At 33.1% G+C, this 54,845-nt stretch overlaps 6 protein-coding genes across 19 annotated transcripts; 4 read left to right on the top strand and 2 right to left on the bottom strand.

Moving 5' to 3' along the window:
• Window positions 1-3,381: 3,381 nt before the first annotated feature.
• LOC125190179 (phosphoglycolate phosphatase 2) lies at window positions 3,382-6,423 on the bottom strand. Its single transcript, XM_048087395.1, has 11 exons — window positions 6,219-6,423; window positions 6,063-6,130; window positions 5,865-5,957; window positions 5,720-5,791; window positions 5,141-5,212; window positions 4,543-4,602; window positions 4,397-4,449; window positions 4,160-4,257; window positions 3,978-4,077; window positions 3,777-3,880; window positions 3,382-3,636 (listed from the first exon to the last, which is right to left on the bottom strand). Exons 1-11 carry the CDS (start codon window positions 6,328-6,330, stop codon window positions 3,530-3,532), a joined length of 939 nt encoding a protein of 312 aa, XP_047943352.1. The 5' UTR covers window positions 6,331-6,423; the 3' UTR covers window positions 3,382-3,529.
• An 8,239-nt stretch (window positions 6,424-14,662) lies between these two features.
• LOC125186097 (farnesyl pyrophosphate synthase-like) lies at window positions 14,663-18,634 on the top strand. Of its 2 annotated transcripts, none has more exons than XM_048082414.1 (10): window positions 14,663-15,019; window positions 16,491-16,515; window positions 16,619-16,734; window positions 16,856-16,942; window positions 17,032-17,148; window positions 17,235-17,323; window positions 17,671-17,722; window positions 17,814-17,954; window positions 18,047-18,136; window positions 18,226-18,634. In XM_048082414.1, exons 1-10 carry the CDS (start codon window positions 14,888-14,890, stop codon window positions 18,424-18,426), a joined length of 1,050 nt encoding a protein of 349 aa, XP_047938371.1. In that variant the 5' UTR covers window positions 14,663-14,887; the 3' UTR covers window positions 18,427-18,634. The 2 variants fall into 2 exon arrangements, with proteins under 2 accessions (XP_047938371.1, XP_047938372.1); XM_048082415.1 differs by lacking the exon at window positions 14,663-15,019 and adding an exon at window positions 16,163-16,189.
• A 9,093-nt stretch (window positions 18,635-27,727) lies between these two features.
• On the top strand, window positions 27,728-32,874 carry LOC125188638 (C2 and GRAM domain-containing protein At1g03370-like). Of its 3 annotated transcripts, none has more exons than XM_048085609.1 (9): window positions 27,728-28,550; window positions 28,806-30,044; window positions 30,282-30,464; window positions 30,759-30,880; window positions 30,994-31,110; window positions 31,207-31,469; window positions 31,688-31,955; window positions 32,036-32,308; window positions 32,384-32,874. In XM_048085609.1, the coding sequence occupies exons 1-9, from the start codon at window positions 28,202-28,204 to the stop codon at window positions 32,576-32,578; spliced, it is 3,009 nt and encodes a 1,002-aa protein (XP_047941566.1). In that variant the 5' UTR covers window positions 27,728-28,201; the 3' UTR covers window positions 32,579-32,874. The 3 variants fall into 3 exon arrangements, with proteins under 3 accessions (XP_047941566.1, XP_047941565.1, XP_047941563.1); XM_048085608.1 differs by having other exon boundaries at window positions 30,597-30,880; window positions 32,402-32,874; XM_048085606.1 differs by having other exon boundaries at window positions 30,597-30,880.
• Window positions 32,875-33,031: 157 nt separating this feature from the next.
• On the top strand, window positions 33,032-34,489 carry LOC125189964 (putative F-box/LRR-repeat protein 23). Its single transcript, XM_048087176.1, has 3 exons — window positions 33,032-33,753; window positions 33,830-34,024; window positions 34,119-34,489. The coding sequence occupies exons 1-3, from the start codon at window positions 33,032-33,034 to the stop codon at window positions 34,450-34,452; spliced, it is 1,251 nt and encodes a 416-aa protein (XP_047943133.1). The 3' UTR covers window positions 34,453-34,489.
• An 11,860-nt stretch (window positions 34,490-46,349) lies between these two features.
• Window positions 46,350-49,600, top strand: LOC125188430 (BTB/POZ domain-containing protein At5g47800). 7 transcript variants are annotated; one of them, XM_048085268.1, is made up of 6 exons: window positions 46,350-46,531; window positions 47,330-47,408; window positions 47,551-47,658; window positions 47,739-47,808; window positions 47,903-49,024; window positions 49,110-49,600. In XM_048085268.1, exons 3-6 carry the CDS (start codon window positions 47,600-47,602, stop codon window positions 49,485-49,487), a joined length of 1,629 nt encoding a protein of 542 aa, XP_047941225.1. In that variant the 5' UTR covers window positions 46,350-46,531; window positions 47,330-47,408; window positions 47,551-47,599; the 3' UTR covers window positions 49,488-49,600. The 7 variants fall into 7 exon arrangements, with proteins under 7 accessions (XP_047941225.1, XP_047941223.1, XP_047941222.1 ...); XM_048085266.1 differs by having other exon boundaries at window positions 47,265-47,408; XM_048085265.1 differs by having other exon boundaries at window positions 47,265-47,408; window positions 47,488-47,658.
• A 349-nt stretch (window positions 49,601-49,949) lies between these two features.
• LOC125188432 (zinc finger protein CONSTANS-LIKE 10-like) lies at window positions 49,950-53,338 on the bottom strand. 5 transcript variants are annotated; one of them, XM_048085273.1, is made up of 6 exons: window positions 53,204-53,338; window positions 52,972-53,068; window positions 52,303-52,824; window positions 51,050-51,268; window positions 50,609-50,904; window positions 49,950-50,429 (listed from the first exon to the last, which is right to left on the bottom strand). In XM_048085273.1, exons 3-6 carry the CDS (start codon window positions 52,804-52,806, stop codon window positions 50,300-50,302), a joined length of 1,149 nt encoding a protein of 382 aa, XP_047941230.1. In that variant the 5' UTR covers window positions 52,807-52,824; window positions 52,972-53,068; window positions 53,204-53,338; the 3' UTR covers window positions 49,950-50,299. The 5 variants fall into 5 exon arrangements, with proteins under 5 accessions (XP_047941230.1, XP_047941232.1, XP_047941231.1 ...); XM_048085275.1 differs by having other exon boundaries at window positions 52,991-53,068; XM_048085274.1 differs by lacking the exon at window positions 52,972-53,068 and having other exon boundaries at window positions 53,204-53,336.
• Between the last annotated feature and the right edge of the window lie 1,507 nt (window positions 53,339-54,845).

Raw genomic sequence — 54,845 nt, 5'->3', positions numbered from 1 at the left:
AATTATTAATTAAAAATCAAAATAAATAAATTAAATATGATTCAAATATAATTTCAAAAATTTTAGTGAGTTCCAATTTGTCATGTGATATTGTTCATCAATTTTATTCAGTTATTTGTTATGAGCCAAATAGTATAGAGTACCCCTAAAAATAACATCATAATATATGTAGATCAACCTCCAACCAATTCATATAATCAGTCTTGTGTTATTCTAGTACATATTAAAGAAAAAGGTGCGGGTTCGAAACCTGCCAATGCCTAGGTGTTTGATTTTTTTTTTAATTTTCAACTTTATTGTGTGTTTATGCAAAGTTTATCCTTATTTTTTGTGGGAAAAAATTGATTTCAAGATTTTATAATAATTTAAGGGCATCATGTAAATTTTCTCCCTGCACAAAAGTATTCGATGAATTGCCTCAGACATTTTGATTTGAAGAGTTAGAACAAATATGACTTTCTGGATTTAACAAAAAAACTTAATATTGTTTTAAATTAAATAAACTTTTTCCTAAGATAAAATATGATAATAAGACTAATTTGTAAGTGAGACTTTGATTAGATGTAAATATTTTTAAAAAAAAATAAATAGGATTTTGTAAAACCTTTTAATAGAGTATGCAATAATAATTTTCGCTAATTAAAAAATCTTATTTTTTCAAATAAACTCTTATTTCATTTTATGCAATTAAAATCATATTTATTATTAAAACAATCATATTCAATAAAAAATATAATAGTATTATGTTTAAGGAAATCCTATTTATAACTAAAAAGTTTAGTTAATTGTAAATAGAAATTTGAGTTTATGAATGTATCTTTTAGATTACACGATAATATCATTAATAATAGCTATGGACGTTGCTCAACTTTTAGCTATCTCTAATTCTAGAGCGCAAGTTATTATGCTAAAATAAATAAAATATCAATAAAATTAATTTTATTAAAAAAATAAAAGTGCAAAGAGTTATACTCCTAGGGGAGTGATCAATTGCTAACTCATCATTTAATTGCTAACTAAAACTAATTTAAGGCCACATGATTTTAAAAAACGTGTGGTCTACAATTTGCCACGTGTAATTTTCGTTTTTATTAATTAAATCGAAATTTTTTTAAAAAAAACGCCAAATTAGGGTTTTGGATGAAAATGTCAATATAGTGTTTCGAAAATATCAACACAATGCTTTGAGAATGTCAACACAAATTTAGGATTGACATTATATATGCTTTATATTGACATATTATCTTAGCTGTATTGACATTAGCCTGTGTACGAAAAATACGAAAATTCTAGATTTTTTTTTTCAAATTTTGACGTCGGAACATATGCATGTAGTATATCGTTGGAATCCTTATAAAATTATCTTTAATTTGATATATGTTATATGAATTTAAAGTTTTGGAATTTCTTTTAAAAGTTAGTTATAACTAACTTGACATTAATACCCATATTGATTTTTATTGGAATTAATCCTATAGCCTTATTGACGTTTTTTGTTGATCGTATTGATATTTTGTGGTTAATGATCTAGGCCTTTAATTTGAATATCTAATGGCTATTATTGAGTTGTAGTTAGCAATTAAGCATTGAGTTAGCAATATAACACTCCCCTATACTCCTAAGTAAATGAGTAAATGGATGTTAAGATCTTATAAATATTTTAGATGCTTATTTTGGTACACAGAGAATAAAATGCAATATAGATTATAAAAGAACTAGGATAAATAAAACACACATAATACAAAAAATAAATAACTAGGAAATAAATATAAAAAAATATTATACTTCATCTGTTCTCCATAAGGAGTCTCGTTGACTCTTCTGCATTTGTTTTAATAAAATGATAGTAATAAATTGTAAAAGTGAAAAATACTAAAGTAAGAGATAAAATAATGTAGAGAAGAGATGGCGGGAGTACATACCAAACTAATATTCCATTTAATTTTAATTAATTATGTTAACTACAAGATATAAATTAATTGATATTTATGTCAATTATTATGCAAAAATTTATGCCGTCTAAACAAAATATATGAAAATCTTATATTTATTATTCTCAATCGTATTTATAATACTCCATTTTTTAAGTATTTAAATATTATTAAAATTAATAATTAAAAAATCAAAGTGAATAAACTAAATATGATTCAAAGTATCATTAAATGTTAGTGAATTATGGCTTATCATGTGAGGTGTGACATTTTTCATCAATTTAAATCAATTGTTTGTGAGCTAAAAAGTACAATTGTACTCCTAATAACCTTCCTCAAACCAATACTCCTAATAAACTTCCTCAAACCAATTCGTATGATTAGTCATGTGATATTTTTTACATATTTAAGAGGAGAGGTGCATGTTTGAAACAACTAGGTACATGATTTTTTTTTCATTTTTTTTGTGCTTTATGCAATATGCAGTTATGCACCCTTATTTTTTGCAAGGAAAAGATTTAATTTTGTGATTTGATAATAATTTGAGGGGACTATGTAAATCTTCTGCTTGCACACAAAGTGTTCAGTGAATCGCCTCTGTCGTTTCGATTTGAATATATAGATCAAATAAAACTTTTTCTATTCATAAAAAAAAACTTAATATTTTTAAAATTAAAGATTTGAGAACTTTGTGAGAGCCTATATTCCAAGCCGGCCACTTTAATTTTAGTTGCCTCGGTTTGCGAATATGCGCCTCTTCTTATATTAGCACATTATTTTCGTTGTTTTTATTTCTTTTTTTTTCATTGTTTATCTCTATATTTTGGAACCATTATACATGCATGTTTTTTGTCTCTTTAGCCGGAAGCTTTTTTTAATATATAAAAGTTGATATAGTCTCAAAGTGACTCAAAAATTGTATAAAAGTACTGTTAATAGCATGTGGATATTGGATATTCTCTCTTCCTCTTCATTCTCTCAATTAACAGAGAATTCAGACATTAGGAATTATAATTTAAATATTGCACAACTAATTGATAACTATTCTTCGATAAGTGATAAGAATTAGTGGTTCCAATGGAAAATTAATTCACAAAAATTAGCAAGCAAGAAGAATGAAACAAAGTATTGAATCATGAAAGATAGCTGCAAAAAAGATCGAAGAGTATGAAAAACCGGGGGAAGTGTTTGATACTTTGATAGTGAAAGAAGGAAAATAAAATACTTTGATATGATAAAAAAGAAGGAAGAAAAAGAAAATTAGAAAAAATGAACATGGGAGTGAAATTTTTTGACGTGAAGGTGAGAGCATTAGATATGATTATATGAATCATGATCATGGAGATTTAATTGGGAGTTTTGACGGGAAGATGGGAGTATTAGATATGAATCATAGTCATGGAGATTTAATTTGATATGTTTAAATATTAATACTAAAGTTATTTTAAGATTTAATTAAAATAAAGGATAATTCAGTAAATAAACATTATAAATAATAATAAAACCGGTTAATATAAAACCGGTTCGGTCTGATTAAAAAGTTAAGGGCATTACGTACGTAGAAATTCTCTACGAAAATCATTTCCCAAAAAGAAGATTTAGAATATATTACTGGCTAAATGTAGGATGTCCGACAGTATGGTTGTCATATACTCTGGATGAATCTGGTTTGATGGATCTTGGAGATCGGATTCTTTTGTCACACCTGCACGTGCCATCAACAAAAAAATCTCACGTCATAGGTGAAAGTTTGAAGCCACATATATGAAGAAAACACAACCAATTTAATTGGTAGAGAAACCATTATTGATGTTCCTTTACCAAAAAGGAAGGAAGAGTTTTTACCCGAAAATACAAGAAGTGTTCTACAGCCAGAATTTTGTCCAAACAAAATATCAGTGTCTAATCTATCCCCAACCATACACATCTTAGAAGTAGGGATGTTGAATCTGCGAACCCAAGAAACATATTAGTCCATAAATTAATGCTACATTGCATACATATATTTCATATCTCAAACTATAAGAATTAACCAAATTAACTTACTTTTCTAGTAAGAAGTCCATCAGAAAGGTAGAGGGTTTCCCAACTACAATTGGATCTTTCTGTGTTGTACCACATATTGCACCAACCATGCATCCTGCGCCTGAACTCAAGAACCAAAATATGGAGTTTTTCAATTTTTTATTATAAGAACAATCTTATATAAGGGGCAAAAGTAAACTTACCGGGCCATTCTTGTAGATCGGTGAGATTTCCTACAGCATCACGGTTTGTGGCAATAAATAGGCATCCGGGATTCTCACGTATACAAAGAGTGCCATACCTTGCAGATAACATGATTATGCTCATAGATGTTGATAGTTCAACAGAATTAAATAGATTAGGAGTCATTTGAAATCTGTTATGTAGATTGATACTGATATCAGTTATAGGTAAATTAAACTGTGAGACAAAGTCCTTACTGTAGCTTGTAGAAGTTTATGTACTGGTCTAGTCCAACCACCACAGCTCCGACCTGGAGTAGATGTAACATTGTACATAAAACAATGGATAAAAAGAATAAGGTGCTAGGTCGTAAAAGAGACTTGGAGCAGGAAAGCAAAAATACATTCTCATCATGTTCAAAGAAGCTGTTACGTTTCATATGGGCAGTTTTCTTCCCATCTTCCTGCAAGAAATATGCTGATTAATTATCGTTCAAAGTAAAAACTACCTAATTTGGTAAATGGAAGTATTAGCCTGAGTGATACATTTACAATGCAAATCCATGAACCTGATACAGGATGATTGTCAGTAGTAGCTAATTGAGCTATCAACTGATGGAATATATCTAGAAAAAAGGTTCAGAGTTTGGCCCTCAATCATTAATTTGAAGTTTTGTAATGAAAAATGAGACCAAAACTTTCAAGAAAGAAGGATGACAATTATAAAAAGATCACTTATCACCAGTTACCACATCCAATAACAAAAAAAAAATCTAATTAAATCATTTAGGATTTGTTCTTTACCTGAGAAACCCAATATGGAGACAAATTGGTATGTTTACAGAATTGTTTTCCAAGGAGTTGACAAAGAAACCCAATAGTGAGATGGCCGGGTATTATGTTTCCAGCATATTACTATGTTATACAACTAAGAAGAGTATGATATGACAAAAGATACTGGACCGTAATGTTAAAGAACTGCAGGATTTACAGGAAGCTTACAGGACCACCAAGAGGGGTAAAACCAGCAAGCTCCAGTTCCTCCAGGATGCCTTCTTCACCAATCACATACACCTACAAAACCAATGCATGGAAATGAGAGGTTTGCACCATCATAGCATCGCCATCACTTAACGAAAATGCCTATAAGCATCTGAAAGCTTAAATCAAATTGTAATTAGTAAAATTTATCTTGTAATAGGTCAAAAGAAGTACAAGTTTATCACTTGAGGCTTTGTAGCCATTGCCTCCTAATTCAGGGTGTAACTTACTAGAGAGGGATACATTATCTTCATATAGAGAAACCTACAAATAATTGGATGGACTTACACAAGTAACATGTATTATCTCAGTAAATTTAAACCATTTATTAGAACATGAAGCCACTCTACCTTCACTTTTATAAAACACTAGTCAGCTACAACACTTCATATTTACAAAAGCAAGTAAGCTCAAGTTTAATATACCAACTGATATTATGCAAGTATGACTAACCAAACAAGCTCAATGAAGTACCTAGCCACAAGAAAAACCTCACGATATAACTGTATTGAGAAAATAAGAAGTCACACAAAGACAAACCTTCTTTTCTTTAGGAAACTTGTTCACTTTCAAGTACATTGCTGCAGCAAATGAAGAACTGAATATCTCGTCCTGTAATCTTGGAGCTATTAACAACACGTACACTCCGAATCTACTTGAAAATAATTTATCAACAGAAACAAACCTCAGACACAGAAATTCCCACAGAATGGAACTTCTTAGCATATTGCCTTCTAGACTTAGTCGAATTATTCGTCACAAAAACAAGCTTTTTCCCCTGCTCAAAATTGACATACGATTTCAACCACGATTCAAATCAGTTATCTATTTCTGAAATTAAGTTGATCAACCTGATGAAAGAGTTAAGATATTATGAATTCACCATGGATCGAAGAAAATCCAGAGTATCCGAAACACCGTCAATCAGAGAATCTCCTTTCCATATCACACCTAATTATTTTCATTCCAAGAAAAAAATCTCGAGATTATAAAAACTGATAATGGTGATTGTTTACGGAGAGAGAGTGTGAAAACGAACCATCGCAGTCGAAGAGAAAAGCGTCAACGGAATCGAGGAGATTTTGAGTGTTGAGAGGAGTAAGGAGCTGAGACTTGTCCTTGAGGGTCGATTGCGAGAGTTCTGTGGCCATCGAGAAAGAGAGAGGGGGAATCGCGAGTGGTTATGGCGAAGCAAAGCTTTCGGTTAAGCACAGCCAGTGTAGATGCAGGCTTGCAGTGATTGGTCGACTCCGCCAACACTAAAAAGATCAAATATAAGTATTTGTTTTAATATACACTCCACTTCTGATAATTAAAAAATAAATATTTAATGAGAATAAATGAGACATAAAATATTAAACTAACTACAAATTTAAAACATTAAAACATTTAAATAATTTTAAAAAAATATATTAAAATAAATAATTTTAAAAAATAAAATGTATTAAATGTATTAAAAATTTTCATAAAAATAGCCTAATTTGAATATATAACTCAAAAAGGGTGACACAACTAGGAATTGAGAGAATATTTGTTGCTTCCTTTTATCGTAGAGTTTTGGTTTATTTAAACATTTGGAGAGGTAGGTTCGTGTTAAAATGACAACCCCTCTTAAATTGATACCGTGACACCACTTATACAATAATATTATAAACGCTACACAGCAATATTATAAATCGACCCCAACTCATATCCTGATACTCGACAATCTATCATTTAAGTACCCGGCCCATATCTCATTTTTTGCAGGCAGCGAGTATCAGGTCGGGTCGATTCGGGTCAAGAATAACTAGATATCTGCCACCCCCGAATTCATAGTACTCAGCAATATTATTTATTTTACTTTATCCTAATTTGTGAGTACTATGAATGGGTGATACGCAACATCATGTTTCCATTAGATTAGGGTGATCATCCGTCTAATTTTATGCGACATATATTTATTATATTTACTTTATCCTAATTTGTAGTTATGGAATTCATCGACAATGTTATAGGTTCATTTGAATGATGTCACGGTCCGATTTAAATAATGAACTCGATGCGTTGTTATAAAGATATCGATTTTTTGAATTTTAAGTTTCACATGTTACTTCCAAAGACATTAGACTGTACTTCAAAATCTCAAAAAAAAAATCCAAGCACTTAAATTTTATATAGCTCTCTAGCTTTAATTTTTTTTTTCATAAAATCATTTAACAGTACTTTAACGAGGATTCAAACCAAATCTCAATTATATACGTTTAGACAAAGAATTTTGCAAGAAAAATGTAATTTGTATATATCTACTACTTACAGCATAATATTCTTCTTGCAAACCTAAGTCAATATACATAATGACTGCAATCTATCTATACATATATAAAAGGCGAGTTTTGGCCTTCTTATGAAATACTTATAAGTTTTGTCCTCATTCTAGAATATTTATAAATTATGGAATTAATTTGAATATTTATGAAATAACTAATTCATTGTATGCGCAATGATAAAATTATATACGGCAGTTACATCTTAAATGCAGCCGTTAATTTGTTCTTTATAATTAAGAATTATTAATTGATTAATGAACCTATATAAATTTTAGAGTTATTATATTGAAAGGTCAACTAATTAAATGCTAGGTCTTGTGGACTTTAATATATAAAAATAAAACGCTTCTTATTCCATAAACTTAGATTACGTTTATCAATTATCACTATAGTTCTTCATAAGTAAAAAAAAACAAACAAAAATGAATGTAATCATGCAAATTATTAATTTGTAACAGTCACACTTATGATTCCTTTTCAATACTTTATATATATCTATACATATATAAAAGGCGAGTTTTGGCCTTCTTATGAAATACTTATAAGTTTTGTCCTCATTCTAGAATATTTATAAATTATGGAATTAATTTGAATATTTATGAAATAACTAATTCATTGTATGCGCAATGATAAAATTATATACGGCAGTTACATCTTAAATGCAGCCGTTAATTTGTTCTTTATAATTAAGAATTATTAATTGATTAATGAACCTATATAAATTTTAGAGTTATTATATTGAAAGGTCAACTAATTAAATGCTAGGTCTTGTGGACTTTAATATATAAAAATAAAACGCTTCTTATTCCATAAACTTAGATTACGTTTATCAATTATCACTATAGTTCTTCATAAGTAAAAAAAACAAACAAAAATGAATGTAATCATGCAAATTATTAATTTGTAACAGTCACACTTATGATTCCTTTTCAATACTTTATATATCTATAAATATGTATCAATTGCAAGATGCTATTTCATTTTTCAATTTCTCTCTTCACTTCATCACAACTTTCCGCTAAAATATAAATTTATTCACATAATGGAATTTCTTTAACGATCTACAGTCAGTAATTTTAGGCCGGTGCGTGCGCGTTTATAAATTCATTAAACTTGGACAAACCAATGTAATCTCCTTGGAGTGTGTTCCACGATCGGATGGTATGCATGTCGTTGCTTAGCTTATTACTATTTTTTAAGTCTTTTACTAAAACTAAAATCATACATTGTTTATTTTTTTGATGCAGGGAACAAGAATTCAAGACACGGTTCCCAGGAATGTACATAATACTTTTAACTTTTTTTCTTTGAATATGTATCATTTGTTAGGTTATAATTTATTCCTCATTGTCTTGTCCCATTGTATCATGAATTCTCTGCAAAAGGAAAAATATTTCTCGGTATGGTTATTACTCTTTACCTATAGTAGTACATTTATGTAATATTATTTTGTTTCGGTAATGTTAGTTAATATTTAAGTTTTTCTTAGTTAGATTGTTTTATTTTTTGTGGTTTTGTTTTAATTTTTCCGTCCATGCTATAATAGTTCTTTTTTTCACAAATATAGAAATTGCATAAATTTATGACTATCTATATTATTTTGAAGCTACAACTTTACATATTTGTCGCCAACTTCGTTACTCCATAGTTTTCATGCAAAGAAAACACCTAAACCAACAAAATGATGAAAGGAAGCAAAGAAGACGAAGATCATAAACTATCACATTTGTTTTCGCGCATATGCATCAATCATTAATTTGGAGTTTAAGAAGGAAAATAAGGTTGGGTAAGAGTCAGCGGGATATTGGAGTTTGGGTTTTATTTTATATTTGTTCTTTATTTTGCTATTCTTATAATTGTACAATGAAGGCTGTTCACATATAAGTTTTTTACATTCTTACGATCTATTGTTTATTATTGTCCTCATCATACGTTTTAGTTGTGTATTAAATATTTTATACCAATTTATTATTATTATAGTACTGAAGTATATTTGTTGTAACGATGATATTTTTCTTCAATGTGGAGACCTATAAGTGTCATAATTAACAAATATTTTCATGTTGGTTTAATTTAGAATTTATTTAATTTTACATGTATAATTATTTAATATATTATACAATATAAATATATATTTTTTAATCTTATGTAAAGATTTTATTTTTATTTTATTTAGTTTATTCACAATGTAATTAGAACAAAAATATTATGTGTCGCGCATTGCGCGTGGGCTAACACTAGTGTATATAAACACGGAATTTTGTATCAAATCCAAATTAAGATCAAATGTGGTTCATTAGACCATGTTCATCAGCAACCATCCAACCCAATCCAACCATCCACTTTTTCAATATTTTATTTATTTTTATCTCCTTCACATCATCTTCCACATCATTAATATTCATTCAACTCAACCACACTCATTTTCATTGTTTATCAATGACCACCCAACCACACTATTATATAATTTATTTTATATTATTTTTTAAATAATATTATTATTAAATGAATAGTATTTATTATTACATAATAAAATCTATTAAAGAGGACTAAAAAATACTACCTCCATCCCTGAAAATTTGATACAGTTTATCATTTCGGTCTGTCCCTGAAAGTTTGACACATTTCACTTTTTACCATTTTTGGTAGTGGACCTCATATTTCACTAACTCATTCCTACTCACATTTTATTATAAAACTAATACTTTAAAAGTAGGACCCACATTCCACCAATTTTTTCAACTCACTTTTCATTACATTTCTTAAAACCTGTGTCGGGTCAAAGTGTGTCAATATTTGGGGGACGGAGGTAGTAAGTAATTATACCAAAGAAAGGACTCTAGGAGGAGAAAAGATAAGATTTTTTTGTGTGCAAAACTATAAAATATGTGGTCTCTATTTATAGAGAATGAAAAATTATAGATTTTGGTATAATTTTTTAATTTTTTAATATAATATACGAAAGATATATCATTTTTTTAAAAATATATCAACCAATGAAATTGTGCCATGTGGCACAATCTCATTGGTTGATTCATGAATGAATTTGTGAGACCATTCGTTCGCTGGTTGCCAACCAGCCGACTATGGTTGAGGAGAGAGACACACCATTGTTTTAATTCTTTTTTTTTTTTAATTGTAAATGTGACATGGAGGTTGACCAAAACAACCGATAAACATGGTCTTAGAGTTGTCAACTAGGTGTATCAATGAAACAAAGCGTGCATGAATTGGGCTTGTTGGTTAAAGCGTATTCCAATTGGGTCTTTTTCTAAACACAGACCCAGAACCACGAAAAACACAGCTTAAGCCTGACCCACATAGTGATAAACACGGATAGTTAAAGTGTATTCCAATTGAGTCATTTTCTAAACACAGGCCCAGAACCACAAAAATCACAGTCTAAGCCTAACCCACATAGTGATAAACATGGATTTTGCAATATTTTTAAGGATTAAATTTGACCAATTTTAATTATCTTTTATGCAAAATATCTTGAAAAATATCTTCTTAAATTGATAGCATTAAAACAATGCATTGAGTTCATTATCTACATTGCATTACGACTCTATTCAAATGTCTCTGCAACACCTTCAATTATTAACATACTATAACAAAAAGATTGATCACCCTAAAATAAATCTTATAAATCTGCCACAGAACGTAATCTTGACAGTTAATCACCTAGACAATTAATCACCCTAATCTAATTGCTCTAATTTGACATTATTTTTTGTATAAGAATGAGTTTTGTTTTGACTTAATTCATTTCCTACACAGATATTATATTGAAATAAATTTAGTTTTTTATTCGTTTCATGTTTTTTCTCTGAGCCTAACTGAAAAATAAAAAATCTACTAAAATTGAAATTGAATCGATCCAAATAGCCGATAAAATTTGAACTGAATTTGAAATTATATTTGATTGGATTAGGATATTGGGGTTTCATAATTTTCTCCCATCTTGGTTTAATTTGATAATTGCACGTTTAAATCGGATCCCTAGCACAAAATAGTTTAATTTGACCAGTGTTATGCGTATTTAAATAGGTTTAATTTTATAAGTATTATGCACATTAAAAATCGTATCCCTAGTCTAAAATGGTTTACTATGTGCTGGTCATAATTTTTTCTCTCTTGCATTGTCCTTTCTGTAGTTCTATTTGTGTGAAACACATGGAGGCCGTTTAGTCCACCAGTCCCACCTAATAAATACTCTCTCTATTTTATAGTACTGGATATATTTTTTTCCGTGCATGAAGATTAAGAAAAACTCTATTAAATAAATTAAGTAAAAAAGAATAAAGTAGGAAATGAATAAGAAAAACTCTATTAAATAAATTAAGTAAAAAAGAATAAGGTAGGAAATGAAAAAGGTGGAGAGACAAACAAAAATAATAAAATAAGAGATAGTAAAAGTAGGTGAGAAGAAATCTATTGACTTTTACTAAAAAAGAAAAATGATTCCACAAGGGACCTGATTGGCAACAGGAGGGGCAAATGCCCTTCCTCAAAATTTCATATCTATGTATAGAATCTATTGTAGAAAAAATATAATATTAGTTTCTTCTTTAAATGCCCCTCCTCAAATACTTCAAATATCCCCACATGTATTTTTGCCCCTTCAATGAACATTTTCTGGATTCGTCCCTGGATTCCACTATTATGAAACGTATCATAATGACAAAATGACTCCACTACTATGGAATGAATGAAGTATAATATACTCCTTCTGTTAACGAAAACAATTATATTTTGCCATTTTTGAGATATCTAAAAAAATAGTTCCATCATGAAAGTATAAAGCTTCTCTAGTTCTCATATGTTACCCATTTTTTCTTCCTATATTTTACCTACTTTTTCTCTTCTGTGTCTTACTTTACCATTATTTATAAAAATTCGTACTGTCAATAAATTTGACTATTTTTCTTTTGGATAGAGCCAGTAGTTTTCTGTCATATGTTATCATGGAAGGAAAAAATAGAAAAAAAGAAAGAAAGAAAAGAATGTGTATGCTTAAATGGACTTGACTCAGTTTGAACAAACTCACGAGATTGGAATCTATCTATACATATATAAAAGACGAGTTTTGGACTTCATATTGAATATATATAAGTTTTGGGTGTCATTGCACAGTTAATTTAAATTTGAAATCCGGCAGTTTCATATGTATAAATGCAATCCACTATGGAGTAATTAAATTTTTCAATCATGCGGTTAGAAATTTAAAGGGTTATTATATCGTGGGATTATTTTCATGTGTTTAGAGTATTCAGTCAAAATATTAATTTTAATCAGTTCAATACATTAAATGCACACATGACTAAAACGCATTGGAAATTTTTAAAGTAGTAATTGAAAAGTTCCTGATTATTGGGTTTAATGTGTGATAATGTTTTGAAACCATCACTAATGTTACGTCGCAATCATGTAGATCAATTCCCCACATCAAATTACATGTAACAACATGCAAAGAAATTAAGAAAACAATTAAAAGAATAGATTGTGGGAATAATGGCGTGAGTTGTACAAGGTGATCATGGGAGTCCTTTGGCTTTTCACTTTCAAGTAACCTTCATTGTCTTAATTTTGTGGTCTATAGTATGTTAATTTCATGACCTTCCATGTCCTTATTTTGTGGTTATAAAAAACATAGAGTTGTAGATGAATTACACATCAACAAAAGCATTCTATCTTATCTCTCAATCTCTCTATGTGTTTGTGTATATTTCAGAAGCATTGTATTGCTAGATTTTCGAAGCTCAATCAATTTCGCCGGTACCTAGCGGGTTTGAGGTACTTCTATATGCTAAGAGAGTATTATCTTTGAAACAATACGTCAATTCGAGAGCACTAGCTGCGACATAATTTGTCTTGCAGAAAGAGGGATTTCCCGACTCGACTAATCATAGTTCGGTTTATTTTATTATTTTCATTGTGATTTCTGTTCCACGCACTTATTATAGTTTTTTTCTTCAATTGTAATAGTTAGAATGTCGCATGTATAATTTTATCTTAAATGTGGCTCTTAATGTGGTACGGATCAAAATGGCAAAATGTGACCCTCATTGTGGGACGGAGAAAGTATTATTTATTACAATAAATAAAATTTGATTATTTATGTGAATGTTGTTTGTACTAATATTTTTATTTTTATTATAATTTGACCTTTCAAAAATTGATATATATTCTTTAATTTAATTTAAGGTTTATTTCAAAAACAACGTTAGTGTGTCATAATATTTGTGAATTTACTTATTTTTTCATTATTTCGTATATGTCTTGAGTGAGAGTCATGGAAGTAGTATATTTGATGTTTTATTCTTTCTTCTCATTATTCGGTCATAAAAAATGATTGGGTCGTGCATCGCACGCAGGTAGATACTAGTGGTTAATAAAATTCAAGACTCGGTTCGATAATCACCAAATCATACTTGAATTTGACAATTACATTCATAATATTGATAATTACTTTTGTATTTTATATTCTGATGGTATATTCAAAGCAGGTTGGTGCGTTTCCTGCTATGAACACCAATATTGAATTTCATAGCACTTGCTACTTATAATAGGCCATCGCTATTGACTGGTATACTTAATTTCACATTTCGAGCTCTCTCTTTCTTCAATCTGGTCAGATTTGATTACACTACATTTTTATACTCCACTACTTATCAGTAATATAAATTTTTAAATTGTAAATAAATTAAGTCAACCTGATTAATTGGAGTAATTAGACACTACCGTTTCTTCTTTCTACGAAATAAAGCAAAGTGAAATTAAACTTTTAGAAAACCCCGATTGTGGCGCGAGGTTGCATTACTTCTAAATTGAATGGTTGGTTTATTGATATTTCATCTTGGATAGTTTTGGTAAAATAAAAGAACTTATTTTTATAGTAAATCAAGAGAAGTTTACATTTGATATCGTTTTAAAAATTCCTATGAATCAATTTTTTGTCCAATTAATTAAAAAAAGCCGTAATTAGTAGGAGTAGTATAGTATGATCTGCACTTGGATTAAATAATTTATTGATAAAATTAAATTGCCTCCAAAGGTGGGCGATAGTGATTATCTGTTATCACAAAGAATGTGGCGAATCTCTCCATCACTTACACATGTCTCCTCCCTTGTTGGCTCGATGATTACGAGGATTATTCACTCCCCAAAATGCCCTCCGTGAAATCCAAGAGCACCATATTTTCGGAAGCCAACAGTAGATCCATTTTGGGGAATGGCAGCACTTGAAATTTGACTGCTTCTATTGGCCGAAATAAACAAATTGAATAAGAGCAGCATCGCGTTCGCGTTGCTACAAAACTCGAGTTCCCCCACTCCTTCACTTCCACACATATCAATTGATTCTCTTGCTAATCCAATTTCAATCGATTTTCTGCTCATGGCCGATAACAACGGAGCGGCGTCGGATCTGAGGGCCACGTTTCTGGAGGTTTATGCCAAGCTCAAATCTGAGCTCTTGAGCGACCCTGCTTTCGAGTGGACTGACGCCTCTCGTCAATGGGTCGACCGTGTAAGATTTTTTTTGTTTTTTCATTTGCTTTCCTCGTCTTCTTTGTTTGCTATGATAGTAATTGCGCCTCAATGCAGTATCGAAATATGCGGTTTTATTTTACATACTGTGTTGTGAATTTTCCTATTTTTCTAAGCACAGTCTTTCTTTTGAGTAGAAATAGAATTCGATTTGTTTAGCAGACTACTGGTTGACTTTGCGAGTCCTGACTGTGTTGATTAAATTTCCCTTGGGCGTGGAATCATGCAATACGGTTCTGAAGAAAATTTAGGAGCTCATGATTCATGGACCTTTTATGATTATGATTTCACACGTAGATTGGGGGCGACGGATATGGTCACGATTAACTTTACTAATTTATGGTTAACGGAATACTGCAGCACTATTTTTGTGTTGGGGGAATGTGGAGTGGGGCTGTTTGATGATAAAATAATCACATAGTAATACTTTTTTCAAAAATGCGCTTAGTTAGTGCCTTAAGTTTGGCATAATATTTATCTCTACTGTAACATGCTTTGTATATTTAAATTTGCAGCTACCAACTACTTCTTGAGAGAATTGAATTGTAAAACTTACTATAAATTTCCCCTTCTGTAAAGTTGAATCCTTGATTCTGCCTGAGGAATGAAATTACAACATACTGTAATAGTTGAGTAAAACAACAATGAATCCATAATTTCCATCCACTTGTTTCAAAATTCCACCAAACAAGATAGACCAGCAGCATTTCTGCTTTATTCGTCACATTTTTTTGTTACTCTAACTGCATCTAACATTTGTTTGGTTCCGACTTTCTATCATCTCATTTTCCACTTTAGCATCTTATTGAGATCTTAATGGGCATCTAATGGGCATCTACTGATCATCTTGAAACTACTCCTGAGTCTAGGGGGCTTCCAGTGTTCATTTTCCCCCAGGCTTGTTTTGAACACCAGTTTCTGGTTTATTACCCTTATTCACAATACACTTTTCCATAATTCATATAGATTTCTTGGCCAACTTGTGTTATTTCCCTTGAATTAAAAATTTATTTGTTATGGTTTATTTGTGATGGATCGGGATTGACAGAACATGCACAAGCACACTTGAAAAAAAGCATGGCATTATTTCTTAGTTATTAAATAAAAAGTGTGACAAGTTCAAATTCAACGCTTTTGGATGTTTATAAAGGTTTGGAATTTTTATAACTGTTCTTAGCCCAGGTAAATATTGACACTATTGTCCATTGGATTGATTTCGCCTGCACAATAGTATCATGAATTTGTTATAGATTTTTTCTTTTAGTAAAAATTGGCTATTGGGTAATAGAAATTTAACTTTCTTGTTTTCTTGGAAAACTTATATAAATACAAATTATGTTGTTTATCGATGTACATGTGATGTTCAATGTTATTTATACTATAGGACAAATAATCATTATGTCCTGACTAAGTCTATTGTTCCTGATATTTCTTTCTTTTATGTGTAACAGATGCTAGACTACAATGTGCCCGGAGGTATGTCATTATTTCCTATACTATACAATGCATTCATTCACTGGAGAACATGATATATTAGTAAAGAAGCATTATATGCTAAAGAACTAATTATGATGTGTAGGGAAGTTGAACCGAGGTCTGTCAGTAATTGATAGCTACAAGTTACTCAAAGAAGGAAAAGATCTAACTGATGATGAAGTGTTCCTAGCTAGTGCTCTTGGCTGGTGTATTGAATGGGTAGGTCCAAGTTTATAGCTTCTAAATGATGATTAAGTGTTCCTAACTTGTTTATATCTATCCCCTGAAACACTGTTCTGAACATAAATTATAACTTATGACTATGTACATGGAAATGCAGCTCCAGGCATATTTTCTTGTCCTTGATGATATTATGGATAATTCTCACACACGACGTGGTCAACCATGCTGGTTTAGACTCCCTAAGGTTCGAGCCAAGTGTGAATTGTTGCAATCTTCTTCCATTACTTTTTAAAAGTTTCTATTTCTGATCACTTGGATGAACTTTTAATACAGATTGGTATGATTGCCATAAATGATGGAATCATTCTCCGGAACCATATCCCCAGAATTCTTAAAAAGCACTTCCGAACAAAGGCTTACTATGTCGATCTGCTGGATTTGTTCAATGAGGTAATGTGACTATTTACTATCAGTGGCCGAGAGGAGTATTTAGATTTTTTGTGTACAATGCTGATTTCTACATTTTACATTGTCAGGTGGAATTTCAAACTGCTTCGGGACAGATGATAGATTTAATTACCACTATTGAAGGAGAAAAAGATTTGTCAAAATACTCATTGCCTCTGTGAGTACAAAATACCTCAAAAAATATTGGCATGATACAAAAAGAAAATTTTGATTAATTGACAAAGCTACCCAGTGCTGATTATCATCATATGTTGGGCAAGTTATAGCATCACATGCAATACTCTCAAAACCTACCAGTTCTCATCTTAGCATTTTTATTGCATTTTGATAAGATCGCTCTAGTTTTGAAGTTTTGGGCTTTTCCTGACGAACTCTACTATTTCATCAATTATCACTCCTATTTTATTAGTAACTATTATATGCCGTATCAAACATATAGGTCTGCCTCGTCTTTTCTCATCCTCTTTTGTGTTTCTTAATATTTTCTGGTTTAAATTTTCACAGTCATCGCCGTATTGTTCAGTACAAGACTGCCTACTACTCGTTTTACCTTCCAGTAAGTTGAAAATCCTTAATTCAACTCGCCTTGATTTTTAAGGTCATTCAGTGTTTCATCGAAATGTATCTGATCTGAAACTCTTTAACAGGTTGCTTGTGCATTGCTCATGGCGGGTGAGGATCTGGAGAAACATCCAACAGTAAAAGATGTGCTTATTAATATGGGAATATACTTTCAAGTACAAGATGATTATTTAGATTGCTTTGGTGAGCCTGAAAAGATCGGGAAGGTAACTCCTGCGCTCCCTTTCCTCTGTGTCTGTATTAACTAAGAACAACTTAGTTAATCGTAGTTATATTAATTCAATGCGTGCCTCATCAGATTGGTACAGATATTGAAGATTTCAAATGTTCTTGGCTGGTTGTAAAGGCCCTGGAGCTTTGTAACGAAGAACAGAAGCAAACTCTTTTCGTAAGGATGACAAGCTAGCGTTCTTTTCTGGTTCTCAATATATTTATAAGCTTTTGTATATGAACATGTGGCCTTGTAATTGTTACCAGGATCACTATGGAAAGGAAGGTCCAGCTGATGTTGCAAAAATCAAAGTCCTCTACAACGAGATTAATCTCCAAGGTGCGTTTGCTGAGTTCGAGAGCAAGAGCTACGAAAAACTAAACAGCTCGATTGAAGCGCATCCCAGCAAATCTGTACAAGCAGTGCTCAAGTCTTTCTTGGGGAAGATATACAAGAGACAGAAATAAGAAGACTGCTCTCAGCACAAGAATGAAGCAGAATCAAAGAATCCAACTTCGTATCCTGATGCATGTTTGTATTCTTCGAGCTGGGAAGCTATTCTCTTTGTATAACTGTTTGTGGTTTTTATTATTTTTCAGCCTATTTTTTAGACCAATAAAAAGGGGGCTAACATGTTTCTGCATTGTAGAATAATAAATTTAATGGTTTCCTAGATGTTCGCCAAATGTGTTAAACATAGATAATAAACACAAAAAGGATATAAACTTGCAACCATTTTGCAAGACCAGAAACCTAATTAACGTCGGTTACCAAAAGCAATATACGATTGGAGGTCACCAAAATAATCTTGTTTTCACACACAAAATTAGATGGCGATGATCACCTACATCAAATGCAGAATTTATGAGGGGGTCCAAGCCTTATTAATTGTTGTGTGACAGATCCACACATTGACATGACAAAGATATGTATTCTAGCTATGGCATGACTCGTGAGCCGTAATACAAATTTCCGAATAATTACAAGATTTACGAGCATAAAAAATGGAATATTAATATTCTTGTATAAATGTATCCGTGATAGCGCAGTTAGGACCTCCTCAATTTAATATTGTATTATTTTGAATAATTGGTAATGGTTATGAATATGTGGAAAAAATAAAGATATTATATATTCCATATGCTTAGACGTCAATGAAAAATGTTATTAATACCAGTTATGATACTGACAAAACGCTTTTGCCCACATTTTCAATTTTTTCGACGTTGATGTTGCTTTTAACGACAACCATAAGTATATTTAGTTTCCATCGTTTACCTTCTAATTATTTCGCTCTCATTACCCATCTATGTAGCATATTATATTATACTAGTGTTAGCCCACGCGCTATGCGCGACACATAATATTTTTGTTCTATTAATTAGTATTTTGAATAAATTAAATAAATTAAAAATAACATCATTACATACGATTAAAAAATAAAAAATATAGTACTATATACAATAATATGTTAAATAATTATAGATATAAAATTAAATAATTTTTTAATTAAATAACATGATAATATTTGTTAATTACGACACTTATAGTTACAACATACATACTTCAGTACTAAAATACTCAATATTAAATTGATATAAAATATTAAATATGCAACTAAAAAGTATAAGGAGGACAATAACATCGTCATACAAAGATAAAATGATGTACAGAACAAATAAAACATAAACATTAGAACAATAAAACAATAGTTTGTAAGACATTAAAAAATTTATATGTGAACAATCTTAATTGTACAATAATAAGAATAGCAGCATAAAGAAAATAAAATAAATAATAAAACACAAACTCCAATACCCCGATGACTCTTCCTCAACCTTATTTTCCTCCTTAATCTCCAAATTAATGATTTATGCATATGCGCAAAAACAAATGTGATATTTATGATCTTCGTCTTCTTTGCTTCCTTTCGTCATTTCATTGCTTTAGGTGTTTTCTTTGCATGAAAACTATGAAGTGACGAAGTTGGTGACAAATGTGTAATGTTGTAGCTTCAAAATATTATAGATAATCAGAGCTTATGTGATTTCTATATTTGTAAAAATAGAACTATTATAGTATGGACAAAAAAATAAAAATAAAACTAATAAAAATAAAACAAACTAACATCAAGAAAAAACTGAAATATGAACTAACATCATTGATACAAATTAATCTCAAATAAATGTACTACCATAGGTAAAGAGTAATAACCATATCGAGAAAAATTCTTCCTTTTGCAAAGAATCCGTGATGCAATTGGACATGACAATGAGGAATGAATTATAAGCTAGCAAATGATACGCATTTATAAACAATGAATGATTTTAGCTTTAGATAAATAACTAAAAATTAGTAATAAGCTAAGCACTGACACATACCATCCGATCGTGGAACACATATTCCAAGAAGATTACATTGTTTTGTCCACATTTAATGAACATAAATATGCATGCACAACACTTGAATCACTGACGAAGTATTGTTAGGCTGTAGACATTAAGGAATGCGAATTTCATGATGTGAACAAATCTTTACTTTTGCCGCAAATTTGTGATGGAGTGAGGGGAGACGATGAAGAAGTGAAATACAATCTTGCAAATGATACATATTTATAGATATAAAGTATTGAAAATGAATCATTAATGTGGCGGTTACAAAATAATAAGGAACAATTATATTTTGTCCAATCATTATTTGAATATTATGAGTCAACAAAGTAACTCCTAAATTGAGTGAGACTAATAATCATCAAAATAATTGCCAAAGTAACTTACAATGTAAAATAAATATACATAAATATAATATGGTGATTAGTTATTCCATAAATATTTAAATTGATGCCATAACTTATAAATATTCTGGAATAAGGACAAAACTTATAAACATTTTAAAAGAAGGCCAAAACTCGCCTTTTATATATCTTATATAGATATGTGGAAAAAAAAATACTGATATAGTATAATTTTCTACCATGGGACAGAGGATATAGTAATAACGTCTTATATAAGTGATCCAAAAAGATGGTAATATATATTAGTGAAGGCTATCGCTTAGCCAAATATATAACGGACCAATAATATAGGCAAGCTTAAACTTAAAAGCCTAATAGCTCATCTTTATAACAAAAGGAATAAACTACAGTTCATCAGACTAATACAATTGTTGAAGAAGATTAGACCAAAAATATAAAGACCAATAATATGGGGAAGTCTAAACTTGATGAATAGCCTAATATCCAATCCACAATTAGTAGGACTATTAATAATATTATTATTGAAAAAGACTAAATATGAATATGCAAATTGGACAGGAGTATGCCAGCTGTGATGCTACATAGAAATTTCACCATATCATCGGCCTTCGTCCACACTGTGCCCCTCTACCTCATTCTCTCATACAATTTGTCGTTGTGAAGAGTAAAAAAAAAACAAATAAACAAAACAAAACACACAACCACAATGAAAATACAACAAATGATAAACATGAAATTGTACGAAAAAACGTCACTTCCTTAAGTATTGCACCAAACTTTTCGTGTAAACTTCATGGAAAAGTTGCTTGAATGCTAACGCCCTAAGCAAAAAAAATATAATTAATGATTTTATATAATTTGCATACAAACATAAAATAACTCATTAAACAACACACCGCACGGTAATGAAAAACACTATAACCCGATGGCATTGGTTATGGCTCCATGAGCAGTAGCTTCATAAACGTGGATGCAACGAACTTCGATAACAAAATAAATTGTGGAAAGCTCCAGATCATTGAGAAAGGTGAAGAATGATTCCATGATGTCGACCTTTTTTCATAAGATATGAACAAAAATATCAAACTTAAGTGTGAGGTAAGTAGGAATGTGTAGATAGTAAGTCTTCAAATGTCATATTTATAGATAAAAAATTAACCATGAGATGCTTTATAACTTCTCCAAATTAAAGTCATAAATTTGCACCTTTAAATGTGAATAATAAGTTTCAAAAACTGAATAATTAATTAAAAAATTGATTGATGGATGGAAACTATATACGGACACACATTAATTTTATAAGAGAATTTAATATTTTGATTTTTTATTCTATTCTCATAGAGAATTCATGATAGCAAATATGTAACGGTAAAATAATGATGAGCATTAATTTTTGGATATTAAATTGAGTGTTACAAAGAAATGAAATGACATTTAATTAAAATAATTTTATATTACTCGATACTTATGAAATTAAAAGAGACTTGATCTTTTAATCTAAAATGGCAGATAGATGAGTTTTTGATTAAAATTTTTAACCTATGTAATACGCATATATACTTGTTTGGTTCTTAAATGAGAGTTAGTGATTTCCTATGTGCATAACAATAATTTTGTACATACATAAATTTTTTAATATATTGAAATAAATTAAGATACACACGCGGTGTGAAAATTATGTTAATTCATCAATATATACAACGTGGATTTCTATTTATTACTAACGCTTAACCCAACAAAAATTATTTCCCCACACAACAATGTGATTAGATTGTAACTGCCAGTTTAAATTATCATAATTATTACTAATACAATTCTTAATTTTGAAAGAAGTTACAAATCCTATAATTGTTATTAATACACTATATTGTTTAATACAAATATATTTTAAAAATATTCTAAATTAGTACTCAAAACACAACTTTTATATGATGAAGATGTATAGATAGATTTTCATTTGTAATACCCAAAATGATATATGGACAAATAAGACGCTTATTAATTATGATTCCCACCTTTATCGGTTATTAAATAATTAATTATTGAATTATAAATGCTATATGCATTGATTATCATGCCCAATTATCAAATATTCAAATTAGTCCATAACTTATAAGTATTTCAGAATGAGGACAAAACTTATAAATATTTCAAAGGAAGGCCAAAACTCGCCTTTTATATATGTATGGACTAGTGTTAACCCACGCGCTATGCGCGACTTGGAAAAAAATACTATGAATAAATAAAATAAAATAAGTGACAATATAATTGCATATATAAGATTAAAGATATTTAGGAGAAAATACCATTACATAAGTGACAATATTATTTTATTAGACTTATATATCTAGAGTATAAAAAGCTAATAAAATATTATGGAACAACAATATTGTCTCGAAAAAAAATAAAATGATGAACTACAAACAAATAAAAAGCGCACATATAACTACAATTTTAAAAAATAAGTATGTACTATAACAATAAGATTATAAAGAACGAAAAGTATCAATAACACTTTTTTATTACATATCTGAGTTAGTAAATTTAGTCAAATCAAATGACCGTTACTTATAACTAAAAATGTTACTATCAATTATATACACAATTATTATTTACAAATATTGAAAAGATTCATAACTAATAAATATTTAAAATCTAGCCTAAAATTTATAAATATTCAAACGACTAAATCAATTTTCTACCTGCACTATTTCAAAAATGTGGATATACTTTTATGAAATGAGAAATAATATAATTATATCAAGTTCTAAACTCATAAATTATATTAATAATTTATTAAACTAATAAAAATTCATATAATCAAATAAGTTTAGAAACTAATAGTTGCATAAAAAACAAATGCTAATTCAACCTCTATATATGTTGTGGCTCAAAGTTAAAATATCTTAAATTACATGTTTCAATTTATTTAATAAATTTATTATTAAAAAAAATCTATATTTTAAATATATAAATTTGTTGGTACTAAATATAAATATGATTTAATAATATAGTTTGAGTTGTTCAAAACAAATTTAATAAAATTCACCAATTAGTTATGACAATTCAATATTACTTATCACCTCGAACGTTAGCAAATCCATCGTTGGTTTATTGAGATAGTTGTTGCAACGGTCTAACCCCTGAACTCCTCACTTTTAACAATACATTTTGATACTGATACTATAGTTCCTCACTTTTAACAATACATAAATAAATAAGTGTTTTAATGCTTGGTTGGATTCATTAAATTAGCATTTGAGTATGTGCACTATCATTTCAACATTTTATTCAAAATTATCATATCATGTTATATTTGTAAAAAACTGTCTCGGCTTTATCTCCATGCATAATTATATCCCGTCATTTTTTAAGTTCTACCAAAAAAAAAGATATTCAAAATTGTAGTACAACATTTTTAATTCACAACAGATTGAGTAAAACATTTTTGATGATCAATAAAATGATAAAATGAAAGCGATAGAATCAATAATTTACCTATTTTGATATACCAAATCTTATTTGTTTATATTTAATACATATATGATGAAGTTAATTAACACCCAACACCAAATGTTTGCTATTTGTATATTTTTAGTCCCCTGTTGATAATTTGCCTGAATAAGATATCAAAAGGTAAAAAATTCAATTATAAAATTTTGGATAGAAATAGAAATTCTTTTACTATAATTTTTGCTCCAATTCCCATTATTTTTAAAGTAAAATAAAAAGAGAAAAAGACAATAATAGAAAGAAGAAGAAGAAAAAAACCCAACCTAGCAAAACCCCAACAACAAATCTCAACCCTCCAAATAACAAATAGAAAGAATTGCTCCTTCCATAATTTGATCACGAAACTAATTTGTAATGATTTTGGGAAATGTTCCTTGAATCCTAATGCTCAACAAAAACCCAATAACAAATCTCAACCGTCCAAATAGCAAATAGAAAGAATTTCTCCTTCATAATTTGAGCACGAAACTAATTTTGTAATGAATTTGGAAAATGTTCCTTGAATCACAAGGCTCTGCAAGATAAAAAAAATATTAATTAATGATTTTAGATAAATAGTTAAAAAATATACTAATAAGATAAAAATGCTAAAACACATACCATAAAATCATGGGAAACACATTCCAAGCTCACAACATTTGATTTGTTGTCCAGGTTTGGTCTTTACAAAAACACATACACCGAACTTTGATAACTGATGAAGTTAAGTTATGTTAGATTGTAGATCATTGAGGTAGATGAATTCTATAACGTCATTTTTCTTCTGGCAAAATTACAACATTAGCAAAACATACAAAAAAAAATAATAAGGTAAATAGATGAATACAAATACTCCATACTACTATCTCATGGCCGTAGGAAGTTTCTTAAATTCTAGAAAATACTCGCCAATTTCAAAACAAAACTTGGTGGCGTTCGTGTCTTGTTTGTTTGGTTGGATTTTTTCATTGGTATTTATAGAGGTTATATCTGTGGATTTAAATTGTATACATTAATTCTCTATTAGTAATGATGTTAAATGGTGCAACGGTTTTCATTAATTAGCCAAGAGCGTTTCAAATAAAACGTTAATTGGCTTTGGAGTCTTTCCAAAATTGAATATCAAATTTAATTAGTCTAAATTAATAAAAATACATAAAATGGTCGACCAATTAGTAAAAAATGGCTGCCTACTAACACTCTCATTTAATTAGTGGAATAAAATGGCCGTGAAATTAACGCTCATTTCATTAGTGGAAAACTGTTTTAAATTTAACGACATGGAGTCAATGATTACATAATTTACGTCAAATAAATTCTCATTAATATTTGCCTTTATTTTTATTTTTCCTAGTAGGCGTCCATTCTCATTCTACACCGCATTGTATTCATAAATATTTCAAATCTTAGTACCTTAAATTTATAAATATTAAAGTTCATACCCAAATTTTGTAAATATTGGCCAAAACTCGCCTTTTATATATGTATAGATAGATTTCATATAATTCTAAGAAATGAAAAGAATAAAAAAGGAGAAACGTATCAGACATAATATTGTGAATTTGTGATAGCTAGTGTTTAGATACAGTCACATCTATTATTGCATAATTATATACGGATTGTAATTCCAGCTTCAGAATTTATGAAACATAGAAGAAACTGTGGTTCGAAATAATTTTGTGATAGTATTAAATTTTAAAAGAAATATATTGAACTTTACAATAGGCGATATTGTTTCTTAAACAAAAATTCAATCATCTCCTAGTTCATAATTGTTCAGTGTACCTGGGCTGTAAGTCGTAAGATATTGACATTTTCCATATGCTTCAGCAGCCCCCATTTATTTGTATTCTTAGGTTTAAGTGACTCAGTCATTCACGACGCGCTTTCTACTTACAAATATAAAATGAAACTATTTAATGTTCATTCAATTTTATACAAGTCAGTCAACCATTTTGTTTTTATGGCAGACATGAATCTTAAATATCGATGTAAGTATTTCCTCCTAGGTTAGTTTAGGTTGAACTTCTCAGCTAATACTACTCATTTAGAAACAGTTACTCTAATTTTAAATTGAACTAGTATCACGCCTGTTATGCACAGATTAACATATTTTTAAAATATTAACTTTTAATTTTAAATTAATTAAATAAAATTAGAATCAATATTAACAATGAACAATATGAGTAAGAATATTAGTTATATGAGAATAAAAAATCTATACAAATCAACATTAAAGCATAATAAATAAATCACATAATATAATATTTAAACATTAAATCATATATAATTATTAAAATGAAAATGAACGAAAATATAATAAAAAAAACAAAATTAGTCAACCAAATAAATTGAGGAAGCCTTAAAATAATGAAATCACTTAGTATAGAGTGGAATGGTTACATGACATCAAGCTTTCCTCCTATAGTAAGACCAAAAATAATATGCTTGAGTTCTATAAGGTAAGTAGGTATGTGTGGATATCCAACCTTTAAATGACATATTTATAGGCTAAATATTATGCACTTAATCCTTGATGTAACTGCAAAATTTAGAATCACGTACCCACAAAAATAAGATCAACAAAAAAGGAATGCAAAACCCTCTAAATCTACACAAATTCAACCGAAATTCAAGGCGAACACTCACTTGCAATTGTAGTCATCCTTTCCCCGTTCTCCCACTCGATCGCTTGCCTCTGCAAATCAATAACTTAATTTTGATTCATGCCAACATTAGCCGTTAACTATAATGAAACCTCCCACTATCTTTCCATTTAATATTACATTTTTAATTTAATATAATTTTTTAATTTAAATAGCATTCTGGTAAATATCACTAAAACTCTCATTTTATATATTTATAGATAGATTATTCAAATGATTTCAAATACGAAAATAGCAGTTATGCAACGTCATTCAAACTATGGAGTATTATCTTGTCCATATTACGAGTCAAATGCTATTATTGAATGTTTTGGAACAATTACCAAACAAAGTTAAGAGAATTAACTATTAATTTGCGGCGGCGGATTTTCTCTTCATAATCCAACAGGTCCTTATTTATTACCGATTAACACTATCAAATAATTATGATAGAATACTTTATAGTCCTTTATTCACTTTTGAGAAGCATTTAGTTTAAGTCTACTTAAGAATTTTCATCACGCAATGTCATGGAATACTTGCAATAAACCACATGTTAAACATTTATGTCCAAGTAGGATTGGATGTTACTATTTGACAAGTGACCAACCAGCAATTAATCTTCCTTCATGATTCTAAGCCTAAATGAAGTAGTTTTTAACTACGTACATTACTGTAAATGAACTAGATTTGTGTCAAGATAGAGAGAACATGAATTTCTAAAAACGAAATAGTAGTAGTTGATAAATTGAATATAATATATTTTTGGTAAAAAAGTCAATGAGTCTAACAAGTGACGCGCAGCATCAATTGAATAAAGGAGTCCATCAATTGAAAAGTCTGCGTTGCTTCCATTTTTTTCCAACTAAATTTCCCTCTCTCATCTCCTGATAGCGAAGCGGTGGAGTCCACGATCCAACAAATTCGATCACAGAGTTTTCCTGGGCTTTTAATATCTATCCAATCACTTCTCCTCCTTCAGATTTATCGATCCATCAATCATTAGCTACTTCTGCTTTATTCCAGACTCTCTTTTAGCTGCCACTTCCATTTCATTATTCATTCTTTTTAGAGGTTTTTGCTCCAAGATTCGTTTTTTCTTGGTCCCTTTATTGACTCGTTTCGTCTCTTTGCTTCATTTATACTGCTTACATAGATTTCAGTTTCTACAAAGTTCATTTTTTCCGTGATTCCGCAATGTGGTAACCGGTTTTCTGTTTTCGAGAAACGAATGCGTATACTCTTCGTTGATCGGATTAATTATTGATTGATTGTTTCGACACTGAGGCATTGTTTTCGTTCTATTCTTTGATGAACTGAAGAAACCCTCGCACTGATTTTGAGGTAGAGATGAAGCTATTAGTGCGAGTAATCGAAGCAAAAAACATACCGGCGCTCGACCCAAATGGATTCAGCGATCCGTATGTGAAACTGCAGTTAGGGAGGCAGAGGTTTAGGAGTAAAGTTGTGAAGAAGTGCTTGAATCCTTCGTGGTGTGAGGAGTTCATATTCAAAGTTGATGACTTGAAAGAAGAGCTTCTTATAACTGTTTTGGATGAGGACAAGTACTTCAATGATGATTTCGTTGGGCAGATCAAAGTGCCCATCATTCAGGTTTTGGATGCTAAAGACAAGTCCCTCGGCACTGCCTGGTACACGCTGCAGCCCAAAACCAAGAAGGCCAAGAACAAGGATTGTGGTATTATTCTTTCTATGTTCACTTTGGTTTTGTATGCTATGATTTTAGTTGGACTTCAATTTTATAGTACTTGATTAGTTGCTTTCTATATGAATGAATAGTTCCACTTCTTGCTATTGTGGAATGAATAGTATAGCTTGTGACCATTGCCAACTGCATTTTCTGCAAGTACTGATTGTTGTTTGGTGGTGTGGAAGTCTTGATGTGGCTGTGGTGTGTATTCTCCTGATTGTTAAATGCTTTGCCCGATTACAGGCGAGATTCTTCTGACGATTTGTTTCTCACAAAATAACACATTACTTGATGTGCCACCTGTGAATGATCCTGTAACACTGCCAAGAAAGTATGCTGATACGCCGAGTGATACGCCTTCAAGATCTTCCCCTCTTTGGGTTCCCTCGCCTATGAGATCGGAAGAAGTTGCACCCCAAAAGGAGGACAAATGGAATGCATCGGCATTAGCTGGGCGGATAGCACAAATCTTCAATAAGAATGTTGATTCAGCTTCTGTGAGTTCTGTTGATCCTAGTGATGCATCTGATGTAGCGGAAGGTATGGATTTCGCGGTTCCGCAGAACAATCCCGAAGAGCAAAATTCATCGGTTGATTTTGATGAAATGATGAAAAGTATAGAGATGCGAGATCCAGCTGGTGAAGCTCCTACTAGTTTACCTGGTGGGGTTGTTCTAGACCAGTTGTATGCAATACCGCATCGGGAGTTGAACTCGTTACTCTTTTCACCAGAATCTGAATTTTTGAAGACCTTTGCAGACTTAGAGGGATCTACAGATCTTGAAATAGGGCCCTGGAAATATGAAAATAATGGCGAGAGCCTAAAAAGAGTGGTTTGTTATACTAAAGCACCGAGTAAATTGATTAAAGCTTTGAAAGCCATAGAGGAGCACACGTATTTGAAAGCTGATACTAAGGCCTTCGCTGTTCTATCCAGTGTGAGCACTCCAGATGCTCCGTATGGGAAATCTTTTAAGGTAGAAGTGCTCTACTGCATTACTCCCGGGCCTGAGCAGCCATCAGGAGAGCAGTCTTCTCGATTGGAAGTGTCTTGGCGAGTGAACTTTTTGCAGAGCACAATGATGAAAAGTATGATTGAAGGTGGAGCGAGACAAGGTATAAAGGATAGCTTTAAACAGTATGACAAGCTGCTGTCTCAAAATGTGAAACCGCTTGATCTTCAAGATGTAGGTTCTGAGAAAGACCAGCTTTTGGCATCTCTTCAGGTGGAGCCTCAGTCTGACTGGAAATTGGCTGTTCAGTACTTTGCTAATTTCACGGTTGCTTCGACCTTTTTGATGGGTTTATATGTGCTCACACATATATGGCTGGCTATGCCTAGCACAATTCAGGGTCTTGAATTTGCTGGTTTAGACTTGCCCGATTCTATTGGTGAAGTGATAGTGTGCTGTGTATTGGTTCTGCAAGGGAAACGGGTCCTGGAGTTTATGTCTCGCTTTATGCAGGCCAGAGTGCAAAAAGGTAATCTAATTTAGAATTGTGCATCCAACAAGGCATGATTCGTATATATATGTACTAGAAGAATCTTAGTTAAATGCCATCATAGTAAGCACCATGCATCTGAATCCAAAAGCATCATGGCTTATCTAGAAATTCTTCAAATTTAGTTTGATTTATCATCTTATTTATATGCCAAGTTTTGGCTCTCAAAGTTGGTCCAACTAACTTGTTTCTCTGATTCATTTAATCATTTAATAGGTAGTGATCATGGAATTAAAGCACAAGGGGATGGCTGGCTGCTCACTGTTGCCTTAGTTGAAGGGAGCAATTTGGCAGCTGTTGATTCTAGTGGGTACTCTGATCCTTATGTGGTGTTCACTTGCAATGGGAAGACGAGAACCAGCTCGATCAAGTTTCAGAAATCAAAACCTCATTGGAATGGTATGTGTACCTTTGTTTTTGTTTTTCTGGTAAATTATCATATTTCTTGCCAAGATTGAAGAAGTCGACTGGTGTTTTATACATGAATGTGTTGGAATGGGGCCCATCATTTACATTGTCAGTTGCTTGCAGAAATTTTTGAATTTGATGCAATGAATGAACCTCCATCTGTTCTGGAAGTGGATGTTTTCGATTTTGATGGCCCTTTTGATGATGCAACATCACTTGGACGTGCTGAAATAAATTTCCTAAAATCTAATATTACGGATCTGTCTGACATCTGGATTCCTTTAGAAGGGAAGCTGGCTCAGGCATGCCAGTCGAAATTACATTTGAGAATCTTCTTGAACAATAACAAGGGTAGCAATGTCGTTAAAGATTATATAACGAAGATGGAAAAGGAAGTGGGCAAGAAGGTAATGACTTCTATCGCTGCAGATTCACTTCAAAAATGGGGTAGCACTTTTGTGCACCCCCCCCCCCCCCCCCTCCTTTTGAGCTTGTTAAACAGCATGCTCCTGTTTTGCAGATAAGATTGCGTTCTCCTCAAACAAATTCGGCTTTCCAGAAGCTTTTTGCATTACCTCCTGAGGAGTTTCTCATCAACGACTTTTCTTGTCATTTGAAGCGGAAAATGCCTCTCCAGGTATATATATGGATTGCTCGTGTTGGTGCTTAAGTCCTTAATCCTTTTCCAGACTAATGTATGCTAGTTACTGATTTGTGCTAATCCTCATTCCAGGGCCGTCTATTTCTGTCAGCGAGAATAATTGGGTTTCATGCAGATCTATTTGGTCACAAGACGAAGTTTTTCTTTCTCTGGGAAGATATAGAAGACATTCAAGTCATACCTCCTACACTGTCATCAATGGGCAGCCCGATCATAATCATCACACTGTGGCCCGGAAAAGGCTTTGATGCACGGCATGGAGCAAGGACACAGGATGACGAAGGCAGGCTGAAGTTTCATTTTCATTCGTTTGTGTCCTACAATGTTGCCCACAGGTATGTTCAAGAATAAATGAGTTACTTTTGTACACTCGACATTATTTGTAAAGTGTCTACTATTGAGAGTGATGCTACCTTACATCCTCCTTTAATCACTTCCCATTCTACTAATCTTGGAATGTTATTTTTCTTCTTCTCCGGAAGTGTTTGTTCGCTTCTTTTCTATTTTCAATCGTTCAATACATAATATTGCCAAACTTAATTTTTTGTGTCAGAACAATTATGGCTCTGTGGAAGGCAAGAGCCTTGACACCTGAACAGAAGGTGCAGATTGCAGATGAAGAATCCGAAGCCAACACTGCTGTCGAAGAGGAAGCCTTAGCCAAAAATCTCCCAGCTACGGACGAGGAAGTTGAGGCTAAGAGTCAAGCAGTAGACGAAGAATCTGAAGCCAAAAGCCTGCGAACTGAGGAGAGTGGATCTTTCCTGGGAGTTGAGGATGTTAACATGTCTATGGTTTATTCTTCCATACTATCTCTTCCGGTGAGTATCTACCCCCTTACCGACTCATTCCTTCCTTCCTTTCTCTAAACTTGCAACTGACTTGTGCTTCTTCACTTCAGACGAGTTTCTTTATGGAGTTGTTCAGAGGGAGTGAAATCGACAGAAGGGTGATGGAGAGAACTGGATGCCTGAACTACACTCACAGTCCTTGGGAGTCCGAGAAGGCAGACGTGTATCAGAGACAGCTTTATTACAAATTCGATAAACGAATATCCCGCTATAGAGGTGAAGTGACTAGCACGCAACAAAAATCCCGCCTCTCTGGAAAACAGGGGTGGCTCATAGAGGAGATCATGACTCTCCACGGAATTCCACTTGGTGACTATTTCACGGTAAGCACACTACACCCGTTTTTCTGCTCTTGTCCGATTCTAGATGCATTTGGTTCCCTCTTGACTCGTTTGCAGCTTCACTTGAGGTATCAGGTTGAAGACCTGCCTTCAAGATCCGTAGGGTGCAGCATTCAAGTATACTTTGGGATAGCATGGTTGAAATACACGAGGCATCAGAAACGGATCACCAAAAACATCGTCTCAAATCTGCAGGATCGCCTCAAGGTCATGTTCAGTGTGCTGGAGAAGGAATACGTTTCAGGGACATAGATAGATCTCATATATTAAATGACTGTCGCTTATGAGGAGACGGGGACGACTGAGCCGCCTTCTCCGTTCGTTCGGGTGTATATACGTTTGACAGATAGCTCACGCTCAGCATCACCACATTTCGGGTTCGCTAATTGGCTGCAACTCTAATCTCATTTGTGATACTATCACATGTTTATGCTCTCTAATTTGTCTGTATTTCTAATCATTTTCGCCTGACATAGTTACGTTGCAAGATTTTGGAATGTTAAATTTATTTTGTTTAATATATTTATATATAGATGGTATTACTTGTATATTGTTTTTGTTTAAATGAATAGTTATTATTGGATTTTCATATCTTTTAACAAACATCCGGATGTTTCTGATAGCATATCTTCTCTTCAACACAAATTTTGCAACTATATACTATAAGTAATTGTGTATCCGCCGCCGCCTTACTCATCTTCCGCCATGTCCAACTCATATTCCCCCAAGCCTACTTTTCCAGCATTTCCACCATCTCCGTTCACGCCACCGTTTGATGAGCTATTCTCGTTGTATCACTTCACTCCCCTCAAAAACAACCCTCATGTCCTTCCTCTACCGCGTTCCATCACTCGCTTTCCATCTCCTAGACCTAGTCCTCTCTTCTTCATCACCATCAACCCTCCCCACTTTGGTTCTTTCCAAGGCCCCCCAATCCCTAAATTCGATGGCAACGACCCCCCTGCAGGCTGCCTTAACCACATCTACGATTTCTTCGAATTCTATGGCACTCCTCTCCATGAGCAAGCCCGCTTACTTCGTATATGCTGGTCAGGCAATGCTTCAAGGTGGCTCCAGTGGATGCGAGCCAACGTTCTCCTGCACCAGACCAAAATTCCGGTCGTTGCTTCATCCTCTTCAGCCCCGTGGATCGAACTGCCCGGGGATGTGACTGCCAATATTCTGCAGAGGCTGGGGGCGGAGGGTGTCCTCAAAAGTGCACAGAAAGTGTGTATTACATGGTGGAAGGTTTCCAAGGATCCTGACTTGTGGCGAGTCATCGATTTCTCCAACCCTAGGCAGGGAGTTTTCAATGACGAGTACAATGTCATGTGCCGTCGTGCAGTGGATCGTAGCCAGGGACAATTGGTCGACCTCACCATTCAGTACTTTGGCGATGATGCACTCTTGGACTACATCGTCCAACGGTAAGTAAATAAGCTATTTTTGTTAGTTAGTGTTAATGTTGAAGTAGGCAGTATCGAATTTTTTGTTGTTTGACAGATCACCGAATCTCAAACGCCTCAAACTTGGAACTTGTTTTTTCATATCCGGATATGGTGCACGTAGAACGATTGCAAAACTTGGAGTATTGGAAGAATTGCACCTTACTATTAGACCAGGAATTGATGTTAGCGACATTGAAGTTATTGGCAAAGCTTGCCCAATGTTGAAATCATTCTCATGCAACGGATTTAAGTGCGTGTTCCCGAATATTTATCACAATATTACTTTACAAAACTTAAGGAATTTGTTTGCTCTCGCAATCAGCAAAAGCATGCCTAATCTGCAGCATCTTCAGCTTTTTGCACATTGGATTGGAAATAAAGGACTTGAAGCCATCCTTAATGGTTGCCCACGCCTTGAATCACTTGACATCCGAAGATGTTTTCATCTCGATCTTCAAGGGGATTTGGGAAAAAGATGTCGTCAACAAATTAAAAATCTTAAACTCCCTAATGACTCGGTCAGTGATGTACCATGGCCCAATTGCGATGGAGGCGATCCGTTTAGTTCTTCTGCATTCTGGTTTGAATTTTACTTATACGACCATCATACAGCTTATCATGACCGTCCTGACTACAACTTCAGTGGACGGTAAATGTATTTTTTCAATTGATTTCTAACGTAAGATATCTATATACTATATATGAACAAATGATACTCACCCTTTTCCCCTTTATTGTGAAACTTCCATTCTTTCTTCAGTTTATAACAATAGTCATATATGCCTGTTATTAGTAATTTTTATTATCGATCTATTTATAGACCGTTATGTCATAATTTAGTTTTTTTTTTTTACTTTTAATACTTGTGTCATTATTTAGTTGACTTGCCCGGGTTTGCATGATTTTGTAGATTTATAATGCGTAACAATATATGGATTGTGTCATTCTCATATGGATTAATTGATTACTAGTAAAATATCAGTCCAACTTTTAACCATCAACATGAAATTTTAAGTCAATAGACCTTTTTTTTTCCATAACACCATCTGTTTGTATTCTTCTCAGTGCTTGAGAATACATATACTTAATATAGGTTTAACTTAATCAGATAAATATGTTGATAAATAAGTATAATCTGCTGAACTTAATTCTAATGTAAATGTAAGTTCAAAACTAAAACATTTTGGCTACAACTTCAGTAGATGATAAAATTATCTTTCTTTTATCCAAGTTACACAAATCGAGATACAGAAAAGCTAATACGTTTTTAAATCAAGCGTACCACATCAACAGTTTTTATTCAATGCTCAATATTCAATCAAAGTATATTGGGTGCAAGATTCAAACAACCTCAGTAGTGAACTCATTAATCTAAGTAACAATTCTTTTAAATTACTTTTTTATTGTTCTTATTAAATTTCAATAAATATAAACTAATATTCATATCAAAATAATTTTATTTGATTGAAAATTGTCATGGGCTGAAAAATTAGAAATCTCAAAGTTGATGTATTTTAATTCAAAAAAGAAAAGGTTAGATAACATGCCAAGAGTGGTGGTATGTATGAGTATGACTATCTTTATGCATAAACCAGGTAGTAGGAAGCTTGTCCTAGTATATGCCTCTGGATCTAAAACTACTTTAGTCAGCAATGATGATGATCTACTTGGCTAAATAGAATGCTTATTTTTTGAGTTCCAATTGTTCTCCTGCAAGAACACTATTTTTGTTATATACGGAATTCTCTTTTGTTGTATGATTACATCTCTTTGATCAATTCTTGTACAAGTTGGAGGTTTTTCTCAAAGCAAGCATCTCATGCTAGAATATAGCCAGGACTCTGAATTTAAGAAATTCAAGGGCATATTCAGTTTTTTACTGTCACCAATTTCTTGTTATATATATGCGATAAGGGCTTCGTTACCAGTCCTGCTTGCCCCTAACGGCCCTAACATTATTTGGAATTCATTGAAATCTTGCACTCTTTTTTCCTTCTAAGTCACCGTCGAGGACTTCATGGTATGCCCAGTTACTAGCCTTGTTATTGCAAATAACACAGCAAAATCAATTAAAGTTTTCAGAATAGTACTAGTTGTTCTCTTGTAACAAGCAGTGTTTTTGTGGCAAAAATGTCACTACTTAGAAAGCTATAACAATACTACTAATTATAACGTGTGTTATTTTTGTTTCTGCACATTTAACATTTATATGAGATACAGCCAAAGAAAAGAATATTCTTGAAATGGGTATTGCAAGAAAATGTAAGTTAAATATCAATGTATCTAAACTGGAAATTTATAGTAATAGAAAATAGAAGCATGGTGAGTTGAAATATGCCAAACTTAATCACTTTGTGTGGAATATCATTCTCAATTATGGAATGGTGGTGGTTTGGACTGTTATGAGAGTGGTGGTACATGATTTTCATGAAAAATCAGTGGTGTCCATTCGTTCAACTAGAGTCTCCATGTATAAACCGATTGCAAATTGCAATAATCTCATAAATTTCATTGTCAATTGAAGTTGATTGGGCTCCCTGTCATATTGGAAGCTCGGAACAATAATTATCTCTCTCTTATACTTTTGACTGCAACCCTCGTTATTCCTTTTAGATTATTTCAAGATTGATTTATAATGATAAAAAAAAATAAAAATTGTTCGTAACTACAAGTTTGGGCTTTCTTCACAACGTGCGCAGAATTGCATAGTAATTAATCGATAAATAGTGAAACACATTTCAACAATTTTAATTGTAGCAATAAAGACACTATTTTTGCATTTGTGCAATTAAGATACTCTCTCAAATTTGCGCGTGACATCCTGTTTGAAAAGAATTCCGAAGTCCATGTATATCACGTGTTTTAAGGATATTTTAATAGTTTCCATATATAAAATTATTATCATAGTGCACTAAAATGATTATCATATTGCACCACCAATTTATTAATTGTTATTCTTTTATATGGATATATAAATATAAATTATATTAATTTATTTTATGGGAATATTTATCTTTTTTTTATACGAATGAGTATACAACGTACGAGGAGTGATCAATTGCTAACTAATTAGCAATCCCAAACTAAGACTAAATCTTAGCCATTAGATTAGAAGATCTAGTAGTTGAAATAATGTCATATGGATTATATTTTTGATTAAGAAAATTAATAAATAAAATTAGAGGGTATTAATGTGAATTCCTTTTCATTAAAATCATCTTAAAACTTTAAATTTACGTAACTCTCTCGATTTAAATATTTTTTTGCAAAAAATATATCAAATTAAGGATAATTTTATAAGGATTCCAACGAAATCTCAATTGCATATGTTCCGACGACGTTCGAATGATGAAATTTGATATTTTTTATTTTAGTTTTCGTAAATGTTGATAACCAGATTTTTATCAACAAATACATCAAAAAATCTCAATAAAACAATGTAAAAATCTCAATAAATATGTGTTGATATTTTCTTGTACTAGTGTTGATATTCTTATGTCATATTGTTGATATTTATAATACACTATGTTGATATAAAAAAACATTCACGAAAATTATCATATGATAATATAATGACGATATTACCCTTTTGTTGATATTTTGTCTACTATTTATTGAGATTCGTAAGATTTAATCTCATCCACTCATTTTAAAATCTGAGGATGGAGATTTGATCTTGATTTTGGATTAGAGTGTTATAAGCATTAGATAATGACCCTACATACTTCTATTTTTTTAATCATTACGCATAAACTATATACTGAATGTTAAGTTAAAATATTAATTAAGATAGTTAATTAATAAAATGATCAGATGGATTTTATACTGGACAATATATTATGAATTTAAAAAAATTAAAATACTACTATTATTTAATGGGTTATTCAAATTAAGGGTTACAATCTTATTTTTTACGACTTAAATAAGTTATCTTGATAAAGAAACATCAACTATAAATCTAAGAAGGTAAAATTACTAGTCAGAAATATGTCGTCTTTAATTTATAGATACAACTGTAAAAAATAACTATAAAATAATGAAGATAAAATTAAACATATATGAAGATATAATAACCAATAAATTATAAATATGGTGAATAATATATTTACTTGACTAAAAAAAAGATCAGATTTTTATACATACGATTCTAGAAATTTATGTGATAGAAGTATAAAAAATGAATAAATATATACTCAAGTAAAAAAAACAAAGAAAAAAGCATAATACAAAAAGAGTGAGCTTATCAAATATCAATGGCATTAAATGATAACTTTTTCAATTGAAATGAACAATTAATAATTTTACGTATTGTGTGCGTATGTGGTTGTATATATTGTATATGGGAATTATAAAATTTTTCCTAAAATACTACTCCCTCCCTCCGTTCAATAGTAGTAGAGTCATTTTGCTATTTTGGTACGTTCCATAGTAGTAGAGTCATTTCTTTTTTTGGTAAAAGTCAACACATTTTTCCACACCTACTTTACTCTCTCTTACTTTATTCTCTCTACCTTTTTCATTTCCTACTTTATTCTTCATTTACTTAACTCACCTAACACAACTTTTTCTTAATCTCCGTGCCGAAAAGAAATGCCTCTACTACTATAGAACGGAGGGAGTATCATATTATGCTATTATAATTTATAATCATTTGGCTACATGTGCTATGCATTTAATTTGGCAAGATATTATTAATAAGGCATATCAAATAAGATTCCCATGTCATATACATATAGAGAATTTTTTTCTCGATATTATGATACTTTTGACATTTAAAGCAACATATGAGCTAACGACAACATTTTAAACTAATACTCCCTCCGTGCCCTATTAGGAGTCACTCTTTAACCGGACACGGGTTTTAAAAAATGTAAAGAAAAGTTGGTTGAAAAAGTTGGTAGAATGTGAGACCCATTTTTTTATATTGGTTTTATAATAAAATGTGAGTGAGTTGAGTTAGTGGAATGTGGGACCTACTTACTATTTATGGTAGAAATGAAGTGTGACTCTTAATTGGGGACGGACCGAAATGGAAAAATGTGACTCTTAATGGGGGACGGAGGGAATATTTGATAAACTTTTCTTTTCTAATTCAACAATTCTATTTGTTGAATTTAAATTTGAACTATATCATTGTTGGGTTACACGTGGTATATCACCACAGCAAAATATTACTCATTCGTATGTGATATTGACCTTGTTTTAGAACATTCACATTAGAAAGAGATTAGCATTTAGCAATAACTTAGTAAAAAAAAAAACTCCTTCGTCACATCATCATGTCCTTCTCATAGCCTAGCCATCATCATGTCCTTCTCATAGCCTAGCCACATTCCTAGCTAAGTAATAACATAGTAATAGTATAGTCAATGCCCTATCCCACCCAAAAAAAAAAAAAAAAAAAAAACCCAAAAACAACAACAAAATAAATTGAAGAAAAAAAAATATAAAAAAAATGAAATAGAAATAGAATATTTTAGGAAATATTAAAAAAGATTAAAAAATCGGCTAGCCAATCGCTCTTCCACAATAGTGGACTAGCGATCGGCTAACCGTGCTAGTCCACGCCCTAGCTCTAGGGCGTTGGTTTTTCGTCCACTCGGCTAGCCTACCGCAATAGCGGACTAGATAAGCGCCCTAGTTGCACGCCGGTGGCTAAGCCGTTGGCTAGTCCACTATTGTGGATGCTCTTAACTTAGTTGCAAATTTTAAGAAATACTACTCCTTTCGTTCATGAAAATAGTCTCATTTTGTCATTTTGTAATGTCCACAAAAGATAATCCTATTTCTATAAATGAAAATACTCTTTCATACTATAACCATTTTTTCTTCTCTCACATACTTTACCTACTTCTTTGTATCTCTTTTACTCTACCTGTTTTTTCTCCTCTATTAATTTATCAAATTTCTCATCAAAACTTATGCAGTCCTATTTTTTTGGACGGAGGGAGTATACGAAAATAAATGAAATATTAGTGAAAATGATTTACCATGAACCCAAAATAGAAAAAGTAACCAAGGCAGACTTACGAAAATGACAATAAACTTTACGTCGCAGATATATGAAGCACTCTCTCCGTCCCAATTAAAATGACACACTTTCTTTTTTAATTTGTTCCAACTAAAATAACACATTTCAATATTTTGAAACTTTCTTTACCAATGTTTGCTCTCTCCAATTAAATATTCAGCTTTATTTCTTTCTCTCTCTATTTAATACTCACACTCACTTTTCTTTCTACAATTAACCACATTAACCAACAAAACCTTGTGCCGACTAAGAAATGTGTCACCTTAGTCGGGACGGAAGGAGTATTATTTTATTAAATAAATTATTATATACAATAAAAAATATTCAAAACCATGAGCTGGAAAATATATACTCCATTTGTTCTACCAGTGACGAAGCCAGAAAACTTTTGTTGGGGGGTCCAAATATTTTTTATCGGCGACTAAATATCACAAGAATAAATTATTTATTTCATTTATTTAATGATGAAATTTTACAATATTTACTGGTTAATTTTCTATGAATATTTAATAAGAGAAGTTTGATTAGTTTTCAATGAATCTTTAATAAGAACTCTTTAGGATGAAATTCAATGATGATTATAAATAAATGAATAAAGATTATAGTATTTTTTTTAGACTAACAAGTAGATTTTAAAACTTAAAATTTATTAGTACTATAAAATATTTACATACTTAATGAGTATTATTGAAGTCTAAAACTATTTATTTTATCAACTATGAAAATATTTACTGTTTAAAATAATCAAATGTTGCAAAGTTAACTGACACAAATAATAAGCATTAAAATTAAAATTAAAATTAATCAGAGGATGTGGATGTGTGAAAGTAAGAATTGTATGATGATAAAATTGTAAGTAAAAAGGTTTTGCAAAGTGACCACCAATCACCATGGAAATTTATAAAATGAATAGAATATATAAATAGAAAAAAAAAAGAATATATAAATTGAAAACATGAATAGAAATTAACTTAAGTGGTGTGTATAAATAACAAGTGAAGAAAGTATATCAGTGCTCTGCACAAATAAAAAAAGCAATTGTGGTTCATGGGGTTCGAACACCAACACACGGATGAAAGAAGTCCACAATGACCAACTGCGCTAGCACTGATTTTGTGTTATAATCCAGCATATATATATAACCCAGTGGCCCCCCAGGCCCCAGTGTGGCTTCGTCGCTGTGTTCTACTGAAGATGACTCACTATCCTTTTCAGTTTGTTCCAACCAAAATATCTCATTACTAAAAATAAAATATTTTTATCTCTACTTTATTCCATCTCTTTCCACTTCTCACAAAAAATAAAGTTGCATAAATTCACATGCCGCCTGAGGAAATGATCATCTTCCTTGGGATCGAGGGTTGGGACCGAGGGTGTATCTGACAACGCTCACTCAATCAGTGGCGAACCCAGAAATTTTAAACTAGGGGTCCATAAGTCAAATTGAATATGTAACTATTGAAACAATTGTTGGAGACTCAATTAATGGATATACATGCATGATAACTTATACTCCCTTTGTCCGCCATTAGGAGTTTCATTCCTTGGCGGCACGGGTTCTAAAAAATGTTAAGAAAAGTGGGTGGAAAAAAAGTTAGTGAAATATGAGTCTCACTTGTATATATTAGTTTTAAATGAAATGCAAGTGGAATGAGTTTAGTGGAATGTGGGACCCTATTACCATTTATGGTAAGAGTGAACCGGGACTCCTATTCGCGGACGGAATAAAATGCAAAAACGGGACTCCTATTCGCGGACGGAGGAAGTATGTTATTCTATATCTCCATGAATCTAGGAGATTTTGCTTGCATTGTATTATTTGGTCTACATACCAGAACTAATAACATCCGAGATCATGCAGGATTATACACGAAAGATCATTTTTTGGCTCCACTATCAGGTTTTTTCAGAAAACTTTATTTATTCTGGTGTGGATGGCGGGCAGACCTATATTCCTTGGATTTATTAGGCCTCCTTACAAGCACTGTTTCTATCTACTATTATCTAAAAGTAATCAGGTTATTAATGAATGGACAAAACCAAGAAATCACCCCTCACGTGCGAAATTATAGAAGATCCCCTATAAGATCAAACAATTTCATCGAATTTAGTATGATTGTATGTGTGCTAGCATCTATTGTACCGGAAATATAAATGAACCCGATTATTGCAATTGCTCAATATACCCTTTTTTAGCTTCTAGAGTTTATTTCTTAATTCAAGACCGCTTTTATTATCTGGAATAAAATTTAAGAAAAAGAATGAGTAGACATGTTCCGACCAAAACGGGAATGTACTACGGTTATGAACTTATAATCTGATGATCGAGTCGATTTACACGAAAAATAATACTTGCCCACAGGGGCAACGCAGTTGGTTCCAAAGGGGCAGAGTTGCAAGAATGGGAAATGATCGATTCCTACTACTTCCGTTTAGTTGCAATATCTCCCAGGCACGAGTATAAGGCTTTGGGAAGTGGGCTTCTAGCAGGACAGTGAGTTACGATCCTCCTCCTTAGCGGGACACTGTGTACTGTGTACCCTGATTAAACACTCTTCACAGTATTGTCGGGCCGGAATGTGGGGTGCCCTTGAGTTGGGGTTTCAACCCTTTTTGCATGAAAAGAAAAATAATTCTACCCCCCTTCCTGTCTCAGCCTAAGTGAGACGTTTTCTTTTTTGGTACGTCCCAACCTAAGTGAGATGTTTTCCTTTTGGTGCACCCCAACATTAGTGAGGCGTTTCCTCTTTTGGCAATAATTAACTCACTCGTCTCTCATACTTTAGCCTCTTATCTCTCTTACTTTATTTTTTCTTTCTCTTTCTTACTTTATTCTCACTCTTATTATAATTTTTCTTTTTGTTTCTTACTTTATTCTCACTTTTAGTTTACTACTCCCTTTGTTTTTTAAAAATAACGACTATTTCCATTTTGGGTCATTCCTTAAAAATAGAAACTTTAGAATCTTTCTATTTTAGGAAATGATCCCCACTATCCACTAACTTTACTTTCACTATTTTTTCTCTTCATCTCTCTTACTTTACTAATTCTTTTCACTTACTTTATCAATTGTGCATTAAAACCTGTGTCATTTCAAATGTTTCTATTTTTTTAATACGGAAGAAGTATTAACAAATTAATTAATTAAACACTGCTACCTAAATTTTGATGTTAAAATATAAATGTCTTAATTAAGTCAGGACGAAATGAGTATCAAGAAAGTAAGAAATTGAGAAATCGAACTCAAGACCTGAAAAATACTATAAAAAAAATTAGCACATGAAAAAGTAACAGCTTGGAGAATTAACTCAAGACCTAAACCAGAACTCAAGACCTAAAAGTTACACAGAAAATAGCACATGAAAAAGTAACAGCTTGAGGAATTAACTCGAGACCTAAACCAAATCACCCAACAACCTATTTCAAGACCAGTTGTTCTAACACTATAGTTAGTATTACATAAATTAAAGATCTAAGATACCTAATATATTTAGCTAGTGATCAAAATTGTTTGGGGTACCAATGTCCCTGACTCCCTATCACTTATGTAGATCTGCCATTGCACCTAATAATCTAAAAAACAACAAAATCAAACTAATAAACAAAAAATATTAGTACCTCGCAACAATGTCATGCCTGAGCCACTTATCTCACGACACACAACTTATATCAAAGTAACGCTCACCAAATAATCTCCTCAAACCAAGCAACCGAAGTTTGAATACAAATATCATCAAAAAGCCACAAAGATAAACAATAGCCAAACCAAAGTTTTGCCACTTGTCGGTTTTCGAGAATTTAAATGTATCCTATATGTTACGTTTGTTTTCATTTACTAGGAAATTTTAAAGTGAAAAATATTTAGTCAATTTACTAGAGCGATTATTAAGATTGAGACATCATCTTACTTGTAACTAGGGCACTAGGTGTCACGGGGGTGGCCGTGGCCTTTGCTTCCGAGTGGAAACAAAATTGTGGGTGTCTAATTTAGTACTCCCTCCATCTCTCACATTTTTTTGGCACGAGGTTTTAGAGCATCACAAAAGGGGCCTTCCCACCGCCTTGTGGGATGGCGGTCGGCAAGGCTCCCATTGCAACCGCCGAGCTGTGGACGGGCTATCACGGGCGCTGAGAGCATGGGCTAGGCTGAGAGCGGGACCAGGACAACGCCTATTGCGCGCCGACCGCCGAGCCATCCCGAATTTTTCATTTTTTAAAAAAAAATTTATTTCTACTTTATATTTACAACTCATTGCACTTTGTTTTTTAATATTTGATAAACACCAACAATTAAAATGAATTAAATTGGAGGGTTGTGGAAGGGTTGTGATGATGTGGGTGGAGGAATTTTTGGGAGGATTCTCCCTGTTGTTAATGCTCTTAAGTAGAGGAGAATAACATAAGAGAAAGAACAAAGTTGAAAGAAAAAGTAATAGAGATAATAAAAAAAAAAGAAATAACTAATTTAACTTGTACTAACATTCTAAAAAATATGCATCGCTTAGCAAACGACAAGTATATAAGTGCAAAGGAGGGATTTAATTGCAATTATTAAAAATCTATGTTAAAATTACTCATTGTGGAAGATACATGGTGCATTACTAAACAATAAACCATATATTTAATTTTGTATCCACCTACTCAGACAAATATTAATGGTATTCTTCGTTTGGGAGGATTAAAGTAGAGAAAATAGAAAATAGGAAACAAGGGAATATTTGGTTGTGTGAAATGGGACATGTGTATCTTAAGATTAAGGACGTGTGAGCCCACGTTGCTAATTTTTTCCGCACAACACTGGAAATGTGGTGGCTCCAACTCAAACCTCAATTTACATTATACACATCCTTTTTCTTTTCCATCTTCTTTTCTGAATGACAATTTTTGAGAAAAAAACATAAGTGAGAGAAAGAAATAACTTAGAACTAAAGTTTTTTTTCAATTTCGAGTTTATTTTATGGAAATATAGTTTTTGTCAAAAAAATTCGTTGCTACATTGTTGAATTTGAGCCTTCCATGATTGCAATTACCATCGTCAATATCACACCATATGTGTCATGTGAACTATGGGATTGGGTCGAAGATTTGCATAATAAGCATCTATCTTGCATTTAAATAATTCGTTATACAATTTCATTTAAACTGTTCTAGAAGTTTTACATTTAATCATTCATTTCACTTGTAGTTATAATTTTTCATCCCTTGTCCCTTTATATCACTACTTTTGCTCTTTTATTTTATTTTTATAATTATAACATTAAATACAAGGATAATGCATCATCAATTATGAAACCTCGGTGCTTTTTTGCGAGTGCGAGTTATATAGCAGAGTTTAAATGAAAAGATAAAGATAAGGAACTTGGTTTCGAATGGGTTATTTTCTTTCATCAATTCTAAATGTTCACTACTAAAATTTAAAGTATTTTATTGGCTTGCTATGTTATTTAAATTGTATCGCAGGATAATATAATTTATTTCACTGGATGTCAAAACCAATAACCATTACCATGGCAGGTCCTATAAAAAGATATTATGTGGTTTTATCAGAGCACACCCCAAATAGAATGCGAGAGAGAGAGTATGATTTAGAACACATGAAATTTCTTTTTGAAGAAAGGCCTAACTTAAATTAATTTAATAAGCAGCAATGATTACAAAATCCTCACCGAGAAACTATGTATAATGATATGCGCGATGATCATCATCATGCATGCATGTTATTCAGATGATTGTCCTCATCATCAACTCCATCCTGTCAACAGTATCTAACCAAATTAATTAACTATATCAATTGCATGCCTCATTATGGTTTAACATGTATACACATGACATATCCTAATTATAATTCAATGATAGCGTTAATTAATAAAATGAAATTGGGTAAATTGGTGTGAGGAAAATAGTGGCGTGTTTGGGTGGCCTCCAAAACCACCAACAAGTCATGGGCAAGGCCATCTAATCCAAGCAATAGCATCAATTTATATTGTCAACTCCGACCAGTCCAATCAACATTTTGTGAAATCCGACAAGACACGTGGCCGACAAGGAACACTCCAACAACAAGTAGAACTACAACTACTAAACCAAAACTAGTGGAGAGTAGAACTATCATGAATAGATTGATTGTTCATACCAAGGATCTTTCTACATGGCCCCATTTCTTCCAAAAATCAAAATAATTAACTACCCCTTTTACTTTTTTTTTGAACCACCCCCACTTGATGAATTGCATGCTTAAGATAAAAATTTCAATCACACGTAAAGTTGGAACGTTGTGGTTAACAAGATAATCTAGAAAGAGATGGATTGATGAATTAATCATGATGATTGCATCCATTATTGATTTACACGCAGCCCATGTATAAAAGGATGTTTTATTATGAAAGTGAGTCAAAAGTTTAGTGTATCTCAATTCTATATGTATAATAATGTAGCTTACACCTACTAAGTAGCATCTAACTTTAGCTTTTTTCCATGTTCAAGTAGATAATCATTAGCTTAGAAGCTTACAGTATGATCAGCATTTTGACTATCACCACTTTTTATGTCCAAATTTTTTCCATCATAGGTGGCTGATTGGTATGGTATTGGTAGGGTTTTCTTTTCTTCCTATTAAAATCAACTTCCATAGCTCTCTCTACATGCATGAAATATATATGTGCATTGCTACTCTCAATTGATGATTTTATATGGAGTGGGAGTTGGGAGTTAAGCTCAAGTTTTGAGGTATGTTTTTATATAATCTACTTTGCTTACTACATATTTATGAGTATAAATTGATAAGATCAACATGATTAGGAAGCGATAATATTTGAGTATGTGAAAGTAAATTGGGAAGTTAAGTAGAATGCCTAATTGTATGTATTGAGCATAAGAGAATAAAAGGTGAAGGCACTTTAAAATGTTGATATTGGTGTTGTGCCATAGTAGCAAGATGATGAGAAAAGGGAAGAATGGGAGGCAGCTTTATCTCCAATACAGTATGGACAAAGGGAGATTTTTGCAAAAAAAACAACATATACCAACCATCCTTGATAAAATTGAAAAGAATAGTGCTCAATTTTAGCTAAACTACAGGATATATATGAGGCCATTCAAACATGATGCTTTTCTATGCTCTGCAATTTTGGGTTCCATTCATTGTCTGCTTTCTTTTTCTCACCATGCACTATAGTATTATTCTCTCTCTATCTCTCCCAAAAGCACCCAAGATTCCGGAAACCAAATGTGAAAACCACAAACTTCTTAATTTATCAAAAAATCACTTTGTGTAGCTGTTTTGCATTTAGTACTATTATCTTCCCTAACAAAAATTATTATCATTATTAATTTCTTCTGCTCCTTCACTATTCCTCCTTGTTTGCTGTCAAACTGCATTGCTTGATTTTCAGTGATCCTATTGTGCCATTAATAGTGTTGTTGAGCTGCTTGCTGAATTAATTTCTTTCTGGGACTACAGGTCTACAATCATCATCAATTCAGCAGTTCCTATCCTTGTTTTTTTTGTTAATTGATTGTAATCAGGCATAGCATGACCTTTTGATCTGGCTCCGGATCAGCTACTGCTTCAAATTCATTAATTTCTAGTAGCTTACCTTAAAAGGTAAAAGCAAACACCAACACTTAATAATGCTTGCTTTCTGGATTTCCAAAAGGAACTTTTTGCATTTATATGAATGCAGGCTTCATACAGCAATAAATTTTCACAAAATGCCTTAAATTTAACTGCAAGTCTTCTCCCACAGTCACAGTGTGAGCCAATACCTTCATGATCTTGTGTTGCAGCTCCGAAAAATGAAGTTCATGAAACTCGGAAGCCGTCCCGACACATTCTACACCGAGGAGGCAACTAGGTACCTTAACACATGACTACATACACACACTTAGTTTTGTTAATGTGGATTTTACACTGATGATTTTCACTAATTTGGAGGGCTGTGATGTCTGATGTACCAAGTGATCTCACCATCAAGATAAACAACATCAGTTATCTTCTCCACAAGGTAAAATATTACCATGACCAATCATCTTATTTGATTAGTCTAGTCTTCCAATTTTCACAAGTGAATGCATCTTCTTCAAAAATGTGATGGGTAGCTGCAGTACCCTCTTCTCCCCAAGTGCGGGCTGCTACAGCGCCTCTACTCGGAGGCAGACGACGCCACTCTCGAGCTACACGACATCCCGGGAGGAGAAGAGGCCTTCGAGCTCTGCGCCAAGTACTGCTACGGCATCACCATCAACCTCAGCGCCCACAACTTAGTCTCGTCTCTCTGCGCGGCTAAGTTCCTCCGCATGACCGAGGCCGTTGAGCCCGGCAACTTGCTCATCAAACTCGACTCCTTCTTCTCCTCCTGCATCCTCCAAAGCTGGAAAGACTCCATCGTCACACTCAACAGCACCTACAGCCTCTTCGACTGGTCTCAGAGCCTCGGCATTGTCAGAAGATGCATAGACTCCATCGTCGACAAGATCCTCACGCCTCCAAACAAGGTCACATGGTCTTACACCTACACCAGGCCGGGATACGACAAGGCGCGGCGCCACCAGTCCGTGCCAAAGGACTGGTGGACGGAGGACGTATCTTTCCTCAACGTCGACATGTTCCGATGCATCCTTGCGGCCATCAAGTCCGCCAACGCCCTGCAGCCGCAGCTCATTGGGGAGGCTCTCCACGTCTACGCGTCTCGCTGGATGCCAGAGATCGCGCGCGATGATGACGAGGCCTCCACTTCTCGAGAAGACGAGGCCAAGCGTCGCCTCCTCGAGACTGTTGTGAGCCTCATCCCGGCAGAGAGAGGGTCTGTCTCCTTCAGGTTCCTCCTCAGGCTCCTGAGCTTCGCGAACGTCGTGGCAGCTTCGCCTGCAACGAAAGCCGAGCTGCTGAGGGTGGCGGGCCAGCAGCTCGAGGAGGCGACGTTGAACGATCTGCTGCTGCTTCCTGGTCGATCAGGTGATGAGAGCTCGTACGATGTGGAGCTGATTCAGACGGTTTTGGAGAGTTTCCTGAGGCAGTGGAAGAGACAAGTCCCCATTGATGAGAGGGAATCCATGAAATCAATATGTAAGATTGGGAAGCTCATTGACTACTATCTGCAAGTGGTGGCCAGAGACGCCGGCATGACGGTTCAGAAAATGACGTCGCTGGCCGAGACTCTGCCGGGAATCGCACGCCCCGACCACGACCATCTCTATAAGGCGATCAACATTTATCTCAAGGTTCATTCTTACACCAACAAACAAACAAACAACCATCTTTTGTTTCATCGAATTGAATTCGATGTTTTCTTTTGAGTTGGTGCAGGAGCATCCTAATCTGAGCAAAGCAGAGAAGAAGCAGCTCTGTCGAGTTTTAGACTGCCAGAAGCTGTCACCAGAGATATGCGGTCATGCTGTGAGGAACGAGCGGCTGCCGCTGAGAACTGTGGTGCAGGTTCTCTACTATGAACATGAGAAAGCAAACTGTAACGCCTGCAGAAAGCAGGCGTCTCCGGATGAGACAGAGAGAGGCGCGCCTAGCACCAGCAGAGTTCACGAAAAATCAAATCTGTTGAGACCAGAACCAAGTTTTAAGGTGAGAGGAGAAGTCACGGAAAGCAAAAATGGCAGGGCTTCAGTTGTTGAGCTGAATTCGAGAGAGAAGGCGTTGATCAGAAGAATATCGCACAAGTCACACAGCTAAGTCTAAGGCAAAGGAACATTGCCATCCACACTCTATATAGTTGTGTAATTATGCACCTGTAAATGTAAAAGCACCATTATATGTGTAAATCTGATTCTTTGTTGCTCAGTGAATTGCCTCTCTACATGATTGATTTATCTATCAACTCTGCAACATTTCTCTCGACACTACATCCCAACACATGGTAAAACTCATCGAAACACCATCTTTCAGACCTGCATTTCACCACCTCTCAAGCGATTTGTAGGCTATATTGCACAAGCAAAGATTTACCAATGCACGATGAACTCTGTTCATCTGTGAAGTGTGGTTTAACTCTCCCGTGTGATTGGCTATTGCATATAACTGGAGGGGTACATAGTGCAAATGGAAAGTAGGGAATCATGTTCTCCTTAAGAAACATGGAGAAATGGAGGAGAGGAAAGGCACAAAAATTGCAAGAAGAGCAAGCAAGACACGGAGAGCTAGGCAAAGTACATACCTGATGACTATAATTTACATACAATGAAGGGGTTTGGTATCAGATTACAGTGTCAGTAATAAAACAAGCTACATACTTCAAAATCTGTAGAAGTGGGGAACCTGAGTACCACCAAGGAGGCTGCCTCTTTTATGACAAAAATAAATTACTAGGTGCCTAGCTCTATCTCTAAGAATACATGCGGCATGAACCTGTTCGTTATGAGGCAGCTCCCCCTGGAAATAGCATATACACCACTTCAGTCTCCTCCTCTATGCATATTTCAGGCCTTCAAATACATCTTTCATAGTTATATTTCAGGCCTTCAAATGCATCATCAGGAATGAGTCATTCATTGGTTTTTTATCACATCCAGGGGATCATAATCATATGGATCTCCAGCTTTTACAAAACGGCCCTTCACACGCTTCCTGACATCAGCTCTTTCCTTGCGTGAAGCATACCTTATTTTTTTATCAAACCTGCAAAAAGGATACATCATTCTTTTCAAACTTGTAACTTCTAAGTGGGATGTATGTGAAACGCTAATAGCATCATACCGAACAATTTCATTGTCAATTCAGACGCATCAATCAAATTGGTTTTTGTTTATCTCATCGCAAGAGAACAACTGAAGAAATATTTCAGTAACTATACTTACTTGCGAGACTTCCTTTTCTCTTTATACCGTAACACTGCATCATCCCTCACAGCTGATGAAAACTGAATATCATACTGATGTTCCTCCATTATTACGGATGAAAATCCTCCACTCTCTGGGAGATCTCTGGCATTGCACTCGGTTGTCTGGCCTGAGAAAGAGATTGAGTGCGTAGATTGTGCTGGTCTTGGGACACAATCATTTGAATCAGATTTACAGCTTGTCATGGACTCAGCTGATAATTGATTGCTAGTAGTACATTTCTGCTTCAATGTCTCAACCTTCGAACTTGAGGCCTGAAAATATTTTGCATCAACAATGTATAAAAACAGAGTCAGTAAACAAAATCTCACAGAATCCTATAAATTGTACATGAACAATTTAGCAAAGCAGAAAAGCTAAAAACATCTCATCATGAAACGTAAGAAATATAAGGCAGACCTTTGTCGTCACACCCTTAACATTGCATTCATTGTCATACATATCACGCATCCCAAAAAAACCATCAGCTCCACCATTGTCCAAAAATTGTTGTGTTTCATCACGAGATTCGTCAAAAAGTGCTTCATAGTCGTCTAAACTCAACTCTGTGTCGGAGATATAAAAGTTCTGGCAGGGAGTTTCCTGAGTGGGTCCCAGATCTTTCTTCGGCGAACAAGCCTACATGAAAAAAGGTGCTTCGAAGTTAGAAACTGCAGGGGCATAAAATCTTATGAGGGGCTTGAAAAATTAAAGGCAGCAAACTCAAATGATGAAAGGGACAAGCATAAGAATAATGATAAAGTAAAAACAAGCTGCCAATCACAACAAGTTTAACTGAAGCCTTTGACTCAAGCTAGACGATTTTTACGGATAGACAGGAGCAAAACACATTCTTCAATTGCAAAACATATTTCGATGAATTTGGGGGGGGGGGGGGGGGGATTGTGCCTCAGAAGGATCTGGCCTTGAGATAAACAAACATACTCTTTTTCAATGGCAGAGGTCTCTGATTACTTAGACCTCCACTTTGGAGAAGCAATACACCATCTTTTACAAGGACATGAAATGGTATCTAAAAATTAATAGTAGATCAATTTCTTGATTTTGTTTGTGTGTTTCAATTTGTATGGATACAAACTAAAGAAGTTGAAGGAATCAGTTCTTTTCCAGTCAGTAATGAGTAAAAATAAAATTTTCATTTTGAAATCCTTTTTGAAAAGAGGCGGAGGAAATGGCTTTGCCGAGGTGAAAACAAACGCAGATGTTAGAATTAGTAGTATAAATGAAGGTTAGTCACATACCTTCATAAAGCTTGACTCAACCAACCTCAGCAACAGCCAAAAGAGCATGAATGCAGGGGAATCGGACCTATTATAGATTAAGTTGAGACTAGATGATTTCTCTTTTGCAAATCAGAAGAAGAAGAAAGTAAGTAAGCTAGTACCGGAAATAGAATGTTGATTTAGGGAAAGGGAAAAGTTGCAAGGTCCTCTTCCAGGACTTAACAAGAAGAAGGAACTAATTCTGAAACTTCAAAGAGTCAAAGATCTGGTTTTGTGCATTAGGAGAAGTAAAAGGGAAAGGTGCTTAATCTTAAGCTGAGATCTGTAACCCCAGCCAAACCTAATAACAGAGACAATCATTTCCAGAAACCGTTTCCCCTACAATGCCGTTGGTGTGCTGAAAATTGAGTAATTACGAATCACAATTACCTTAGGGTTCATAGAATCTACTGGCCCCTTTCCATCAAATTGCTCAGCCTCGGGAGCTATAATCTCTATACCAGTATCTTCTGTACAGAAATCCGCATGTGACAGTTCACATCGAGGGGGAGTTTCGAGATTCATCGGATCTGGTTCAGGATTGGTAATCGACTTATCAACAGAGAAGAAGGACCAGATCCTGGAGAAATCAGCTGCAGAAGGGCAGCCAGAATACAAATTGATCATCTGCCTCTTATGCTCAACATCTGAAGGCGGTGCAGAAGCATGGCCAGACCAATTGCAGTCCTGACAAAGCGAGGTGCTCTCCTGGATGCACCTCGTGATCGCCGGCTGGGAGTGGCATCTTTCACATAACAGAGTCCTCAAGTGGCGCTTCGAAAGAGCATTCGCAGAATGGATATTCCGGTCACAGGATAAGCACAAGCAAGCAGCATCAGACCTGCAATGGATGATCGATCTTTGCTCCCCGCAGAAATCGCATAATCGACCCATTCGACTTTACCTGTTACTCTGCAACAAAATTTTCACCACATCAATCACTTACTTACTGAATCCAGGAAAAAAATTCACAAAATCATCAAACAAAACCGAGTATTAATAGAAATAAACAGAGAGAAATTCAAAAATCCCCAACAGATGATATCCCTGCGTAATTACCACCGAAAAAGTGTAGAACCTTTCTTTCAATTGAAGACGTTCTCACACTTAACGGCATACATGAAATCGCAGAACTCTGGCTTTCTCGAATCAAAGCCTGAATCATCACCGAAAGAAAGAAAACAACAATACATGGAAGCTTGACGAGAAAAGAGAAATTAAACGAAACAGTAGAGAGAGGAAAAAGAGGTTTGTAGCTAGGAAGTAGAATCGTGAATCGCACGCAACATACGAGGTGGTTTTGGCGGCGGAGGATGGAGAGGAGAAGAGAAGCGATCGATGATAAGGTGAGTGAAGAAGTAGAGGCGTAGTTGTAGTAATGGAAATATCCCCTTTTTCTGCACTTTTTCAATAATTTATTTATCACCAAAAGCGAGGACGATATTTGTATACGTCGCTGTTCAAACTTGAAGCTCTGCTTTCGAATCCGACTCTATCCTTAGCACCAGTGTCCACGAATAAAGTTATAAATTTGTAGTATTCTATTGCTCTCCAACTTTTGTGGATATTTTTCTTACTTGTTACTACAATTAGATATTTATTGTTGAGTTGTAGTAAGATATTTTTGTTTCTATTTCCTCGTCATACCTATCAGATTTTAATTTATTGGATTTTTTTTATTTCTTTTCTCTTTTTTGGGTTGAACACTTGAACCATAGATTTAGGAATTCAATCTATATTCTACATTCAACTATCCACTCATTACTCATTAGGCAAGGGTGGTCTAAAATCCCCAACTTTTTTTCTAAATTTGAGTATATGTTACCAAACCTTTGCATTGAAGGTCCCCCAGTGGTTACCGCAAATTTCAAGTGATTGCGTGCAAATTTTGAAATTAGTATGATAGGTATATATTGCCCTTGTTGTACATTAATGTTGTTCATAATGAATACATAAAGTAAACTGCATTAAAGATAAATTAGGTAAATGTGTATTCCATGTATTGAATATTGTTGATAAGTGTGATGGGACTAAGAGTTTAAATTTAAAAGAGAGAAATGAAATATACTAATAAAAGGATTAATGACGAATTACATTGCTGTATAAGGCGATTTGTTTGAGAATTGAGTGGAATTGGACTCCTTAACATTCTAGAGGGGCACATTCTAGAAAGAATTGAGTGGAATTGAATGGAATTGCCACATCTATACATATATAAAATGGGAGTTTTGGGAATATTTACAATAATGCCATTTTAAATTAAAAATTTAATTTAATTAGAACTAAATCTATTAATGAATTTGTACATTTAAACGCCGTCTGTTTTCATATACATATTTAGTCAAATAACATTATAATACATTTAATGAGATTAAAAGAATAATTTTTTTCCATGCACTAAAGTTTTAATCAGCAGTTTCATACTGATATGCATTAATCAAGAATTGAGACTGTTCTCATTCTAACACGAAAACTGAATAAAAAGTTAAAAACGCTATGTGAAAGGGATTCACGTGGAACACGTAATGTCATTTTTAATTATGACAATAGGAAGAGTTTGTATATTTGAATTCAAGAGACTCTTAATTATGAATGGAATGACAAGAGTCTTGCACATTTGAATCCAAGAGACGCTTAATTAAATATATTCATATCACCATCCAACAATATATATAAACGAGCCCATACACACACATTCTCAACCTAAAAATTAAGAGAAACGGACGAACGGTGGTGGAGAATAAAAGGGAATGGGTGAAGGAAGATAGATTTGGGAATTGGGGATGAAGCAGCGCCGCTGCAAAACTCATTTCTCTTGACGCTAGAATGAAATTCTATTGACTACGTATGGTTTGTACATTTAGGGTCGAATAAATAAAGTTATACTTTTAATTTTGTTCTCTATATTTGTATAATGTAGATTTTAGGAGCTA

Source organism: Salvia hispanica, chromosome 5 (genome assembly GCF_023119035.1).
Source record: "Salvia hispanica cultivar TCC Black 2014 chromosome 5, UniMelb_Shisp_WGS_1.0, whole genome shotgun sequence".
Lineage (NCBI taxonomy): Eukaryota > Viridiplantae > Streptophyta > Magnoliopsida > Lamiales > Lamiaceae > Salvia > Salvia hispanica.
This window is presented reverse-complemented; position numbering and strand designations above follow the sequence as displayed.

Coding starts and splice junctions, on each gene's coding strand:
- LOC125190179 (XM_048087395.1), bottom strand. CDS start 6,330: ATGGCCACAGAACTCTCGCAATCGACCCTCAAGGACAAGTCTCAGCTC. Junction 5,958..6,062: donor TGGATTTTCTTCGATCCATG/GTGAATTCATAA, acceptor AATTTTGAGCAG/GGGAAAAAGCTTGTTTTTGT. Junction 5,213..5,719: donor AGTTTCCTAAAGAAAAGAAG/GTTTGTCTTTGT, acceptor TTGGTTTTGTAG/GTGTATGTGATTGGTGAAGA.
- LOC125186097 (XM_048082414.1), top strand. CDS start 14,888: ATGGCCGATAACAACGGAGCGGCGTCGGATCTGAGGGCCACGTTTCTG. Junction 15,020..16,490: donor CTCGTCAATGGGTCGACCGT/GTAAGATTTTTT, acceptor TATGTGTAACAG/ATGCTAGACTACAATGTGCC. Junction 18,137..18,225: donor AACAGAAGCAAACTCTTTTC/GTAAGGATGACA, acceptor AATTGTTACCAG/GATCACTATGGAAAGGAAGG.
- LOC125188638 (XM_048085606.1), top strand. CDS start 28,202: ATGAAGCTATTAGTGCGAGTAATCGAAGCAAAAAACATACCGGCGCTC. Junction 28,551..28,805: donor GGCCAAGAACAAGGATTGTG/GTATTATTCTTT, acceptor GCCCGATTACAG/GCGAGATTCTTCTGACGATT. Junction 30,881..30,993: donor AAAAGGAAGTGGGCAAGAAG/GTAATGACTTCT, acceptor CCTGTTTTGCAG/ATAAGATTGCGTTCTCCTCA.
- LOC125189964 (XM_048087176.1), top strand. CDS start 33,032: ATGTCCAACTCATATTCCCCCAAGCCTACTTTTCCAGCATTTCCACCA. Junction 33,754..33,829: donor TTGGACTACATCGTCCAACG/GTAAGTAAATAA, acceptor GTTGTTTGACAG/ATCACCGAATCTCAAACGCC. Junction 34,025..34,118: donor TTCTCATGCAACGGATTTAA/GTGCGTGTTCCC, acceptor CCTAATCTGCAG/CATCTTCAGCTTTTTGCACA.
- LOC125188430 (XM_048085268.1), top strand. CDS start 47,600: ATGAAGTTCATGAAACTCGGAAGCCGTCCCGACACATTCTACACCGAG. Junction 47,659..47,738: donor TACACCGAGGAGGCAACTAG/GTACCTTAACAC, acceptor ACTAATTTGGAG/GGCTGTGATGTCTGATGTAC. Junction 49,025..49,109: donor CGATCAACATTTATCTCAAG/GTTCATTCTTAC, acceptor GAGTTGGTGCAG/GAGCATCCTAATCTGAGCAA.
- LOC125188432 (XM_048085273.1), bottom strand. CDS start 52,806: ATGGGTCGATTATGCGATTTCTGCGGGGAGCAAAGATCGATCATCCAT. Junction 51,269..52,302: donor TAGATTCTATGAACCCTAAG/GTAATTGTGATT, acceptor TTTTTCATGTAG/GCTTGTTCGCCGAAGAAAGA. Junction 50,430..50,608: donor GAGAAAAGGAAGTCTCGCAA/GTAAGTATAGTT, acceptor TCCTTTTTGCAG/GTTTGATAAAAAAATAAGGT.